This window comes from Primulina tabacum, chromosome 8 (genome assembly GCF_025594145.1).
Source record: "Primulina tabacum isolate GXHZ01 chromosome 8, ASM2559414v2, whole genome shotgun sequence".
NCBI lineage: Eukaryota > Viridiplantae > Streptophyta > Magnoliopsida > Lamiales > Gesneriaceae > Primulina > Primulina tabacum.
This window is the reverse complement of record NC_134557.1, coordinates 38,841,676-38,912,855: the sequence shown is the minus strand read 5'-3', so window position 1 is coordinate 38,912,855 and position 71,180 is coordinate 38,841,676. Positions and strand designations below refer to the sequence as shown.

Sequence of the window (71,180 nt, the reverse complement as noted above, 5' to 3'; positions counted from 1 at the left end):
CCTTGACACTTGCTTCTGCATCATCTTCACTGTCTAGTTCCAGATGAACCCTGTCTAACATGTTACTTAGATTAGATATGTTAGTAATCTCGGGAGCACTGCTGTCTTCATCAAAGACAACATGAATAGATTCTTCAACATTGAGTGTTTTATTATTGAAAATTCTAAATGCCTTACTAACTGCTGAATATCCAAGAAATATTCCAGCGTCAGATTTTGAATCAAATGCAGCTAAATGATTTTTACCATTGTTATGCACAAAGCATCTACAACCAAAAACATGAAAGTAAGATACATTCGGTTTACTCCCTTTTTATATTTCGTAAGGAGTCTGATTATTCCTCTTGTTGATCATTGTTCTGTTTTGTGTGTAGCAAGCAGTATTAATAGCTTCTGCCCAGAAGCGCTGAGAGATGTCTGCATCTGCTAGCATTGTTCTATCAGCTTCTTTAAGTGTTCTGTTTCTCCTCTCAGCTACTCCATTTTGTTGGGGCATCCTGGCAGCTGAATATTCATGATGAATGCCATGTTCATCTAGATATATCTCAAGAGTCTTGTTAGTAAATTCAGTACCTCGATCACTTCTGATTCTAATGCCAGAAACTGACTTTTCATTTTGAATCTTTTTCAGAAGTTTGATCAGGAGGCTACTGGTTTGATCTTTTCCAGCAAGAAAGATTACCCAAGTAAATCTAGAAAAATCATCAACGACAACAAGGGTGTATCTCATTCCCCCTAAGCTCATGATAGGGATTGGACCAAATAAGTCCATATGCAATAATTCTAAACATCTTGAGGATGATTTGCTGCCTTTATTTTTGAAACTAGATCTTACTTGCTTACCAAGTTGACATGCAGAACATACATGATTCTTAACAAAATTTATGTCTGGCAATCCATTGACTAATTTCTGTTTTTTGAGATTGTTGATAGACTTGAAATTCAGGTGATTCAATCTCTTGTGCCACAGCCAGTGTTTATCATTTAGAGATGCAACTAAACATGTAGGAGCAATGATATGATCTATGTTCCATGAAATTTTATAGGTGTTGCCTTTTCTAACTCCGGTTAAAACAGTAGAGTCATCAGCATTTTTAACTGTGCAAGTGTGCTTCTGGAAAGCTACAGAAAATCCATTATCACATAATTGACTAATATTGATCAAGTTATAACAAAGATTTTCAACTAAGAGCACATCCTTAATAGTGATGTTACCATGGATAATCTTACCCTTACCCACGGTTTTACCTTTTGAGTTGTCCCCAAAGGTTATCTCTGGTCCAGCACAAATCACTATTTCTGATAGTAGACTCTTCTGTCCAGTCATATGTCTGGAACATCCACTGTCCAAATACCATTTTGAGCTACTGATCTTGGCTTTCTTCACATGTACCTGCAAACACAAATTTTAGTATCTGGTACCCAATCTACTTGGGTCCAAGCCTTATTAGTCCCTTTGGAACCCACATTTGTACAATTTTCGTACTTCGGGTATCCATGGAGGTGTGTGCAACAGAGAGTCTGTTATTTCTAACATTATGCATCTTAGCATGTTGTTCTTCCCTTCTGTTTCTGTTGTCTGGCCTGTATCTCTTCTGAACAGGTCTAGAATTGTAGTACTGGTAGTTTTTAACCTTCATAGGAGGTTGTCTTCCTGAGTTGAATCCTCTACTGGATCCAGAACTCTGGTCAACTCTTTCCTTAGGTTCAACATAACCCAGACCATAATGCATCCTTTTGTTCATCTGATTTACATTCCTTTCAATTGAAGCAGTAGGTACTTCTGGTTTCTGTACCACACTGGATTTCACAAAATGAATGTACTTTCCTTTGCACATATCCAGTTTTGGCTTAGTATTCGTTTCAGAAGTGCCTTCATCATTACAAAATCCGAGACCACTCCTGTCTCCAGATTGTTTTTGTAACTCTTGCATCTTTTCGAGTGAAATAGAGGACTTGTTCCAAGCATTCACCAGTATCGATAACTTCTGGTTTTCAGAAAGCATCTTCTGGTAATCTGCTTTTACTATTTCATTCTCAGTTTATAATTTACTCATCTCAACTTGTAAATCATTACAGCTGTTTACTTGCAAGCAAGTTAACTTACTGTTCTGATCTCTTAAGTTCTGATTTTCAATCTTAACTTCCTCGAATGATTGAGAAAGTCTTGAATACTCTTCTACCATGTCGTGTAATGCTTTGACTAAATCAGTGCGTGTAAATTCATCAGAGTCAAAGTCAAATACCTCTCCGGATGTCGAGGTTGATTCCGTATTTTCCATCAGACATTTGATCTCATCTTCATCACTGTCACTTGAATGGCTTTCAGAACCAGAAGATTCGGAACTTGAGTCTGCCCATTTGGACTTACTTTCTTCTGCAATCATTGCTCTTTCTGTCTCTTCTGGTCTTTTTATCATTGCGTTTGACACCCTTCTTCTTCTGGTCATCCTTCTTTGGTTTTGGACAATCAGCAATGAAGTGTCCAACTTTTCCGCAGTTAAAGCATGCCATTTCACCAGATGGTGATTCCTTTTTGAAATTGCGGTTGGGACTTTGAAATGTTCTGTGATTCTTTCTCATGAATCTGGAAAACTTCTTAACAAATAATGACATTGCGTCATTGCTTATCTGTTCAGCGCTTCTCTCAGAAGTACTTTCTATAGCAGTAGCAGAAGATGAACTTGGGGCAACTGTAGCAGTAGAGTTAACAGTAGCTGCGAGAGCTTTGGTTGGTGGAATTGCTAAGGGCTCTTCTCCACTTCGAACTTCAAGTTCAAACTCATATGCCTTCAGATCTGAGAACAAGTCATGTAGTTCTAACTTGTTTAGATCTCTGGAAGCTCTCATTGCCATCGTTTTGACGTCCCATTCTCTGGGTAGGGCTCTCATTACCTTTAATGCAACTTCCCTGTTGCCAAAATATTTCCCAAGAGCTGAGAGTTCATTGACAAGGCTACTGAAGCGTTCATCAAACTCATTCATAGTTTCTCCAGCCTTCATCTTCATATTCTCAAACTTCTGCATGGCTACAGAAAGTTTTTTTTCCTTAGTTTCTTCGTTTCCTTCACAGATCTGAATCAATTTTTCCCAGATTTCCTTGGCAGTAGGGCACATCTTGATTTTTCTGAAGGTATTTTTGTCGAGTGTCTTGTACAGAATGTCCTTTGCAACGTTGTCAAGATTGGCTTTCTTCTTGTCCTCACTTGTCCATTCATATCTTGGTTTTTCCAGCATCTGAGGTGCACCTTCGGTGATAGAAACAGCTGGATTTGGCTTTAAGATCTTTAATGGACCATCTGTGATGACATACCACATGTCATCATCTTGAGCTGCAAGATGAGCTTGCATTCTGATTTTCCAGTCATCAAAGTCTTCTTTTGAGAACATTGGAATTTTGCTGAAGTGAGCCATGTCTGTTAAATATTTTTCAGAACAAGAATAACCTGCTCTGATACCACTTGTTGAGGATCGGGTTGAGTTTAGAGGGGAGGTGAATAAACTCCACGGCAAACTTAATCGATTTTTCAGAATGATGTGCTAGAATCCTGTTAGAGATGCTAGCGGTTTTTTTTTTTGTTCAAGTTTAAAGACCAGCAGATCACAAGATAATGTGCGGAAACGATCTGTTGGTTAGTGGGTGAAAAATAGTAAAACAGAAAAGCAGTAGATGGCACAGGGTTTGTTTCTGGAAGTTCGAAGATGAATATTCTACGTCTCCCCTTCTTCTGTTTCCAGAAGGTATCACTAAAAGACTTTGGTGAATACAGTACAACAGTTGTACACACCCACTTCAACAGGACTTACCCTTCGCCTACTGAAACTCTTAGTTTTACAACTCAACTACTTGAATAATCTTAAGTTCTGGAAAGGACTCTTTTCCAGTTACAAATTCTTCTATTAATGAGATAGTGAAGTGAATAGCTTAAGAAGAGATAATGAAAATAGCTAGCACAAAATGATCTCAAATGATCAAATGTATGCAATGAAGCTGTGTTCTGCTTTTTCAGTGTTGAGCTTTTGAGATAACTGAAAGTTCTAGCGATGCTCGAATGAAATTTTTTGATTGAGATTCGTTCTCTTCTCTTTTTCTTGAAAAGTGCTTCGTCTCCATATATAGGCTTCATCCAACGTTCTAAAATCTGAACGGCTCTTTTGACTTTTCAGTGGTTCAGCTTTATTGCTGAAAATGGACCCTGCAGAATACATTAAAGCAATCAGTCTCAGTTCATACCAAAAATGATAAGCCGTCTTAAATGTTCACGTACAACATTTAATGGCATTTAATGAAGCAATAAATGCTAGTATCACGTTAATAGATTAACGGTAATATTTAAAGACTTGAGATACGCAAAATTCTGCTAGTGTTTATTTCGAGTTTGTAATTCTTCTAGTTCTGGTTTTAGCTAAGAAGTCATTTGTTAAGTAGATTAAGCAGTACTTGATAATTGCTGCTACTGGTTTTAGCGCGGTACAAGTGCTTCTGGTTTTCTGCTTATTTACATCTACTGGTTTTGTACTTAAGCCAGCATCTACTGGTTTTTTACTAGCATCTCCACAACAAAATTAATTCTAACAGTCAGTTTTCAAGTGTAGTAAAGTTGTAAAGTTTGATGCATACAAGCTACAAAGCCTAAGTGTCATCAAGAAAATTCTCAAAATTTGAGTGGAGAGTTTTTTTGTTAGAGTGACTTGTGATGTATTTGTAGTGAAGATAAAAAACAAATGATTTTTCTTGGAGTGACTCGTGAGAATTTGGGTGAAATACATATTATTGTGTTTATACTAACTTTTCTTGCATGTACAATATGTCTGATGGTCGTTAATTTCAAACATTGGATGGAGAATTAGGGAGAATGTGAGAGAAAAGTTTAGACCTTTATGTGAGAGGTGTATGCAAGTTGATGAGGATGGAAGAGCGAGAAGAGTTGTTGGTATATATAATCATGTCTGGATTGAGATTATGACAGACAACTGATAAGAGCAGTAGAAATGAGGCATTCTTATCGTTCATGGGTTCAAGTCAGGTTCAAATCAGTTCTGGGTCTGACTATTATTATTTTTTAATATACAATTACTTTAATTAATGAACATTTTTTATTTGGTATTATGAGTTGAAACAATATTGACTAATCATAAAAATAAAATAACTTAAACATTGATTTAACAATTGAACATCTAAAATTTATTACGATTTATTAAAATATATTTTGAATACTCCGGATCTTCGTCCGAACTTGAGCCTTGAAATTTATCGATCACTCCAGCAGTCCTATTATTTTTTTTGCTGCAAACCAATCTTGTAGGCATGTTAACATGCTAAATGTTTCTGGCTTTAAATTAATTCTTTGTTCACGAATGATTCTTTTGCATGCTGAAAATGTTGATTCGGAAGCAACACTTGAAATTTGAATGGGTAGGACATCTCTTGAAATTATCGTTGACACTAGATAAAGTTGAGAATTTACTTTCTATCAATCAAGAACATCGAAATTATATGTAGTCTCAATATATTGTCATAGATAAATTTGTATCTCATGATAATTTGTTGTTGTCACCGATTTTTCTTTGAACATTTGTCGTTTCAAATTTTGAAAGAAGTTGAATGCTCCACTTTTCCTTTTATCTGTCGGCTTCTCCTCCGGCTGCGCACTTGGATCACATTGTTCATTAGCATACAAATTAAACAATTCTTGGAGAGAATGCATGATTGACTTTTTTGATCGTCAACATTCTTTCGAAAAATTTAAAATATATTCAAAAACCACGTCTAACTCATCTTCACTTTGACTATGATCAAGTAATATCGCTAAATCATGCACAATTGGGAAATTCTCCCAAAATTTTAAAATTTGTTTTCAATATTTGAAACAAAATCACGTACAACAGATTTATCACAATATTAAATAAATTTATAAAACATATTGAAAAGTAAATGTAGAAACATGGTTGAAGTATGATAGTTAATTCCAGAAAATTTCTTAGTTGCTTCTTTAAATTTTTTTAACAAAGATACATATTTACTCAAAATATTACAATCATCATCAGTCAACATTAAAGACTCTACCATGATATTATTATAATATCTAATAAGTACTAAATCTTGAAAGCATAACAAAATATTAAGCAAGTGATATAAAGAATTCCGCCTAGTTTCAACATGAAGAGGAATTTTTTTAAATTTAATCTTGTTTGATTCCACTAGTTTTTTCAATCACGTCCATGTCTTCTTTCACGTAATAATTTATCACACATTTTGAATTTTTCTATTACAGTATACATGTGTTCATCACATGCACATTTAATGTATAAATTGATAATATGACATACGCATCTAACATGAAGTAATTTACCATCTAAAATCGATTTATGTGAATTTTTAAGATATTTAATGCAATAGTATTGGCACTCGCATTATCTAATATAATCGACATTATTTTATTTTTTATGACATAAATCTTAACAACGTTTAAACAAATCAAGCTATAATGTATGCATTGTATGACGGTTCAAAATGATCTAAAGCTAAAAAAAATTTCGCATAGTCTAAGTTTCATCAATCCAATGACATGTAACAACAAGATAATATTCATATTCAAATTGGTCCAAATATCAGTTGTCAAACTAACTCTACAAGAAATATTTGAAAGATACGATTTTATTGTTTCTTTATATTCTTTATATATATAAAAGAAATATTTCTTAAGTATGTGTTTAGAAATATTGTAAAAATCAGGTTCAATAGTACTAATAAATTCAACAAAATCTTATTGTTCAGTTATTATAAAAGGTTGACAACATTTGGTAACAAATTTTACGATGGCTTTTCGAAAAAAAAAATTTGTAATTTTGAAAGTTTTACCACTTTGAAAGATTAATTTGTTATTGGGTAAATTTCCTACCGAATGGTTTTAGATGCGAGTGTTGAACAACATGCGGTGCAAGGTCAATCATTGGATGATGAAAAAGTTCTTATTATGTATGCTATGAAGGAGAGCAGACAAAGTGAAACTTTGTTACATTCATGTTTTGAAGGCAATATATTTATCATGTTCAATTGATTTTGAAAGAGATTCTTGAGGATCAACTGAGATTTAATAAAATAAGTGGGAAAAAAAAAGAGTGATAGTGAAAAGAAAGACGAGAAGAGCAAAAAATAAAATAAAAAAATTGGTCGAATGCTATAGAAATGATAAAAGAAAAGAAAAAGAAAAAGAGGTCCAATAAAAAGATGTGAAAATTAAATTGATGGCCCAAAATAATGAGAACGAGATAGACCTGATTTTGCATCTTTAGAGTACTTTTGTACAAAGATGTATATTCACATTGTAATGATATAACCGGTCCAGTCCTGATCATTGTTATTCTTCCTTTACAGGATTGTGGATGTGTCATGATGAGGAAGCAAACAAGGGTCTATGATGGAAGAATACAATGGGTTGATCCGCATGAATTCGGAAGCAATCAGAATGAGGTAAGATTAGTTGTCAAGGTAACGACTTTGAGGTATGTCTTGCTTCTTTACCTTAATTCTATGTTATATTGTTTTCAAGATTTCGGAAAATGAGTTTAAAATATGGTAGATAAGAAACATGATTTAAATTCAGCCTTTTGTTCCAATTCTTATGAATATGAGGTTGATGAGAAATTGCATGCATTGAGTTTAAAATTATTGATTTTGATTTTTCACGAGATCTTGAATTGATAGATTTTAGTGGCGATAAAATTCTGAAGTCTTATGATGTGTCAAAAGATTGTATGGATAGTGCATGTGTCATGTCTTACTCACATAATTTATATTTGTTTGATGATAATATTGAAAAATGCATGGTTGAATATAATTTTTTTATGATAATAGTGAGTTATTTTTGAAAGAGAATATATTTTCATTCTATTTTCATTCAATGAATTACTTGATATTGAGACATATAGTTATAGTTTGATGTATAACTATGAAGTAGCTAGAGCCAAAGATATAATGCTTCAATTTTTAATATGTGTTGGGGATCGATATGGAGTTTAGAGAATGGGTGAATAAACTCGTTCATTTGATCTACGATTTTGCAAAAGGTGCTAGAATCCTGTTAGAGATTATAGATTATCTTGTTCGAAAGTATAACCAGCAGATCACAATAATAAGTGCGGAAACAATCTGATGGTATGGGGTGAAAACAATAAAACAATAGGCAATAGAACAGTGGTTTGTTTCTGGAAGTTCGAAGATAAAATCTTCTACGTCTCCCCTTCTTCTGTTTCAGAAGGTATCACTAAAAGACTTTGGTTATTACAGTACAATACATGTACACACCCACTTCAGTAGGGCTTATCTCTCGCCTACCGAAACTCTTAGTATCTCAACACGATGTAAAAGATTACAACAAAGTTCTGGAAAAGCTTCTTTTCCAGATTACAAACTCTACTCAATAATATGTAGTAAAGTATTTAGCTTGAAGAGATTATGAAACAGTAGCAGTACAATATGATCTCAAAGGATCGGATGTTTAGAATAAAGCGTGTGCTTTTTTCTGTATGTTGAGCTTGAAGATAAGAGTAGTAGTTGATGATAGCTCAAACTCACGTTGGAATAATCGTTGTGTTGATAATGATGATAACGTTGTTTTCTATAAAGGATTGACCTTTATATATATAGAAAACTTGAGTCCAACGTCTATAATCAAAAACAGCATCTGAGGCTCCTGAGTAAAATCAGCTTTAATACCTAAAAAGGGTCATGCAGAAAGTTTCAGAGTAATCAGTCTTATTTCATACCAAAACTAGTAAGGAGCGTTAAATGTCTTTGTACAGCATTAATGGTGCAATTAATGCTAGTACTAGGTAAAGTAACGGTAACATTTAAGACTGTAACGATCAAGTAAAAGACGATAAGTTACTTCTACTTAAGCTGAGTTTTGCTTTTAAATCTATGTTCTGCTTCTGGTTTTCTAAGTCGAGTTCTGCTTTTGTTAAAGCAATACGAGGGCTTCTGCTTTGTTCTTGACTTCTGATTAGCTACAACGGCCTACTGGTTTTGACTCTCATCACCACAATTAAATTAAGTCTAACAATATGGTTGCATATGAAGAGATATATTGAGTGAGATTGTGAAAGATGCATCAAATATAGAAAAATGACATCTAGGCTGGATTCTTATATCTTGCATGAATTACTTGTTATTCCTAGTAAGCAGATGTCATACATCTGCATGGATTTTATTGTGGGGTTAACTAAGTCTAAGAAGGCGAGATTTATTTTTTGTGATGCTTAATGAGATTCTATTATTATCTTTTGGTGTTAATTGTTATTTATCATCTGATGTAATTAATGAAGACATGGTGAAGACAACCATGAAGTTGGGGTTTTCAAGGTTGAGGAAGCAAGTGGATGATAGTGCCTACTATTTAGATTTGATAGGTAAGTACGATAATAATATAAATTTTTGTATTACCAACTTACTTTATTTTTATGTAGGTAGCGAATATGACAAATCTTTTTGAAAAAGGCGAGTGTGATATGAATTTGATCAGGCATAATGCGCTAACGTTTCAGAGAGTTTTCAAGAAGCTATGTTGTGTCGAATGTACAACTTAATGATGATTGAAGATTAAGTATCTAGTATATTCAAGCAATTAAATGAACTTCAAGGAAGTAATTCGTGGAATCGTTTTCAGCAACCAAGCATTTGAGTGCTTGAGGACCAAGAATACATTCCTATAAGCGTACCCACACATTCCCAAGGCGCATCCACGCGCCTGTGCAACAAATTATGCATGCAGGGCAGCAAAGCACATCGTGCCCACAAGCACGCCCCTCGCGCGGCCGCACGCCCCATCCTGCCCAACTGAATGCAAGATCAGTAGCATGCACGCAACATCATGATATCGATGTGCACCCACGCGCCGCGAGGTTGAATTATTTGCTGAAACCCTAGTCTTCGAGATTTACATGATTTGTTGCCTTTCTTACATGTGAACAAAGTTGTAAACATTAATATGAAGATTATTAATGAGATTTTATCAATAAAAAATTCTCTCTAGAATTTTTTCCCAAACCTTTGATTTTGCTACACCTTGTGTGTTTTTTCAAAATCAAACTTATCAAAACTTATTGCTTTGTGGCGTTTGTCAATCGTTTCTTCACGTATATTGTCAAACACGAATTTTTGAGCATTCACTTGAGATCGATTGTTATTTTCGTGTTATTTATTACTAAATTTCATAGTTTAGGAATGAATATCATAATATACTTGTTTTAGCAAGTATAGTTATTTTTTAGCAATATAGATTAACAAAGAATAAAAAAAATAAATATAACACAAAGACCATAATGGAAGAAAACTTGACCTATTCCATGGAATAATTTGTTATTCTAACGTTTCAAGGGTTTTTTTTAGATTAACTTTTAAATTAAGACAAAATACTATCATCAATTGTGAATGACAATATATTTTGCAGCGTTTGCCACAAGTAGCAGCAGACGCTTCAAAATTGCAGCGTCCAAACTGCCATGTGCAGCTACACATGGCAGCTTTTTTTGCCCTTTTTTAATTTGTTATTATTATTATTATTATTATTATTATATTTATTGAATTTGAAATACATATCTGACAAGTAAAACAAGATAGTTACATACAAAAAATGAGAGTCAAAACTCAAGTTCAATACATTGAAAAATAGACAACTTTAAATAGTTAGTTAGTCAACCAATATTTTTAAAAAAATTTCTTTATTTTTAAAATATTAAATAATTTATCTTTTAACAGAATTTGTGGGGACCCGGACGCTAATTAAAGTTTTTAATAGTTCTTAGAACTAATCAATCAATTATAATAAATAGGGTCTAAATTTTTTTTTTAAAATACAAAGCGAAAACGTTATGTAAGTCAATCTGAATTACATATTAAATATAAACATACAAGTCATGTATTGTCTACAATAATTCAACTAGGTTCAACTACATATCAGTGCTGACTCCTAATTTACTTCTGAGCCCGGATCTCCACGCTATCTAGTCCAGCTTCGTTCTCTTCTTGACCCTGATCCTGTCTCACCTGTTGTCATGCACACATACAAACAAGACAACAGCCGGATAACTCCGGTGAGAATTCCATTCCCAGTATAAATCATGTATACATGCAATCATATAAACAATATAAAAGCATATAACAGATATTCATAACATGTATCAAAATCAGAGCATGAATCAAATATTCGTAGCATGTATCATAATCCGAAACATGAATTAATATCAACAATAACCCTTATTCTAAATATGTACCAAAATCAGGAACATAAATCAACATCAATCAATGAATCAATATTCGTAACTCTTAAACTCAGACTAGACTCAATCCTAGTCTAGGGATCCCGATTTCCAGACGTTGGCATTCCATATCAATCACCAGTAATAGAAGAAACTCCAATTCTATCCACATCGTTTGCCAATCGTCCAGTGCCCTATACGTGATAGACATTGGCACTTTCGCCAATTTACTATCTTGTGACATCGTGCAACGTGCTCGTGGCGATCCCTCCACTATCAGGTACTTCTGTCACAAGATCACTCGACTAATACCTGCTTTCTATACATTCATAGAACAAGCATATCCAGTCAAATCAATGAACATAATAATAAGAAGTATGTGATTTAGGGAAACTCAAGTATATCATACTATACTCGAGTCGATCTCCCGGTACCACATTGACTTATACATTTCTCTTCTCGGTCTGACGAAGATGAAGTCTCAAACTCAACTCTGTTCATCTTCAGTCTGACTCTGTCGAAGTCTTGGACTCACTGCCTATCTATATCAATCTGACAATAACAATATCGAATATACTGTATTAATGTATAACTCAATTCAAGACATAATATGATCGATATCACGACACCATAATACAATCTCTATCAATACTGAATCTGATCAATATCAATTCACTGATGTTTCGACGGCATGATAATACAACCTCGATAACCCCGTCAATTTCAACATCACAGATATAATAATACGGCTCATAATCAATATCAGATAAAATCAGAACCTAATCGAATTCGGTTTCAACGGCATAACGGTACCATATAAATATACCACGCAATATAAATCAACAGATATCAATTCATGTAACTCATACTTGATAACAATACAAATCTGATATCAAATCTCAATCGAATCGACTCCGAAAATCATAACAAATACATACACAGTCTGTTCTTCGATCTGACTTCAAATATACGATGTCCACTGTATCAGAAACACCATATATGATTCATGTTCAATTCTGACAATATCATAATTTCAAATCGTATCTAAACGTAACAAAACTTACGTCCAGTTGTAGCCTGCGTCGATAGGAACACAGTACTGAAGTCGGATTTAAATTCTAATGGACGGATCTTTCACAATCACAAATCTAAAAGGCGTAAGGATTTTTCTCTCCAAAGCTTCGACCCTTTTCTGAATTTTGTGAGGGAAAGACGTGCAATTCTTATATATGTATATATATCTCGCACATAACAAGAACAAGTGGCTCACTTTCCTTCTGCATGCCGCGCGCATATGCGCGCCCAAGCCCCGCGCATATGCGCCGGAAGCTTTATCCGGAATTTGCTACTGGACTGCTCGCGCATATGCGCGCACATAAGTCGCGCATATGCGCGAGACCTACTGTCTCGTGCATTCTACCACTCGCGCATATGCGCGCCTTCCGCCGACGCATATGCGTGAGGTCCTCTGGACAATCACTTTGGTTACTGGACACCTCGCGCATATGCGGGGTCTTCTGCCCGAATCGCGCATGTGTGCGCACTAGGTCGCGCATATGCGCGAATAGCACCTCCCTCGCACATATTTTCGCGTCTTTCCCGGCCTAATCCATTCCGTTTATATTTACCTTAATTAATCCATGAATCATTTCAGATTAATCTCATATTACAGTAAATATAATCCCGGGCATTATAGAATTGAACTTATTTTTGTTTTTTTAAAAAGTATTTATTTAAATATATGTTGGTTTAATTTTTGAAAAAAATATATATAAAGTATCCATCAAATTATTTTTTATTTTATTATTACTATTATTATGATTAATAAAAAATAATAGTTGACATATGAAAATTACAAAAAAATTGTAAGCAAAATTTTTGAATTTTTAATCTTTTATTTTTTTAAATAAAATATTTTATTTATTTAAATATACATTGATTTAGGTTTTAAAAAATAAGAAGCAGTGTATGTGTGTCGATCCATTTATTTTTTAAAATTAATGAACTTGAGATCCAACTTCCATTTTTTGTAAATGAAATAATTTGAAAGATAAAAAACTTTAAAACGATGAATCCATCAACGACTTAGAAAAATATTTATTTTAAAAAAAATTAAGAAATGTCTTTTTCGAAAATTTTGTGCAAATTCAAAAAATTTTGCTTACGAAAAAAATAAAGAGCGATTTATCTTTCAAGTTAGTCTACATACACAAAATAGAAGTTGGAGCTCAAATTCATTAATTTTTAAAAATAAATAATAGTGGATCAACACACATACATAGCTTCTTTTATTTTTTTAAAAAAACTAAATCAACATATATTTAAATAAATAAAATATTTTAAAAAAATAAATAAAAAGGTACAAATTCAAAAAAAAATTCGTACGAAAGTTCAAGAATTTTCATATTCCAACTATTTTTATCATTTTTTATTAATCACGTTACTAGAAATAATAAACTAAAAATAAGTTGATCATGGATATGCATATATATTTTTTTAAGAAAACTAAACCAACATATTTCAACTCTCATTTTTTACACGTAGTCTTTCTATTTTACTAATAAGATATGTATCCAAATTCAATAAATAATGATAATAATAATTTTAATTTTTTTAAAAAAAGCAGCTTCTGTTGCCTTGTTGGCAGTTGCTCATGGCAGCTTGAACAATGCAATTTTGCAACGTCCTCTACTACTAGTGACAGACGCTGCAAAATATATTATAGTGTCCGTCATTGATGGTGGTGTTTTGCCTTAATTTTGCAAACCTCTACCATCTACTTTATTGTTTAGCCCAAATCTTTGAATTCCAATGAAAATACAAGCTTGTAAGACATAAAGGCCCAAATGTTGCTAAGTCTAGTAGAGATATAGTTGGTCCGACAAAAAAGCACGATGGATGAATTGATCCACGACGCATCATGGATGATCGTGGAATGTGGCTGGAACTGCTCCGTGGAGTGTAACAAAAGCAGAAAGAAGAATCAGAATAGATACAACAAAACATTCAACAAAACAGCAGCAAAGCTTCTTCAATTTTTTTAATATTTTATCTGCATATTTTTCAATTTCTAGCATCCTAGTTTCTTTATATTTTGGAATATGAATGGAATATTCCTCCAACTTTCTTGAAAAAATATCGTCCATATTCATAACAACGTAATTAAATTTGATGTTGTTCATGGATTTTCTCTACAATTTCATTATGTTCCTCAATTTATATTTTTCGCTTTGAAGTCATACCGAAGAAATTAGAACTAACGGTCGAATCAAGACACACAATATTTGACAAAGAAGTCGGATCATTCCATATATGACACGATCACGTGCCTGGCACGTCCTGCAAGTTTCGTGATAAACACTTATTTTTTAAATTAATTTTATTTTTTAAAAAATTAATTTTTAAAAAAAACCCAACGTTTCAATTAACTCCTGGACTAATTTGGGAAAATTTTAAAAATCCAGGGATTATTTCGAGTCACACAAAAGAAGAGGGGGCTCCATTGAGAACATCGTTCAACCAATAGGGACGATTTCTGCTATTTAACCCTTCCGAAAATATATTGTTCGTAACGGATACTTATTTCTGTTTCAGACGAGGCAAGTTTTTATGCCAAGCGGGGAATAGGGCTCCCTGCACCGGATCCACAGGATACACAACAATGGACCGTTACATCCCCCATAGTCGCCCGTAACGGATACTTCTTTTTGTTTCAGAAAAGGAAAATATATCAAAAATTTCTTCAGTCCCCAACCCCAAGAAAAAACTCTCTCTCTCTCTCTCTCTCTCTCTCTTTGTCGGGATTTTTATCGAATCGTATTGTGAATAATTCAGTGAACATTTTCTGGATTTTCATTTTCTTTCCTGGCTGATTTTCTCTGTCGATATTTTTTTGTTAGTCAAAGCCTAGAAAATTGAAAGCATCACTCTGAAAAAGGAATGGATCTTGGCTGCATCGATATGGGTTGTGTTGAGAAGCAAAGGAAGGAAAGTTCTACTGAGAAAGAGAACAGTCCCAAGGAATCTAAAATGTCTGCTTCTAAACTTGGGAAGGTACTCCGAATTGTTTCTTGGGTGTGTTTCTGTTCATTTTCCTTTTCGAATTAGGGCTTTTCTGTTCCAAGTTTGTTCGTTACATAGCTTTAAATCTGAATCAGTTATTTTCTTTCAGGATTTAGTTTTTTCGTGATGGGTTTTAAGAGGTTCTTGAAAGACGGTTCTTTTTGGGGCCCAATCGATTATCTTAGTAGTTTTATTATTTCTTTTTCTGATATTACTTGAGATCTAGTCGAAGTGTTGAGTATTTGGATCGTGGATGCATAGTTTTTATGTTTGGTGACTTGAGCTTTTATTTTTGGTGGCACTCCAGTTTTTGGAAAAAGTATTCCTGAAAAATTGAAAACATTTGTCAACATTGTTTCTTGGCCTAGTGGTGATTGTGCATAGCACAAATATATTTTCCATGAGTAATGAGTGTTGTAAATTGGTTTCCAAATGGGTTTGTACACCCAAGTTTGATCGAAAATTAAGTAGGTGCTTAAAATGGTGACCGGAGGTTCATCGAAGCCCACCGGAGCTCAGTGGAGGTGCACTGTGAGGGCTGCTGAAAGTTCTTTGGTGCTCCTCCAGGTGACGGTGGCGGCTTCTTGTTCGTGGCATATGGTGTTAGTGTGTTAGTGGTTGGTGGTTTATAAAATTGATCACTAATTTACTGTTACTCAATACAATAGCGGCACATTGCATATGATGTGTTGGAGAATAGAGAGTCCGTAGATACTTGTCTATTAAATGGTTCATTATTTATCAAAAGAATCACAAATCTTCATCCTATTACATAAATAGACCCCAGCTTTTGCATTTTTACACATTCAAATGCTAGTCATATTTTGTAAATTTCTTGTCTACCAGAATTTCTAAGAAATAAACACTAGGTTCGAATTTTTAAGACATACAACCTTAAATTCGGATGTTTAAGATTGCTAATGTTTAAACTCAAGTATGAGACGTGTGGATAGATTTTTAGTATTGAATAGACGAGGAAAGTGTCGATAGATTTTTAGTATTGAATAGACGAGGAAAGTTTGAATACTTTATGGTTTGTGTATTCCATTTTAGTGTTGCTTTCCCAAAATAGTGGTCGTCATATCTTGAAATTACCAGCACCAGGAGCACCATAGCAGCACAATATTGCCTTGAGAACAAAGTAGTTAACAAATAAATTATATTGTTACCCACCTGAAATTCATGTAGCCTTATTACTTGCTCCCAAATTTAAATTTCCTCCTTACCCATCGGCCATTAATAAGTGGGTTACAGATGTGATATTCAAAGAAACTTTTTGATTTCTTGAACCATTTGTGATGCGATGAATTTGGTTGAATATGCATGAATAAGCCTTATGTTATAACTGAGCAATTCAGTTTTCAATCGACTTGGAACACGAGTACTTATACGAACTCAAATTGTTGGCTTGTTTCTTTCTATGGTTTAAGTTAATTTATATTTATTTTGGGAAAATTCAAATTTGCCTACCTAGAAGTAAACACGATTGTAAGAAATGTATTGTTATTGACTTCAATCTTCTTACAGTATCTATCTGTTCTAGATTAGCAACTCTTCTTTTTATTACGTTTCTTGGCTAGTTCGAAGAACGCGTGCATTTTTCACTCATAGATTTCTTCTCAGTTGTCGAAAAATTTCATATGATGTTTCTTTAGCTGTTTCATGTGTTATGCAGAACACTAGAACAAAGGACAGTGTGCGGTCTAGCTTAAATGCTTTGAACAAACTTGCATCCCAGATCGCGAAGCCTCCTCACCGCAAAACATCCCCACTTACCTGGTTTCCCCGCAAAAAAGTGGAACCTTACTTGAAGAGGAAATTAAAGTTGCTGCAGGTATTAATTTACTTATTTACTGGTCTATTTACTGACAATGTATCTTCATCGTGGTTTATTATGTATGAACTCTTGATCGTAGGAAGTGGATGGAATGCAATCCACTCTAGATGAAACTCTTGGTGATTCAAATCCTCATTACTCGAAAGTACTGAGAGAAAAGATAGCAACAAAAGAAGCTTCCGATAAAGCAATGGAGGCTCGAAAAGCTGCCATGATCGAGGCATCTTGGTGTAGAATACTTCGAGCAGCTGGGTAACATGTCTTTTCGGGCTACTTCATAGAAAATGTATTACATTGAGGTTATTATATATTGCTTTATATCAACAGGATTGAAAGTAAAGTAGCAGAAGCTCAATTGTTGAAGGCTGAAAAATCTGCTGACGAAGCCTTTGAAGCAGCGGAAGCAATAGGGGTAATCTTGAATGATATACCAGATTGTGCACAAAATCGTTGTAAGATAGAAATGGTGTCTTCGAAAGGAGGTGAATCTGCCACTCATATGGTTTCAGCAACTTTTGAAACTGTATTCGAGGTTGATAAAAAAGTAGCTGCAGCAGTTAAAGCGGCTTTTATTAAGCTTGCGAGTTGCCCTTCAATAAAGAAGGATGAATTTCAAGACCTGTTGCATAAAATTAGCGAAAACCCTGATATGGATGAGAGTTACACTGATTCTTCATCTAATCCAGAATGTGAATTTAATGCTGATAAGTTCAAATCAAATGATGTTATAGAGTTGATGTTAGATAGGCTTCGATGCTTAAAAGAAGAAGAACTTTCTTCTCTTGCAACTATAGTTGCAACTTGTGGGCTAAATGCTGCTTTGGCTAAAACTGTGAAGAATCCTTGTCTTAAGACAGACTCAAGCAGAACTTCTTTCGGCGGGAGGATGACAAGGAGGAACTCTATTTCAGACGCTCAGACGAGAAGGGCAGCTGTGGCTGAACTCCCGAGCTTAGACAAGTTTCTTGTCAAGCGGTTGACAAGACTTGAAAGAGAGGTATTAGAAGCTAAAAATGCCGAAAAGAATGAAGCTATGGATAAACAGACTGATGAGAAAAAATTTTCGGTAGACATTGCGAGTTCTAGAACTCAAGAAAAGCTCGAAGAGGATACTACCGTTCCAGATTTAAAGCTTGAGAAGGAGGCTGAAGAAGCCGAGAAATTGCAAAAGCCTCTTACAGAGTCAGTTAGCAGTGAAACAGAAGCAGCTGTGGAGGTTCCTAGTCTAGACAAGTTTTTGGTGAAACGGTTAACAAGACTTGAGAGAGAGGTCGAGGTAGCACGAAACATAAAAAGTATCGAACCAAGCGAAGGAAGTCGCATAAATGGTGCGACTAAGACAGCCACTTTAGTTGCCGATGCAACAGAGTCAAATGAACTCTTGTTGAATACTGATGGAGATTCATTAGGCAAAGAGAACGTAGACATGAACAAAAACAGGCGGCACATAAATACTGGCACCAAAATTCCTCAAGACGCAAATTATGAAAGCTTAGACAGCATCTTGGTCAAGCATGTCTCTAGGCTGGAAAGGGAGAAGATGAGATTTCGTGCAGATGAACAAACAGGAACACAACCAAAACGAAAGGACACAAAAGAAGAAATGGAGAGCAGTGAAAGCAGTCTGGACCAAATTCTAATCAAGCATAAATCACGATTTGAGAGGGAGAGGGAAAAAACGGGAACTACTACAGATCAACAAGATGACGGTACCAGGTATTCGGTTTCTCGAAGACAGGCTAGGGAGAAAGAGTTACAGGCAGCATGGGGTGGTTTAAGCCTAGGAAACTCTATTCGCCCCCACGTCTCTAGACTTGAACGCCAAAAGGCGAGTTCTTTTTTTCCTGCATAACTTCACATCACATTTGCATTTTAGTTATAGGATTTTTCACAAGTGAATTTCTAACTTCTCTTATGTGTTTTTTTGTTTATATGTTTAGGCCAATTGGCTTAAAGCCGAAGAAGAGGAAAGAAAGAGGGCAGTGGAGGAAGGTGGTGTATGAGTTTTCAAGAACCATGTTATATATGATTTTTGGTTTCTTAGTTTCCACCAGAAACATTTTTCACTATTCAAGCAAGGATTTATCCTGCTTGCGATTTGTTGCGAAAAGATCTAAACTCTTTTGATCTCCATGTGTGCAAGGGAGCTTATATTTTGCCTAGAAATTTGTTGTTTCTGCAGTTTTGGAATACATTAGTCCTGATAGTAATTTTTCAATGTTCTGAAAATATTTATATCTAGTAATTAGTCATATATTATAATTAAATCTTACTATCATTATATTCTAGGTAATGTTCTAGGGATGGCCACGGGTCGAGGTGGGTTAGGCCAAATCCGAGACTCGACCCACCAAATATTGGCTACAACAAGCCCGTGAACATGTCAAATTTATTCTTTAATATTTTTTTCAAATACAAAATAAAAACTTATAAAATTAATTAATCATATTTATTTTCAAAATTATATTAATAATATTTAAGAAAAAAATATTATCACAAATTAAAATATATTAATTTTTATTCAATTAAAAATTAATTACCAATTTTTATCTAATTATTAATTAATAAAAATGTGTAATTTTTATATTAAATATTAAAATATTCAAAAATAAAATATTCGAAAAATTATAATTTTATTAATAATAAAATATATTTGTATTTTTATACAAATATGTACGGTGTGGGTCGGGTTCATTTGATTAAATGAATATTAAAACCCTTTTTTTTTCAAAAAACATGAAAATTTTCAAAAGAACCCAGACTCATTTAGTTTCTGGTAAAAATTTGTGTGAGATCTCATGAGCCGTATTTTGTGAGACAGATATCTTATTTGGGTCATCCATGAAAAAATATTATTTTTTATGTTAAGAGTATTACTTTTTATTGTGAATATCGACATGGTTGACATGTCTCACAGATAAAGTTTTGTAAGACCGTTTCACAAGAGATATACTCTTATTTTCTACTATTCAATATACACACATGTATATTTATCTTAAATTTATTTTATTCATATATTATGTTTATTTATTATCTCTATAATAAAAAGTATACATTAAGCGTTAGCCTAGTATATATTCACAAATTTGATAAGTTCAGAAATTACAATCAAATTCATTTTTTATATTTATTTTAATATAAATTGATTTAACTAAAAAAAATAGAGTAGGTTTCTTGTGAGACGATGTCACGAATTTTTGGCAAAAATTTGTGTAAGACGGTCTCACTGGTCGTATTTTGTGATACGAGTCTCTTATTTGGGTCATACATGGAAAATTAATATTTTTTATCCTAAGAGTATTACTTTTTATTGTGAATATCGGTAGGGTTAACTCGTCTCACAGATAAAGATTCGTGAGACACAAGAGACCTACTCCGATCTTTATGTGAGACGGGTCAACCCTATCGATATTCACAATAAAAAGTAATACTCTTAACATAAAAAGTAATACTCTTTCATCGACGACCCAAATAAAAATCCGTCTAACAAAATATGATCCGTAGGACCGTCTCACACAAATTTTTGCCAAAAAAATTAAGAAATTCAAATGAAATTTTTTACGAACATATAACACGTAATGTTTGGTTTGGACGTTTGGTGCTACCTTTGATATTAGGCAGATGCGGTCCGAGACACGTATAATATACAGATTTGAAAATTGTTTGAAACAAAGGAAACACAACAGCTAGCAAATTTTTAGCCCTCCACGTGTCCAATATTTGTGGTTGGGAGTTGGGCCGACTCCCAGAAAAAGGAAGAATCGGCCCATTTTCATTGGCCATCTCAGAAGACGGTGTCGTTTAAAAAATATATATTTTCCCTACTCGCGGCACGCGCACACACGCCCCACGATTGCTCTTGTACTTCATCTGGAACTATTCTCTTTTGTTAATTGTTAATTAATAGTTTTGTTAATCTCTGTCTCAACTGTGTCTATCTTTGTATTCATGGTTGAATTGATATTTATCGATTGAATATGATAAAACTCATCAAAATTAAATATTTAACGTAAATGAAAATATAGAGATGAACATTGTAACGACCATGAGCTATTGCGATATTGGGCTCCCTCGAGGGCTTTGTCCTATCTTGGGTTCCCACTGGGGCCTTTTCCCTCACGAGCTTTCCGCATGCGTCATTATTCATAGGACTCTCCACACCAAGTTGGTGGAGTAGCACCTCCTCAAGTCTCGAACACATGACCTCCTGGTACATAGTCCAAAAAGATTTGGTACCAATTGAGCTAGTAGCTCATATAAGTGAATTTATTTAAAATCTTTTTATATAAGTGTTAGCATGAATAACACATCAAAATCAAATATTTAACATGAGTGAAAGTATAGAGATGAACACGATATGTGGACATCATAAAAAAATGTGTTATGTTGATTAATTATTAAAGATTTTATGTATAATGATTCTTTTGATACAACTTGGTTCGCAATTTCTTTTTTAAAGATGACACATTGTGTACTTTGCAAACGGCATAGTTTTGATTTGAGATATTTTTGGGTTGTTATCGTTAATTATAACTTGTAAAATTATTAAAAATTTTCATAAAATTATAATTGTCTTAAATGACGTTTGGTATAGTTTGATCCTTCCCTTCATAGTATAAAAAAGAGCAAGATTTTTGGTCGTGAAAAGGAATGCAAATATAAGAAATACTTGCTTAATATTTGGGTCTCCTACACATCTTTAAAGATTAAAAAGACAAATGATAGCATTACTTTAAGTTTTCATAATTGTCTAAAGTTAAAAAGTAGAGTAGGTTTTTTGTGAGATGATCTCACGAATCTTTATCAGTGAGACGAGTCAACCCTACCGATATTCACAATAAAAAGTAATACTCTTTGCATAAAAAGTAATACTTTTTCATCAATGACCCAAATAAGAGATCTCATCTCACAAAATACGACTCGTGAGACCATCTCACATAAGTTTTTACCAAAAAAATATTAGTAAATCGCAAGATATAGGAAATAGATGCAGATAAATACTTAAATCTTTTTTCTTCTTAATAAATATTTATATTTTTTCATAATAACTCACTTCTGTTTTTTTTTTTTTTTAGTAAATCTCGGACTATCACAATAATATTTGTCTTTATTTTCTATGTTTACTATTGTTTGATGGTCTAAAACTCTAAATTGATTGTGATTATCATATTTTCGTCATGTGTAGCTCATGTTGATTAATATGATATGTACATATAAGATATGTAATTATAAATATATTTTCTTAAACAACAAGATATACGGAGAAAAACATATATATTTCATAACTAATTTTTTGCTATATTTATATATATATTAATTAACAAAACAATGAAAACATCAATGATATATATGTCAAAAAAATAAATTATAAACATTCTTGGTTTCTATATTATAAGCTAATTCTAGAAGCGAGTACACATCACGAACACTATAGCGAGCGGCGGTCAAAAGATACACCTGTCTATGAATCGCCAAATCTCCTATATAAGTTGTCCTAAACTCCTGAACAGAACAGAACAAAACAAAACAAAACACAGCGCACCCCATTTCGCCGGAATTCATGGCCGCCGCATTAACAAGAAACAGCCTTCAAAGAAGCCTCCACCAACATTCCCTGCAGTATCTATGGAGGAGCAGCATCAAAAACTCCCCACCAGTCCCGGCTTCAGCCCCGAAGACTTCTGGTCACCAGCTCCAACAATCCAAATGCTGTAATCGTTATCCAAATACCTTTTCCCGGAGAGCAAAAGAATTGGAGGATGCCGCTACAAGCTTTGAATCTTCTTCACTCAGCTCGAGGGCATCTTCTTCACCTTCTACTTCCAAGCTCGGGTTTGTAGGGTGGTATTTGGGCATGGTTCAGACCCGACCCATTGTCACCAAAAGCGTCACTTCTTCCTTTATCTACACGGCAGCGGATTTATCATCTCAGGTACGCTGGAATAAGGAGAAAAATCGATGCCCATTTTCTGTTTTTCTCTATTTGCTTATGTAGAACTTGATTCGATCAAATTTTTTGATGTAGGCGTTAGTTGGAGAGTCGTCAGAGTATGATTTTGTGAGGACTTTGAGGATGGCTGGATATGGTATGATTATATTGGGGCCATCGTTGCATTGCTGGTTCAATTTCGCTTCGAGAGTTTTTCCACGGCGGGATTTTTTCTCGACGATTAAGAAAATTGTTGTGGGACAGCTAGCATACGGGCCTGTAATGACTGCCGCATTCTTCTCTGTAAATGCTGGCTTACAAGGTACCCCATTTTTATTAAACTGTTGTTTTCTCTTCTAGCATGGCGTTCTAGATTGTTAGCTATTGTTCTTTGATACTGTGACATGCCTGGTTTTTGTGTATGTTCAAGAAATTGTTGTATTTTTATCTTAACATGCCTCGTTCTAGCTCGGCCGATCGAATGGTGGTGAGCACTGACTAAGGTAGTTGATAGATACTAGAAATGTGAGTTTCGGGGGGATTGAGCTGCGGGGACATCACATCTACAAATGATGAAAATTCGAATTCCATCTTTGGTTTTCGACTGAAAATGTTACGCCATGGCTGAAGAAATACAACTTGATTTGAATACTGTTGTGGTTTTATTAGTTCAACCAGATGGGTTGCAGAGATGGCAGATTTGACGGAGTCGATAGGGTGGCCACTTCAGTTAAATGATTTTTTTTTTCGGGAAATTGGCCTTCAGTCTCCGTCGATTTTTTTTTGTTTTCAGTCCCTGCATACTTTTTTAGTACCACATTTCCACATGAAGTGTACCGACATAGTTCCACAATTTTGTGGGTAGGGAGTAAACCCAAAGAAATGTTTTGATTGGAGATTTTTCACCGACTCCCATTTTTTTTTTAGATTTTATTTATAATTTTTCTAAAAACACAAGTCACTTTCCAGAAATCATTTAAAAATTGAACCTGCGTGCAGAAAGGACAAGGAAGGCATAGATGTGGGGAAAAAGGAAGAATAAAGATGTTCACTTTTAGTTTATAGAGAAAGAAGCTAGCTTTCTCCACGATTTTTAGAATTGTGCTTGTCATGGTCCAATCTGTCGTCACGGTTTGAGCAGCTGTTAATGCTTTTATGATCAACATGCGAGCTACATGCTTGTGCACCTGCGGATCATAAAGAGCTGTCCATTTTGAGGGTAAGAGTTTTGATCGTCCCCGCATTGAGGACAGTTTTGGGTGTGTAGTTAGCAGCTGAAACATGGCTGGAAACATCTGCTTATGGTGCCTATTTGTTTTCTGTTTATGGATTGATCGATCAAAAGTTCTAAATGCAAATCATGTTCTTGTTATGTTCCGGCTCTACGTTGCACATATTTTTAGGTTTCCAAGGAGTATAAGTCGACTTCTAATCTCAGGTGAAAGTGGCTCCGAGATAGTTGCTAGAGTAAAACGAGACGTGGTCCCTACGATGGTCAAAGGCTTCATGTACTGGCCTATATGTGATTTCATCACCTTCAAGTTCGTCCCTGTTCATTTACAAGTAAGAACTCTATACTCAAGTGGCTTCGTTCCAACAGGTCTTACTCACTACCGGTATTTCATAAAAAAAAATTTAATCCATAATGGTTATCATGTTTTTCAATTTGGCAGCCAGTTGTGAGCAACTCATTTTCGTACATATGGACGATTTATTTGACTTACGTGGCAAGCTTAGAAAAAGTTGATGCTAGTTGAGGTTTTCTTGGCCGTGGAGTGTGTGTATCTCACATGCTCATGGTTATCAGAAGTATGCTGCTATTGATCTTCAAAGAAAACACTTTTTCTCCTGGCAGAAGCAGATCGAGAGGGTTCGATATTCTTTGCCACTGAAACCTTGCAGTTAATCCAGTTATTTCAAAGTTGTGGAGATTCTGCAGTTAATCTTTCTAGTTTTCAATGGCAGTGGCCATTATCTTGTCTTTGTAATTATTTACACTTTTGCTACCCTTTGTTCATTTTCCTTGTACAAATGAAAACCAGAGTTCGTCTAAAAAGACTCTTTCAAGACATTTTTTCTTGCAAGATAATTTGTCAATCACTGCAATAAAACTAGGACTAAAATGTTGTGCTCAATCATATAACAGCAAGGGAAAAAAGAAACATCAACTGATTAACATCAGAAACACGTAGTTTCTTTTATGTAACTTCATGCAGTATAGAGAAAATCATGTCAACCCAAAAACCAATGTACATTTAGTATATGGCAACATAAAGTTCTATAATTCCCCTTCTACTCCCATTTCACAGCTTCCTCGGGTAGCATATCACCTTCGTGATCTATTTTCAAAGATGTTGAATCGGTCAGAAGTCTCAGAGAGGCTTCATCAGTATTTACACGGTGTTCTTCCAGCCCGATTGGACTACATTCTTGATCACTACCAGAAGATTTCGGCATATAATCCATGTTAAATTTGAACCATCGATGTTCCTTTGCATAAATTAAAGCGGGGTACAAGATGAATCCAAGCACAATTATGCCACTGCTCACTAAATACGTCTTCAGGGAAGCCAAACACATTACCAGAACAAGCAACAACACTGGAGGGAAGCAGAGCATCGTTGCGCCTAATGTATTAAAGGGAACTTTATAGGGTCTGTGTAGATCAGATCTTTTAATTCTTAGTTTGATGAAAGCTGCAAACTCAAATAGCATTCCAATAGCATATAGGAAGTTGAGGAATTCCAAGATTTCTTGGAAACTCATCCATGACAAGAAGATCACGCCAGTTGCAGAACACAAAATGCTGAACGTTGGTGTTCCATATTTTGATCTACAAAGTTGGAAGTTGTCACAGATCAGCAACAAAATAGAGAACTTAAACGTTGATTAATGTAAGGCGGTCCACAAGATTACCAAATGAATTTGGGAAAGACCAAAAGCGGACCAAAAACTGGCCAGAATAAATGACGAGTTTTGCTGTTCTATAAAGGATTTCCTAATAGAAAGAAATGACAAGTTTTGCTGTTCTTGCCTAGTAAAGATCTAGAATGCCTAATTCGAAAACATCCAAACGAGGAAAAAAACTCAATCCTTGCCCATAAGGAGTGATCAGCGGCAAATCCTCAACACCTTTATAATCACTTCATAGCTGATTGATTTGTTTATGGATAGGAAAGGGTAGACAACCAAACAACCTTTTACTATAAACATTGTACTAATTATCCGAATCTAGATAACAATATCCAAGTCAAATAAATGAAATCTAAGATGAGAAAGAGGAAAGCATAGGCAACCAAACAATCTTCTTTTACAAACATGGACCAAGTATCTGAATCTATATGTAACAAAATCCAAGTCAAATGAATGAATCTAGGATGAGCAAGAAACGAAGGGCACATGCACCTTAATTCAAAAAATTAGCAAATGAGCATCTCAAGCTGATGTGCTACTATAGAATTTGTCGAGAAGTCAGCGTGGGACTATTCTTTTTCATCCACCGTGATACCCAAAAAAAAAGTCAAATTTCTTTTTATCGCCTGCCATGACATGAGTTAGTTTGAGCGGAATGAGATAGCTTAACAGTGGTCTCTCTTCGAGAAGCCAACATTAGACTTTTGATCAGGCAGCACTCAATGCCAAAATAGCAACCAAACAGAACAGAAAGGACCTTGGAAGTAAGTGATTTCATGGCTATTCAATCCGAGAAAAACGACTAACCTTGATGCAAATACAGAAGGGAGCATCCCAATCTCACTCATCCCCAAAAGTTGAAATGCATCACTGCTCATTTCCGCTTCAAACAACCCCATGTTTGACAATGCGGAAGCCGCTTGGATCCACCACTTCAGCCAAGATCCACCTATCAACATTCCAATTTGAGCAAAATAACCATCACTCCACTCACTCGAATCAGTTTCCACAGCACCAGTACCCGCGAGAAGTGGAATTAAATAAGAACATACCACCAAAACCACCGCCCCCATAAGAGCTCTGGGAAAAGTCCTACTTGGATTCTCAATCTCCCCAGCCAACGTACTCGCATTATCCCAATAATTCAGATTCCAAAACAAGCTATTGAAATACCCCCTCCATTCTACCTTCCTAGAATCAACACGAAGCCATCGACTAGGCCTAATTCGAGGAATCGAGAGAATGCTCATAACAACAAAAGGAAAGAGCGAAAAACCAGCTAGTAAAACAGCAGAGAATCCCACAATATGCAAACCTCTATAGTTCAAATATGTCAAACAAACAGTAATTAACAACAAAGCTGGAATCCTAGCTTGAATACTATCAAAAATGGGAAATGAATGCTTCAAGTAATCAAGAAACAATACCGGGTAAAGGGCATTATCCATAACCCCACTAAACCATTTCCAGAACCCTTCTTGAAAACCCCAAAAAGGGCCAAAAGCAGATGAAATCCAGATCACATAGCCGCCATTTTCGGGGAAAGTTGTGGCCAGTTCAGCCGTGACAAGAGCTTCAGGCACGCTCCAAAACAGAGGGAAAATCAAGAAACCTAGCAAAGACAAAAATGGGCCACCTCCTGCCTTGACTGAATCTTCCACACCAAATGGACCTCCAGAAACCTCGTAGAAAATCAAAGCAATCAGAGGCAAAATCGTGAGCTTTGGATTACCCTTCGCAGTAGCTGTGTTCTTGAAATCACTCACCATTCCCTCCTCATCCATTCACACAAATGAGAAAAGCAAGTCGAGATAATTAGTCTTGATCACAGTTTTCAGGGTTTAGTTCATGAAAAATTAACAAAAGATGTCATTTATGGGTTGGTATAGTATCTTATCATGTCATGGATAGTATCTTATCTATTTATAGTGGACATAATATAGAAAATTTTTATATATTTAATTAACATATGGATTATATTAAAATTATATAATATATCGATAGATTGATACGATATCGGTTTTTTATGAGACGGTTTCACAAGTCTTTATATGTGAGGACGGGTCAACCGTACCGATATTCACAATAAAAAGTAATACTCTTAGTATAAAAAGTAATATTTTTTCATGGATGACCCAAATATGATATATGTCCCATAAAATACGACCCGTGAGATCGTCTCACACAAGTTTTTGTCATTCATATATATAGTTTCATAAAAAAACCACATATATTTAAAAAAAATTAAAATATAGTTTCAAAGTATTATATATTTTTAAATTTTTATATATTATTTTGTATTTCAATATATATCTAAATTTTTAAATTTCATATCATTAGTGTAACAAAATAAAAAATATGATATTTTTTCGAAACGAGAATCACAATATACCAAAATTTCAATACTTTTTTTTTGTCATCTCTCACCTTTTTCTCAAGATCCCACCAGGATATCACGTGAATCAGATGTTATACACGTAGAAAATTCAAGTTAGTTGATTAACTATTATTAACCTAAACTAGTTGGTCCATAAAAAAAATTTCTATCACGTCGTGTTCTTTTTTGTTTTGTTTTCAAATATAATTATTTAAATATTTTTTATTACATAGAATTCTAAAGTCAAGATTTTATTTTATAGTATCAAACATGCTAATATATTCAAGCTTATATTATCCAAATATCTATTCTTCTGTTCTATTTTATTAAGGGTGAGAATTATTCTATTTTATTAAGTGTGAGAATATTATAGTAACTATCTAGGAGACACCAATTTTTTTTCAATTTTACCCTTATATGATATTAATATTATACTTTTATTTTTTGTTTTTTGTTTTAATCTCAACACACACTTTTATTTTTTTATTTTTAACAATTCAAATATCAATTTAGTCCCTCCATAATTTGTCAAATTTCACTTTAATTGATCGATAATGATAGAAAGATTGTACACACACGCATCGCGTGTGCAAATTTACAAGTATGATAGTAACCACCTTAGGGACACCAAATTTTTCTTCCAATTTTACCTTTATATGATACTAATATTACACTTTTGATTTTTTTTTTTTGTAATTTCAACACACACTTTTATTTTTATTTTTTTTTAATTTCAACCATTCAAATATCAATTTAGTCCCTCCATAATTTGTCAAATTTCAATGTCCGGAACTTCACCCGAAAACCTACGGACCCGGATCTCGTACCTGGTACCTCTTCCTCTCAATCTTCGTTATCGTATTCCGGTTGTGGTTCTGTTGTTACTGAATCCGTGGAAGGATGTGATGTCGTACCCTTCTCGTGAAAATTGACGACAGGCATGATGGGAAATGCTTGCTTCCTGGGAAATTATGGATTATATGTTTTTTTTTAATTCGTAAAGATTATTTTTTTATGTATTCAATTCGAATTTAAGGCAGAATACCGCAGCAACGACTGAATGACAGTTTTGTAGTTGTTAGAACTGGAACGTTCTCAGAAATTGGTTGATATTGTTGATTAATTCTGTAATTGTCCGTGCGCATGGATGATCAGTTGATGAGATGTTTAATGAATTTTCTATTCGTGCTGTATGTTTTGATTGGTGGGACATACTGTGATGTTTTGGTGATTGATGGTTATTTTCACAAATGGGAATTGGCTGTGCGCTTTGAATGGCATTGTTAAGTTGAATTATTCGTTAAGCGATCATTTGTCTTGGATTTATGGTTTTCCTACTGGGTTCTAAAAAAAGATTGTTCCCGGCCCTGATCTTGGTGACGGGCATTTTTTTTGTTCTTGGGTTTTTCTCAAGCTTTTCGAGACAACATTGTTGGTTCGTGGATGGTTATGAGTTATGGCCCATGGATTGGACTTGCTTAAAGTTGCATTTTCTTCATGAATTTGTAGTTTGAATACTCGATTGAGCGAATGATTGTTGGTAATTGATTTTCTGAGTGATCATGTGTTGATGGACTGGTTTATAAGTTGATAAAACTGATTTCCTTGTTTCAGTGCATTCTTTTTCTTACACTAAAATATTTGAGGGCTATGAGTTTCTGACAAGTGGAAGTTGCCTTATTGTTTTGTGGTGGGGAAAGTCATGTTGCTATATTTTCCAATTATTATTAGGCTGGTCTCAAATTAAACGGCATTTGCTGAAACTGTAATACCTTGAAAAAACGAAACCTGTATTACTGCTTAGCTAGAAGTTGCACCGAAATAGTTTACAACTGAAATTATGGTATTTCTCTTTATAACTATTTTGTTTCTTACTACTAGTACTCTCTTTTTTCACTTATCCTGCCCAATTTCTCTTAGTTAATATTTTGGAGTTGATAATTATCTGCTTTCGACAGCCGTGTCTGTGGGAACCCTCACGGTATAATTAGAAAATATGGTCTGATGTGCTGCAGACAGTGCTTTCGCAGCAACGCTAAGGAAATCGGCTTCATTAAGGTAATTACTAGTATCTTCAATGGGGCTGACTTTTTACTATTTGGTTTACTTACTAATTTATACAGTTTGCAGGACTGCAGAATCTAATGTTTGATTTACTACTTCTTTGTTTTCAGTATCGGTGAACCAGCTATGCCACTGCTATCGCAATTTTACGAGAGGATTGTTATGTAATGTGGTGTCTTTTGAAGAAGTTCCCCACTGTCAACTTTTTGAGCCAAATGATTATTCTAGTCCGCAGCTGAAACTTTATACCGCGTGTCGAGCCAACGTGTTATGTTTCTTATTTCTCAAGCTAATACTGAATGTTATTCTATTTGGCTACAAGATTTTGTTGGTTTAGCAACATTCAAGGCTGAATAGTAGTTGCATCTTATGCTATGCCCTTCAAACGAGTTTATATGTGTGGTCATCGTCGTGTTTATTCTAGTACCTACTATTTACAAAGAGGAGGATGATGGTACATAGGAAATTCTATGCCTATGCTGCACCAGTCTCCACCCTTGGATGATGTAGAGTCCATCCCAAATCATCGGGGTCTGATACCATTCAAGGGTGGGGATTCGGTTGAAAGTTTTCGCCTGGTGGAGGTATAGCCGTAGGATTCTGGTAACATTTTGTTTCCGATGTCAAGGCATTCCATGATTTGAGATTGTGTCAAATCTTCAGGACATCATAATTAATGGTTTGATTGTGAAATGGTTTCACGATCTTTATCCGTGAGAAGGGTCAATTCTATCGATATTTGTAATAAAAAGTAATACTCTTAGGAGGCGTTTGGTAGGGGTGATTAGGTGGGTTTATTTTTTTAACCCACCTAATCACATGTTTGGTATGGGTGATTATTTAACCAAGTCTATCCCTCTTATGAATGATTAGGTTATATTAGGTAGGCTTAATCCATCATATTTTTTCAATTTTACCTTTCTTCTAAATTCAAACTCACCACCAACCACTTCCTTTCACCGACCGCCCACCGCCAACCCCTCGCCGCCGCCGCCCGACCGCCGCCTCATCCTCCGGCCGACCGTTGCCGCCTCCTCCGACCGATCGCCGCCTCATCCTCCGGCCGACCGCCGCCGCCGCCGCCTCCGGCTGACCGACGCCACCTCCGGCCGACCGCCGCCGCCGCCCCCCACCGACACACAATTAGAAGGGGGGCAGTTTTGTCATTTGATCAAAAAATTATTAATTATCATATTCTTATCCATCATACCAAACATAATATTATTTTATCATTATATATTATATTTCTACTTCAATCATTCTTTTTATCATTTTTCTCTTAATCATTTCATTATACTATCCTCCAAACCAGACGCAGCCTTAGCATAATAAGTAATATTTTTTCATGGATTACCCAAATAAGAGATATGTCTCACAAAATACGACTCGTGAGATCGTCTCACACAAGTTTTTGTCTTGAAATAATGATGTTTTATCCTACCAACCAAAAAACATGTTAATTACTTGCAATCTATGATATCCAATTTAGTTGAAAAATCGTAGCTAATCGATAACACTATTGTCTATAGACATCAATTTTCTGAAATTTTAGGATGACCAATTCTTTTATCTTTATTTACCTTTTATTAATTAATTTAATTAAAATTCCATAAATTTAAAAAAACAAAACAAACAAATTTAAAGAATTATTTTTATTAATTATAATTATTACAAATACGCTCTTCCACGAAGCACTAATTGTTAAATGAGAGACTTGTGTAGAAGCTAATTCTGATCTCTAAAATATATCTAATTTTGTCCCCAAAATGATCCTTCCCTACTTCCAAATATATATATATATATATATACTCCTTACCCGAACGATTCTTGTTTATATGAGCAAAAATATAATCAAATAAAAAGTTAAATATAAAATATACCCTCTTCCCCGATATACTCTTGAATTTCTTTAAATTTGAAATCTTTTCTTTTATTTTTAAGCTTTTTGTTTTTTATCAATGGAATTAGAATTCTGAAACAATAGTGTTAAATCTAACTATGTCGCTAATACTCATCGACGGATTGTTTAATTTTGTCGCTACATGTTTACCGATTGTCTAGATTTTCTATTGCAAAACAACATTTTCCATCATCGTCTTCACCTACGACTATATCTCTTTATGCGATCATTTTCCATCGTTGATGTATTTTTTACGAGTGTTTATAAAGATATTGAATAAATTCTTAAAAAAACGATGAAAGCTAACATGTTCTTAAAAAAGAAGTAATGCTCAACTTTAAAGTAGAACACATGCTAGAAATGTAACATTATTTGACTTTTGAGTTGGCAAAGTGTTGGTTGATTACTTTGAATAAAATCAAACACAAACAATCAATACAATTACACCAATCAAGAATATACTTTTTAAGTCACACGGCTGGAAAATTCCCAAAGAATCTTTTTTCTTTTTCATTTTTCATTTTTAATCGACCTGTTTATCTATTGCGTCTAATTCATGTGAGTAAAAAAATGATACTTATGTCTATTTAGTGAGCATTCGATTGATTTGGTTATCGACCACATCTAGTTGATCAAAACCAAATTAATCGAATTTATTTCGACAAACAAAACCGATCCGATTTTTTTTATGTATCAAATTTAAAAAACCAAACTGAATATAAAATCAGTTAATTCAACTTTTAAAATACATATTTCAAAGATAATTAATAAATTGAATTTTATTTATTAATAAACAAATTTTTTTTTCCATTTCTATGGTCTGATAAAATTTTATTAGTTTTGCGATATGTTATTTGCATCACCAAAGAATTCCAATTGTATATCCTAATAAATTTTCATTAAAATTTTAATAATATTATATTTTAAATCGAACTTTTATAATAATAATAATAATAATAATAATAATAATAATAATAACCGAAACCGAATATACACATTTGCCATGTAAAAATGAAAAATTTAAAATAGTCGAGTTTTAAAATTTCAATTTTTTTTACTTGTTATATCTTTTATATATTATACTTAGTAAAATAACGTAATGTTACATTTGAAAAAAGAAGTTTTTATAAATTTATTTAGACAAATTACAATATTTGCAAAAAAATTGTTATTATAGACATTATATCAAATGATTAGGATAGTACTAAAAGCCAATCATATTTAATTAATACTAGTAAAAAAAATACACACATTATATGTGTTATTATTATTTTTAATTTGATCAAATAATACTAAATAATTCACACGAAATTATTTTCAATTTATAAGAGCTGTTCGATTTAAAAAGAAAGCTTTGTTTAAAATTTTTTCTATGTAAAATATGGAGTAACTTGAGTAGATTTTAATAAGAAAGGATAATTATGAAATTAAATATTTTAGTGTCTTCTAAAATAGTTATTCTAAAAGTGTCAAATTTAATAATATAGTATAGATTAATGGATATTATATATATTATTTTGATATCATTTCTTCTCACACAAAACTAATATTAATTTAGAGATAAAAATTTGGTATAATTTAGAAATAAATATAGCAACTAATTATTACAGGGTATTTTCTATAATATAGAAAAGAAATTTTATAAGATAAATTATAATTTTGATATGTTGTGAACTGTTATGATTAAAACAAAAACTTGTATGAGACGGTCTCACGGGTCGTATTGTGTGAGTCGGTGACGACAATCATCCAGTTGTTTAATCATTAGTGTTGTTACTTAATCAGGAATTTAGGATTAAATTGCTGTTAATGGTTAACGTTGCGTCGCCCCAAAGTCTCACAAAAAGCCAATCCCCAACCGAATGTACGAAAACAATGTTGTCTCCGAAATTCCCCCCAGCAAGCACCAACTCTCTCTCAAGAAACACCGACTCCGAATTCTTGCGTGGCGAGTAGCCATTATTTTCTACATATTTCGAGCATTGAATTTTAGAAGAAGCTGAATCACGTTCGTTGAAAGAAGTTCTTGGAAAAAATGTGGAATCTTTCGAAGACCCGTCATGGCTTCTTCAGCTCCAGTTGTGGTTCTTGATCTTTCTTGCAGGTTCAATGTTTGTGGCCGTAAGGGATCTTTTTTTAAAAAAAATTGGTAATGGGGAACGTGAGTTGAACGTGTAGTGTGTGTGTGTGTGTTTTCTTGGTTGTGATGATGGTGGCTGCTGCTGTTTCTGAGGCAGCTTCTGAAAAAGATAACCGTAACGCGACATTAAATAAGCAAAAAAATGCTAAATCAAGAATTGTCTCTTCTAGATACATGTTCCCTTCGATCTGTTCAACTTCTGCTCCAAATTTATCCTTAGATTCCACATCTTTATCTTCTCCTGGAAGGTCTCCATCTCCTTTGGTTTCTAAAAACTCGTATCCATTCTCAAATGGGCATTCGTTAGGGCCGAAGAGGTGTGCTTCTGTTGACAAGAGGCGGCCCACGGCTGCTAGGACTTCAACTCCTGATCTTGATTTCAAGAATGGCAACGCAACTGATGTTTCAGCTGCCAAAAGGCTTCTTGTGACCTCTACAAGGAGATTGTCGGTTTCGTTTCAAGGAGAAGGCTTTTCATTACCTATTAGTAAGACTAAGGTGACTCCTCAGCCTAATTTGAGTAGTGTGAGGAAGGGAACCCAGGAGAGGAGAAGGACTGGCACTCCTTTGGGAGGAAAGGGTGAGAATGGAGATCAGATAGATATTTCTAAGCTTGTTGACCAGCATAGGTGGCCCACTGGGAATCCTTTGGTGAATCGATTGTCCAGAAGTTTGAATTGCGGCATTGGTGAAGAGACGTGTGAGCTAATCGGATCTGGTGATGCTATTAAAGCATTGCGCCAATCAGTTATTGATGAAAGGAGGCCATCGATCGATAGTAGGTTGGATCTTGATTTGGGCAGCTCTGAGATTTTAAATGCTGTTCAACGAGCCCCTGATGGAAATTCCATTTATAAAGAGTCTTCCTTGCCATCTGACCTCGTGGCATCTGATTCCGACAGTGTATCTTCCGGTAGTACTTCAGGAGTTGACGAAAGTGGTGGGGCATCCCTGGGGCATAATGGTTCTGGTGGGATTGTTGATTTGGCTCAGTTTTGGCAAGAAATGAACAATCGCTTGAGGAGGTTGCAGGATCCAGGATCTCCTTTGTCAACTAGTACCGGTTCTAGAATCATTGCTCCACCAAAATTGAAAAAGTATACAAGTGGAGGTATTAGAGCTGCATCACCAGGCAAGCTTATGTCTCCTACAGGATCTTCTCCATCCAGGGGACATACTCCTTCTCGGATCCGAAATGCTGTTAGCACCATCTGCAACAATTTTGTGGAAACACCATCGGTTCTTAGTTTTGCTGTTGACATTCGGAGGGGGAAAGTTGGTGAAAATCAGATTCTTGATGCACATTTATTGAGACTTTTGTACAACAGGCACCTGCAGTGGCGTTCTGTAAATGCCCGGACTGAAACAGGTCTGCTGGTGCAGAAACACAATTCAGAGGTAAGAAGTTTCTGCTATTATATTTTAAGCATATGGATGAATATTTTGTTTCTCTGAAGACCACAAATCAGTATTTAAATGGCTTCTTGTTTGAAGTGATATTGAGGAGCACATTACAACTTACCTATTATGATTTCTTCCAATGCATTGGAATCGTAGCATTCATGAGGTTTTCAATGTAACCAAATTCAACTAAAATGAAAGTTAGAGAGACGGATAATATTCCGAGATGCAAAATATTGTCGGGCTTGTTTATTTGCTAACCTTCATCATATTGATCTAAGTGGAGTGCTATGCACATAGCATATCTTTACATTTAACTTTTAAGTTCTTATATAACCAAGGAACATGTCAATCGATGAACCTAATTATCTGAAGAGACATTTTTTACTGGTACATTCATGTAACATATGGTGAATTAAGTCAAACAGTAGTGATGAATTGTGTATTTTTTTTTCATGACAGACCTTACTGCTAACTTAGAGGTTCTTAAGAAATAAATGAGCAACACCTAAACTTAAGAAGCTAGATTTTACTTCATACATGAGTTGTGCTCAGCATTTTGTTTTGTGATCTTTTTTATACGACGATGATATACAATTTTACCTAGAATTCAAAAAAGTATTTCTTCTCTAATCTGATCGTCTTGACCTTTTTCGATATCTTAAAGTACATCATTGATTTTTGCCAGAAGAATCTTTGGAATGCATGGATAACAATCTCCGATCTACGTGACACAGTAACCAAAAAAAGACACAGACTGCAGTTGCTAAAACGAAAGTTGAAACTAGCTTTCGTTCTAAAAGGACAAGTAAGCGCTGTACCCTACTTGCATTTCTGTTTGTACAAATGTTGTTACAATAACATATTATTTGGCATTCCAATGACCATAATGGGCTTTTTAGTCGGTTTGAGAGATATTTGCTTTTCCTTATTTTTTGTGTAATTTTCTGTGTCTTTTATGTCTGATCTTGTGTGCCTGTCTGCATGCACAAATAGGTTATCTCAGTTTTGCATATCTCAATACAATCTTTTTCACGTAGATGACTTCATTAGACGATTGGGCATCTATGGATAAAGACCACTCGTTTTCTTTGCTTGGAGCTATTGAAGCTCTGAAGGCTAGCACCCTTCGCCTGCCAGCCACAGGAGGAGCAACCGTATGTTCCTAGCAGTGTTAAAAATAAAAAATTGCCATCCTGTGACTTAGTTGACAATATTATGATTTCGACAGGCTGATGTCCAAAGCTTGAAGGATGCTATTGGTTCAGCAGTGGACATTGTAAATGCAGTGATATCCTCTATACGTTCATTTCAGCCAATGGTATTCTCATCTCTTCTGGTCTATGTCATGCTACTCTTTTAATATAGGCATTACAATGCGTAAAATGCACGAAAAATGACTAGAAACCGTTGTTCCTTTTCAGGTACAGAACATAAATTCTTTAGCAACTGAACTTGCAAAAGTAACGGGTAAAGAGCGAGCTTTGCTTGAACAGTGCACAGATTTTAATTCCTTGTTGGCAGATATTCTGGTATACATAAAATTCACTTCATTCCCACCCTTTCACCTCTTCCTTTTACATCATCGTGTGCTGATCGTTTCCATTTTAATTGAATATATCAGGTTAAAGACAGTAGTCTAAGAACGCATATGCTACAGCATAACCGTGTAATGACAGCTTGACCAGACTCATAGAACTGATCTTATTTGACAGTCCACTCGTAATGCTAACATTGTACTGACCTATTGACCAAGTGGAGGCAGCATTTGAGGTATCAAGAAACAACCTAACGACTAATCTTGGCTACCCGTTTGGCATTTTTTTCTCGCAAACGGTTTCTGAATTACTCCAGTAATCCAATATAATAGGAAATTTGGTCTTACTATTTTTTGCAAACTGTTTCTGAATTACTCCAGTAATCCATTAACAGTAACTGTATTGTCATTAAGCAATTCTTGTTCAGTCTCATTGTGATTTAAACTTACTGTCACGTAGTTTAAAGTAAGTTGCAGTCTGTGTTCTTGTTCTTGCTTCCGAAAATGTTCGAAATGCATGGTCAATGTTCTTTGTTTCTTGCCCCAGGTTACTTGAAAATCTGGTTATTTTTTTTTCGAAGTTGGATATGGTTTCTTTCTTTCTGTTTTTTTTAGATTTCATGGTGAAAGTTCACATTATGTATTACTTTCAAACCTTAGCTTGAAAGCATGTAGATGGAATTTGTGTTTTGCTGCATATTGAAGCAACTCTACTCAAGAAAAGTAATGTGGAGAAAAGGAGATTTCGTTGGGTGTCTAAGTGTAAATATCACGAAAGAATATTGAAAATGTTGCGGCAAGTATGTCCACGTGGAGGACGAAATAGCTTACAAATAACATTATATTCTTCGAGAGAATAATATAAGGAGTTGGGGGTGATTAATGCATTTGTGTCGTCTGACTTTCAGATTTATAATTTTTTACAAAAAGTTCTTAGCGTGCAAATTCTGCTTTATATATATATATATATATATATATATATATATATATATATCTTCTATTAATATTGTTAAGAATATAGACAAAAATAGTGTCTTGGTCTGTTTTTCGTTTTTCCAATTTTACTCTCATGTTATACTAATATTACATTTAAAATATTACATTTTTTTTAAAATTTCAACAAAACACTTTTGTTTTTTATTTTTTAAAATTATACCAATTCAAATAGCGATTTAGTCTTTTGATAATTTGTCAAATTTCATTTTAGTCCATCAATGATTATAAAAAAAACTGTACACACAGGCACGGTGTGTGCGAATTAGCTAGTATTCCCATTAAATTTGTTAGATGTGGCAGGCAGTATGCGTGGATATGGAGTGGCGCATGACTAATTAATAATTCAGAGTGCATCCAAATGGTTTAGTCCATGCAGCCCTCAAGCATTGTTTTAAGGTTCATTAAATATTTGTAAATGGTAATATTTGATTTTTCACTTCGTCCAATTATCATATGAAAAATATTCACATTTATGCTCGATGGATCAATACTTGCAATATTACTATCTACCCAATAGCATCAAACTAACCGCATCCAAATATAAAAGATTTGTTACGCACAAAATAAAAATAAAAATAAAAGAAATAATAGCAAAATCATTTATTTTAAAATTTTCTACTAAAATTATTTATTGGGTGAGTTTTTTCTTTAAAAAAAAACACTGAAAAAAATCAAAATCTAAATGCTCCAGCCCTTTACATGGATTATATATTCAAAGACTTGAAAAATTGTGACAAAATGATGATATAATGGAAAAAAATTGATAAATCTTGACCAAAAAGAAAGAAACAACAATAATAATAAAATTAAAGGTGGATAAACTTAATTTTTTTAAAAAAAAAAGTATAAAAAAATTATGATTTTTCGGTCGACTTCACCTACCTACTCACACGTGGTCTTGACGTCTTGTCCGTCTGCCTTAAAAATTCATGTTACATGAATTATATTGGACTAGTAATATTACTAAGTACGATCGTATTTGTAATATTACTAGTCCAATATAATTTATTTCATATATATATATATATATATATTATCGATTTAAGCTTTAACAACGTATTATAACGTTCAAATAAATGTGAGAACACTTGGAGCATGCCATGCTAGCAATATAAAGTTTTTGCGAGCTAGTACAAAATTTTAGGAAATGGCAGAAAACAATAAGAAGGAACAAGGGAAAATAAACTAAAAATCACCCACGTGCATAGAATACTCCAACTCGAAAGCTGTAACACTAGGCGATGCTGTATCAGGCTCCCTGCCTAAGAAAAAACTGCTCAAAATAGTGATTTATACGGTATTAGTTGCGCGACACCGGTCTTCAAAAGATGTTGAAAAGATTGCACGAGACAGTTACACAATTCGACAAAAGATGACGATACCTTCCAGTAAACATCGTAGATAATCATTTCACAGGGCCACTTCTGCATCATGTAGAACTGCCCCACAAGGACCCGAGTTTGGATGCCAACTTTGCACTCTTGTAGTCATCTCTGAGCTGAATAAACCTGAGGTTTTACAGCCAAATCGACACATTATTTTAAAAAAAATAACGACTGTTGGAGAGAAAACTCTATAGAAGAGCATGTCTCTTGAAAATTTACAGAAATAACTACACCAAATCATTGAAAACTATAGACATGTTCATCTGTGTCGGGCTCATATTTATCGAAAGAACACGACTTAATATTTACACAAACATGTTTTAGGAGGCGGGTTGCTTTTAAGATTTTTATTTAAAAATCAAGACACTGACTATCTTATTTCACCTGCAGGATCCAAACCCAAATCTTCACCAATGATACTACTGTTTCATAAGACACATGCAGAATACATTGCATACTTGAGCATTAGAATTTTATACCTTTGTGCATCTTTCCGTATGCTCGGAGTTCCCTCAAATAGTGATGACAGACTTTCAGGAGCAACAATGAAGACATTGGCCATGCTGGAGAGGATGTACGGTGAGTCGAGTGAAATATGCTGCTTTCAATTTGGTTACTATATTCTAACTCAATAAGAAATTCTACAAAACAAAATTACTTACATGCCCAGCAACTCAAATTTTTCATCCACTGTAGGAGCATTGAAACTGCGAACAAACTCCCCATACTCGGTTATATCACGCTTGAGCCTCAGTCCTCCGCTGCAGAAGTCACAATCAAATAATATAGAAGAGTTTATTTTAAAGCAGTAACATGTAGGTTAGGGGATGAGAAAGAACCAAACAGGAACGTTAGGTTTCTTCATGCTTGACGAGCTTAAATAATAATCTTTTGAGTGAATTTCGTCGCATACTAATTTGTGAGGCAGATACGTAAAAAGAGATTTACTGTTCCAAGTTCTCTTCTTTGTTTGTCGAACATAGTCTAGAAAGCATCACGGCTGAGTAAAAGCCAAAGAAAGTACCTTGGCGTGAGACAGAAATTGTAACACCCCAAAATACATGAAGGGGTGTGATTGGAATTATATAGCTATTATATACAATTAAAATATATACATATACAACATATCCTCATCTAAATAATCCATAAATCTATATATACCTAGTTTATATTTATATATATATATATAGTCCAAGGTTGATGCTAACATTTGGCGACAAACAAAGACCTAATTTTGCATGGATTATCTCTATAAAAACACTCCATCACATCAAAATTATGCAGGAATATCGTGCAAGCATGCAGGAGAAAGTGCGCAGAAAAGTAGTGTCATTATGGGCAAAAACTAGGATATAATACAAAGAGATACCAAAACCTTCTCCTAAAATCCTAAAAAATTCACCACATGGTTTTAGACTGCTTTTGATCAACCATGATAAACAAAATTTGTTCATTATGTTGTGTAGTATCCGTGTGTGTCAGGCCGATTGCCCAGAAAATCAACGGAAGTAGCATTTTCCGGTAACCAAATTACTAAGAAAAACATCTCTGAAATTTCAAATTTGAGCAATATTGGCTACTTCTCAAGACATCCATCCTAAAAAGTTAGGCCACACATGACATTTGGAGCTCGGCCACTCGCGAAACACACCGCCCCGAAATGAAAAATTCCGGTGGCCAAACATTTCTGGGGTGATTTCTGACTTATTTCACAAATTTGGGAATTTTTGGAAAGACGATTGAATTATTATGAATTTTAATGTTAAAAACCAAAATTTAGACACTTGATTTTTTATGAAAATGTTGGACTAGAAGCTCTTATTTCTTACTCTTTTACGCTGTTTTTGGATTGTGTATAAATGAAAAGTTGATCCTCATGTTGTCTAGTATACAAGGAATGCCGGTCGCCGGGCCGAAGAGTCACCATCAGTAACCTTTTTCCAGTGATGAAAACACTTTGAAAATCATCTTGGAAAAATGAAATTTGGGCAAAATCAGCTGGAAAATTTGAAACACTTTCTATACAAAAGTTGTGGAACTCATCAAATTACACTTGCTGTCAAAAGGTCGACTGTGCGTGGCTGCCAGAACGGTTAGTTTGATGCTATTGGAACCAAATAAAATAACAATGGAAAGTAGTGATAAAATATTAGCCCCTTTAGATGCATTCACCTTCCTAAACTCAGGACAATAATTCTTTAGAAAGCATATGGAAATGATTTATGAGATCCCAATCCTCGTTCCTCCTGACATAAGCTAATGCGATGCCTTACTCAGAGAACCAAACATTGTGTATTAGATTGCATAACATCTTGCAACTTGAATTAGGGAGTAGAAATCGAAGGCACAGAGAGGTTTGACAGAGTTGAAATGATGTTCAGCCAATAGATATGCGGGAAATTCAACAAGTTAGTGCATGGAAATCACAGCATGCTACGCAGCATAGCTTAACACGCCATATTGTAAATATGATGGACAAGTAAATTAATAAAACTAACACTAAACAGAGTATGAAGAGCACATCATCAAGCACATATACTTTCTCTCCCCCATAAAACAACAAGTAAGCAATCAAACTATAAATCAAGATGTTACCTAGGATTGAAAGTAAACTTCTGCCAGTGATTGAGTAGCCCCTTATGCAAACGATTTCCCTGCACCAATAAAAGATAGTGTTACCAGTTCGACGTCTCAGATGCATAAGGAAGATTCTGAACATGTTGCAGCTGGTATATAATTCGTAGCAACCCAAAGCCATCGGCTTCACAAGAAAACTCTACTGGAAAGAAGAAAATAGCCATACCAGCTCAGTCAGAAATGCTTGTTTATTAAGACCTTCCAGGGCCGTAAAAGCAGACTCAAGAACCCGGGAAAGATAAGCAACAACCCTGACATCGGAGATAGATGTGTAAACTTCAGAATTACAAAAGGTGTAATTTAAAGAATGTGACGATGGAACATTCCGCAGAATGAAATTTTGATTTACTAATAACCTTTAAAATTTCAAAGTAAGATTCATGCAGACCTAGAACAGGCATTTGTTGGGCGATGATCAGGAACAATGCTATCATCAGGAGACCGATAATCTGTAGCTTTTTGTTCAGCTGATAGCAACCGTTCAACCTAAAAGAATTCCACGAGTGAACCATAAAAAAAATAACAAAAGTAAATGCAAAGGTCATGTTAATGATGACACAAGTCTAAGAAGAGCAATCGGCAAAAACATTCATAGCTAGTTTAGTTACCGCACATATAACTTCAACCATGAGAAGATATTTTTAATCACAAACCTCAGCCATCACTGTTTCAATGCACTGCTGAAGCCCCTTATATGCAGCACCTTCCGCACTGGACATTGCTGAGGCCATTTCATCACAGGATGCAGCATGTGCACCATCCACAGGTAGCAAAAATCGAGAAACAGAATTTGCGAAGTACTGTTAAATAATAATTTAGCCCGAACGAAATAATATCACAAGTTTAACGATGACATCAGGAAATACAACTAAAAGGAAATTAACATACCTGCTGAACAATAGCCACGCTACTGCCACACCGCTGTACAGAAACCATAAAGGACTTGAAACTACTTTCGCCAGCTGCAGCAGCAGCTTCTGCCTGCAAATTTCAAGCGAAGGTCTCATGCTGAACCATATTGACAACATCCAAACTGAAGACCATAAGTAATTTGAGAAAAAAAAAAGATGATCAAATTATTACAGCAGAAGCAGCTGCAGCAGCAACTCTTCGACTAACACTAGTTCCCAGAACAAACCGTTCCCTCAGTGCGGCAGCTTCAGTCAGGCTATCTCGAGCTCTTTCAAGTCCTTCTGTTATATACCAACTGACCTGAACGCATAAGATGAAAATTTGGAAAATTTAAATGGTTACTTTAAAGAAGCATAACAAGTTATGAGTTATGACAATTGAAAAGAAACTAATGTACTCACCTGGTCTAAAAGGCATGTGAAAACAGCCCGCACATTACCCGCAAGTGTAGCAGGCTACCAATGAAGAAGATAATGAATAATTTATTACTTATGAAAAGTTACTATATATTCAAACTAGAGAGAAATACCAAACTTCAACAGAAACTTAACTTTCGAATTTGACCATAAAATTTACGGCGTATAAAAGTAGTAAAATAAAAATGAATAAACAGAACCAGGGTATGGATCATGGATACTACACCAAGCTAAATAACGGAAGAATAAGTAGTCCCAAACTAAGGTTAACCATATTCCCCAAGATCCCAAGATACCAAAGAGATAAAGAAGAAACAAAGGCATGACTCCAGACTCAATTCACTAAACAAAGTGTCTGAGACTCTAAGTACCAGACTACCAGTACAGCCAAAACTGCATTCCACCCAAGGCCAACATATTACATCCATAACAAGCAATTCGAACATAAAAACTTGGAAATACAGTCATACACTTGAGTCTCTTCCAGCCAACCTGAATTGGTTGGTCAGACCCAAGGTCAAACTGCTTCAATTCTAAGAATAGAAACAATATGTATACCTGTGACGAAAACAAAGTACACCTAGATGTAGCTTCTTCATTCCAACGTACAAACTCGGTCACAACAGCAACTGATATCTGCTGCTGAGAAGATGCTATGGAAGCTCCTTTAGTACGTCCAATTGTTCCCGTTGATTCAGAAGACTGCTGGTTTTCAATGCGCAATTCCTCCATCTAACTCATATAAATGTTTGATTTTGAGAAAAAAGTTAAAACACATGAAAGGCAACGGAGCTCAACAAATTAGAGCATCACCTTTGCCTTATACAGTTGCCTAAGAGAAGCCTGCTCATATTCTATATATACATCTTGGTGCGGAAGAAATAGGGACTCCATTAAGCCTTCACAACAGGGAAGAACAATATTCAGAGCTGTCGGTATACAGATTTCACAAATTGTACACACTTGAAATTCAGTAAATCGAAGTATTCTGAAAATGATCAATCCTTGTGAATCCATGCAAGCATGTTGTCTTGCTTACTTTACTTGTGAAAGGTACAGAGATATATTATATTTTAATGGATGCCATCCAGTTTCATTTTATCAATCAATTCCAACTGCAATCTCGGACGGGGTAATATGTCTAGAGGTCAACATGATATTTATTTTTTGACACGGTAATGAGCATGGACTCCCCTAGCTTTTATCAAAATAAAAGGAGTAGGAAACCATATGAATCTTAACTTTAACAATTCCAAGTAGATTATTTGGATATGCAGACTTGCGTATAGTAAGGTTCCATCACAATAAAAATGTAAGGTTGAATCAATGGATGATGATATGCGACCTAAGAAGCTCAACAAGTTCTGTAGAGTGCACCTTCAACATCCAAGTCACCACAACCCACGCTGCGTAAATCTCTGGAAAGGTCCTGTGTCTTCTCATATGCCACTGCTAGCATTCTAAGATACTGAGGGTAATTCATGAAACAAAAGTTAATAGCACTCGACATTGAAATTATTAGTATTATCTACAAGCCATAGATGGAACTTACTAATATAAGTCCCCCTTCTTCCATGGGAGGTGGGTTAATAAGAGATGGTTTCACCAACAACTTCTCAAGAAGTTTAGGAACTCGGTCTTCCAACACACGCTACAGAAAAAAAAAAGGTTCCATCAGCACTAATGCCGTACAGAGACCATTATATCCTTTGACCTAAACACAGAACATGGTGATGCAAATGCTATAGAAAACAACAGGGTACTGTGGAGATCTAAAATATATCTATGAAGTAAGCATATTTTAGTTAGTATTTCTGATGTGGTCAATAAGTTTGCTAACAGCATAACGCTGTAGAAAACAACAGGGTACTTTGGAGATTTAAAAATATATCTATGAAATAAGAATTTTTTTTTTTTGTATTGCTGATGTGGTTAATAAGTTGGCTAACAGCATAATGTATCTTTTGGAAATATTTAATTTATTTGGTTCCCCCTAAGGCATCACTTCTTATCTTTCATTAGAATATAAAAAAAATTTACTGGGTGATCAGTACATAAGCCAAAATACAGGTACGGTAATATATTACGAAGGGAATGTTTAATAATTTGTCAAAGCTTGTCAAAACAAACATTTTGATGTCCCCATTCCAATCAAGAATTGTAATGACCCAAATTCTTATTTTGAATGAAGTACTAATTAAGAGATGATTAAAGGGTTGTTAATTAAACATTATTACGGAATTGACAATTCATGATCAACCTGTTGGAATCTACCGAATTTAAAATGGACATACCAATCTACTTCAGATTACATTATCCCAAAAAATCCAACTAGACGAATGAGATTTTGACATGTGGCAGAGAAGATTGATTTGGATCTTCTAAACTAGTGCGGATGCAGCCTACAAATGAAAGCTGATTTCATTTGTTTCCTACACCACTTCTTTCAGCTACTCTCTCTCGAGTTTTAGCCATATACCTTAGGTTTTCTAGCCAGTTTTTAGTGCAGTTTGGTATCGAGAAGTTTCGAAGCTAGTGTCGACTCGAGGAGAGGTCGGTGAACAGGGACGCGGATCGAGACAACATCAGCAGACTGACGATGGACGCATGTATAATCCTAAAACCTTAAATCGTGATTTAAGAATCATTAGGAAGAACTTTGAAACATATTTCGTAATTCAAGATCTGGCTTGATAGTGATTTCATTATGTTAGTATTGTCTAGGTTCAGACGAGTAAGCTTTCTATCAGATTGTTTTAGTGAGGTACGTGATGTACTGACTGAGCTATCAAAGAGTAGTATACACACTTATATGATGCATATTTATCTGTTGCATGATATATGTTTTACTGCTTTGGCATATTATGCATGACATATCATGTTGGGCCTGATATCTTTTGAGATATACCTCGTTTGTTGGGGCCGCTCAGCCCTGTTCTGTATTGTGGACGGTTGGGCATCGAGAGCTTTAGCGTCTGACGGGACCCGCGGGCTCTGATGACCCTGGACATTGTAGGTCCACGTCTTGATGATGAGTGTGGGAGCCAAAACATGCCTAAGACAGATCAGAGACTACACACTCAGGCGCCTCAAGACTGAGCATGAGATTCTTGACTTGATCCTTGATGTCCAAGCATATTGCATTTCACATGCATCATATTAGTTTGTATACTCGTACATTCTCGTATTAGGCGACTGTCGCTCACGTCCTTGCTTTTCATCTTGGGCACCCCATTCCGCGGGGCAGGTCTTAGACTGGACGGTTCGGACGGCCAAAGCAGTGGTTAGAGCAGTTGGGTTTTCGGTGGTAATCCAGTGGAGGTTTTATTTGGTTTATCGTTTTCTCGTTCAGAATTTTGTTTTCGATTTGGTTTATATTAACGTTTAAGACTGTGGTTATTGTTCTCTTTTCGTTTGGGTTGTAAGATGATTAAGTTATTTGGTTTCCGCTGTTAATTGTAGTTATCAAGTTTAAATTTTGCATGCTAATTAGTCTGTTTAGTAGTGGCTCGGGTAAGAGCGCTACAAGAATAAAGCTTTCCGCTGCATCATAGTTCTAATTTTGTTGGGAGCGGACCATAAATCTATTAATTTTTCAGACCTTGTCCAATGGAAGGTTTCATAGCCATTGAAGTTCGTAGTATATTCTTTTAAAAATAAAACAAAAATAGAAGTGGACATGTAAGAGAATAAGAGTCACACATATCAGAAATCTCTCATCACACAAAATGATTGAAATAAGAATTTATGAAAGTTCAAGGACACAAATCACACAATGGTGAGAGTTGGTAAAGTCCTTGAAAGCTGTAGAATTTCTCAGGTTTCTTTCATACAATATAGAAATTCTAGAGCTCATTAAGTCCTTGAAGATTTTAAAGGGATTCTCAGGTTTCTCTTCTATGGAACAGATTTTCTAGGGTTTCCTATCCTGTCACATCTTATAGTGTTCGCCTGCTTGTTATCTTAGCAGGATCATTTTTAAATATTTGTAATCTCTTACTACATCAGATTTCCATCAATAACAAAGATTGTTCCACAGGAAACAAGGAGGAGCCTTCTTTATGCATCCTATTCAGACATCTCAAAAAGCAGATGCCCATCAAATACAAGAATAAAGAGTCAAGGTGGAATACCTGAACCAAAATTGACATAACATCTTTTGGGGAAGGAAATACTGCTGTTATTGTTGCTGCTTCTTTCCGCACCGTATCTGAATGCCGTGTTATACTAAATCAAATTAAAATCATGCATCTTCATCAGACCTGGGGGATGCAGAGTAATTCAAACCTGTAATTTCTTTGTACAATGCAGAGAGCCCACGAGCGGCATTGCTAGGACTAGGTTGAGAACCAGAATCACCAAGAACCAATTTGGCATCTTCATTCATTACCTCTACATCAAACATTGGGCGTAATCCCACATAGTGTTGCATGGCACTAGTACCTCTATTGAACTGGATAACAAAACTAATATGTTAAAGGAGAAAAGGAGAATTATTAAGCCTACGACTAATAATACTAATGATTTCATTTGTCTGCATATAAACCAATATGATTTAAATAAATAATCGGCTGAACAAATGCTCAATGAGGCACAAACCCATTTGACAATTACAAAATGATGTGACAAGTGGGTTGCGAATATCCACTCATTGTGGCTCCCCACCCCACCCTACTAAAATAAAAGGAATAACAACTTATTTTTCTCCAACTCACTGAACAAAATATTAATTAGAAATACTTCTGACAGAAATTGTAAACAAATTACCTGTGACAAAATTTTTGCACATTCAGCCATTGTAGACAATTCCCTTCTTTGCGATGCTGCATCAAATCTAATCAACAATCTGTTTTCCAGTTCTGCTCATGCATTTGAAACAAAAGAAATTGTCATTTAGACAAGCAAACAAGATTATCAGATCGAACCTAGAACATGCAAAATAAAATAAAACACTAGGAGAAACTCATCTCCAAACGAAATTCATTTACACAACAAGAAAAATGTGTTTGGAGCTTTTCACATAAATTTTGCCAAATTGCTTAGATATGACAATAATTAATCACATAGCCTTAAAAAGCTCAAAATAGCAAGAAAAAATTAAAAGAAGATTCATGTCATGCGTATTCATATCATATCAAAGTACCAAAATACAGTTGTGGATTAAAATTGTGAACGAAAAAGCAACAATTATGGCAAATTGGTATATAGTACCGTTGCAATATTCTTGAAGATTAGCCACTGCAACTTCCAATCCTCTGCTTGCTGTTGCATTCCCCACAACTGTTGAGACCGACATGCCTTGCCTGCCAATATCTTCTTCAGCGAATGATCCTAGTGTCAAGATTCTTAGTGAATTTCCATACGTATGATCATTGTTTTTCACAAGAACTTGAGAACATTCTATAGCCGCCGTGCTTAAAATTGCAATTTTGATTTCCAAAATCAGCTAGTAAAAAGTGAGCTTTTGGGTGATAATTTTTTGTGCATAATGTAAATACATATAATTCATCTATAAGATGTACAAAGAACTTACTCAATTTCTGTGCAATAGATGCTGCCTCAGCTACCCGGCTATCATCAGAAAACAGAGGTGAAAGTTCCATTAAATCACCTGGGCTACTGTTGAACTCCATCAAATACTGCAAGATGAGTTTTATTTAATGTTGTTCAAATGGTACACTTAGGTAACCCTCGGAAGTCAGCAAAAACTAGCAAGATTTTTGACACATATTCTTCAAATGTGCACCTTAATGAGATCAATAGTCTGACTGGCAGTTTCTCGCTGAGCATCTGCACTCTAGAAATTAAGAAAAAGAAAAACTAAATATTAAGTCATATGCTAAATTAGTCAATGAGCAATAAAAAATGAAATAAATCAAAATGAAAACAGAAGCAATAGCATTAGATAAGGTTTACATAAAATAGCATGATAAAAAAAATCACAGGACTTAAGCTTTACCTGGAGATGGTCTCCTATCTTAGCAGCAGTTTGGCCAACACTTGATATGCGTGAATCCAACCTTGCAAAACTGTCAAACAACCCATCGACTCCTTTTTCCAGCTGTATGTTAAAAGGGAAAAAAACAATGCAATCAGCATGTTATACTTCTAATAATATGCAGAATCATTCTGATGGATTAATAACAAATCTACGTAGCCAGGGTTGACTAACCTCGGAAAGTGTCTTCCGGTGTTTAGAGTCTTGGGTAGAGACTTCCTTTTTGAGATTGTAGAGTTTTCCATCAATCTTAAGAGTATACATGAACATCGGAAGAGTGAAAATTTGACATATGAGCAAAAAGTTATAACAAACCTGACATATTACCTGTTTTCTAAGATCAATCAACTGGGTACACGAATTCTTAAACAAAGATAGCAGAGAATCTACTTCTGGAAACAGAGGGCTCAATGACCCTGGAACTAATTTTACTGCATCAGATGGAGTTCGCAAATGACCATTTGCCATAGTGTCATTTCCGTGTCCATCCGAAGTATCGGTTTCTTCTTCAAAATAAGAAGGTAGCAGCTCATTGACTAAGTTCCCAAATAGAGAGTCAAATGAAAAGTCACCCTATATGACACAGGAAGGTCGTATCAACAATTAGTAGCTACACCGATAAATTTCTCAATAAGAGGCAGTTGCACACAAACAATTGTTTGAGGCCTTACCTTAAAGTCATCGATGTCTAGAACAATTGGATTATTTTCAGTTGACGGAGATTCCGAAATTCTACGAGTCATTGTCCCATCTTTAGTCTCTTTCATCTAAGTTGGATTAATACATGAGAAGTTGGAAAGTATACATTGGCATAAAAACAGAGAAATAGATTGCTAATCAGAATGGTTTCAATCAACTTTGAAATTCAGCGGACACTATTCTATGGTTGTGGTAGACAACCAACATGGGAACCTAACTTTGAGATGTAACTCCGAAACAGACAAAGCAATACGTCTCGAAGCTTCACGAAAATGGCTCAATAAGAGTCGAGAAGCTACAACTACTTGTATGGAATTATGAGTTGAATGAGGAAATTTGAGTACATATCAAACCATGGGCAAATAACAACCCCTGTTGAGAGGCTGATCCAAATGCAAAGTTTGACATGTTGTATAGTTTTAAAAAACTGACTTACAACATCACCATCAACTATGACTTTTGGTAAATCGACAATGACCATTCCTACAATTGGTATCCTAGCAAATATACACGTTTGATTCCTGTGATTTAAACGTTGTTGTGGTTAAAGGGAGGAGATTGCCGAGGACCAATAATTACCTCATCTGAAATAACAATCCAAATATGGTGTTTGAGCTGCTATACAGCCTAAGAGACGCAAATGGTAAATGCTTTGTTTTACAACACAAGCTAAGTATAATCAAGAATATGAAGGGAGCTAAACAAAAGCTACCCATTGCTCAAATTGTGAATTTGAAAATGTATTCAATTTCAAAAACCCAATAAAATGCGCCTAAACCTTGAGTTCAAAACATTGAAATTATAAATAAATCCAAATGTGGCAATGATTAAAGCACACATAAATGGCGGGAAAGGTTCAGATAAATATTTTTTTCTACCCATAAAAGTAGATCCATTTATGGACATCAACCATTTATGTTTCTCAGCAAAATCTGTTGTATACTAAATCATAGAATCCTACTTAAAACCTTCAAAAAAATCCTACTTAAACCATGAATATCTTGATATATTAGTTCAGAAAGATGAAAGATCTGCAACCAAAGACCCTGTAGTGAGTGATCTTGATCATGGAAATCTCCCTCAGGTTAATGAAAGTGTACAAACCATGAGATAACAAGTAAAGATCAACTCGTGGCATATTAATTATAAGAACATAACATAAGTAGGGGGACAGTTTTTAAAATGACCTTATTTTTAGATTGCTTAGATACATAACCTCATACAAGGCAAAAGTATTTATGCAGGAGCCATATATTTAAACGATTCTAAACATAGTCGTTTTAAAAAAAATCTGCATAATCATAAGGAAGCATAGTGCATACACAAAAAATTGTGGGATCAGTCATCACTAAAAAAACAAAACTCAAAAACATATTCAACACAGTTTTTATCAACCTTTTCTTCTTTTTTACCAAACAATTGTTATCACTCTAGTAGAAAATCGATTACAAAACCCTGCCACAAATATTATTCCTCAAATTATCCTTCAGGAACTTCTAATTTTTTTTCAGATACAAATTACCGAAATGGACAGCGAAATTCTGTATCTCGGCCTTAAATGAATATGCATCGTCATTCCTATTCACGAGAACCCGTGATCGCACACATCCAACCAAAAAAACACACCAGTTATTCCATAAATAACTCGAATAAATAAATTCTAAAGAACATCATAAAACAGGATTAAATCCAGAAAAATCATAAAAAAACCCAGGAAACTCAAATTTCCCATAACATTTCGATTGTAATCAAAACACAATATAATCTAAAACCAACAATTAAATCAAACCAAAAAATGAAAGAGAAAACCGACCTCGTAAGACACGAAAAACGATGATAGCAATGCTGGACGGCTCAGCTCCAAAGAAATGTACGAAAATCAGATAACCTAAAAATTATTGCAGAACTGAAAGGAGAAGGAGAGGAGGGGGGGGAGGAGGAGGAGGAGGAGGAGGAGGAAGGGGAGGCTCGGAACAAATCACTTTGCTGATGCACTGCCTTTGAACTGGTATGCGATCTGTTTACCTGGTATACATCTTGAGCCAACTTCATGTTTTGGGGGAAATAACATCTTAACCCTTAAACTTTAGATGAATTATATTTTTGTTCCCAATAAATTATGTCGATTTAGTGTACGAGTTTTTTTATCCATCACGAATAATGTAATTTTTAATAGCTTAGAGCGTCACGTCGATGCTTCCAAATTCCAATGATAAAATATTTGATTTCTCTTGAATAAAATAAAATTTAAATTTTAATCTACCATATGAAAGAATAGATGTGTAGAGACGGTTTCTAATTATATAATCGATTTAATTTTTGTATGAGTAATATAATCGTTTTACAAATAAAGATACGTGAGATCGACTCATACCATATAAACTCTTTAAATTAAACCAAATCTGTATCCATAAATCGAGATTCTTAAATAGGTATTTGAAGAACTTTAATATGTCATTAGTAATTCGATGAGAAACAATTGATTTAGTGGGGTGTATTCAATGTAGAGATTTAATGACTTTCAATGATTTTTTTAAATGATAGATTTTTGTGGATTTGATAGATTTGTATTGAATGTTATAGAATCTCACAGATTTGTAAACAGAATTTCATGGACTTTTGTAGACTTTTTGCACGATTTTGATAGATATTTGTAAATTTTTTGATTAACAGTGCAAATTTTGTACTTATATATATATATAATTTTTTGAACTAATAATTATTTAACTTAAATAACATATTCACTTTGAAATAAATTTACTTATTTAAAAAATAAATATGTTTAATATATGAAAAAATAACAATTTAATTTAACAAAATCAAAATTTCAATCCCTGTATCTATTCAACATGCATAAATAATTAATCAAAAAATTTTTAATTTATAAGCATGTATAAAAATTTAATCAATTTAGATAAATAACTAATCAAAACATTATGAAATTTGATAAATTTTAAGCAGTTTTTTTTTGAAAAATCTAAGGTTCGCTATTGTCAATACGATCAACGTCACTCCACATTCGATTTGCTATAGTATCCCTCTATGTATTTGCATTTGCTCGTTGTTATTCTTCAGTGTCAAATATTTGATCAAAGTTGTTATCCTCGTAAACTTGTTCTGCTAAAGGTTGTGGAAATTCATTCTCTGATTCAACTGAAAATTCATCAAATCAACATTCTTTTCGAAGAAAATTGTGCAATTTGGCACAAACTACTTCGGAGATTTTAAAAAATACCCGAATCCGAAAAAATCGGGGATCCCATCCACATTTCGATTTTCCCCCGTGGGGAAATTTGTCATTCCTAATCCCTTTTATGTCCAAGATATATTTACTTAAATCAGATACCAAGAAAACTTCATTTCCAACAATTTTATTAAATGGAGATTCATTTTCTTAAATTAATAATTGAAATATCATTATTCTATCTCAGAAAAGGGGAAAAAAATACGACCACTCTAAATTAATCTTCAGTGTCATGTATCATCATAATCATTATCCCCTCATTTTTTAAAAAATTACATTTGCTAAGGTTCGAAGTTACTAATAAAAAATTTGAATTTGTTTTCACTATATATTTATATCTTAAGATTTTTCTTATTATCGTTTGAAAAGTAAAATCATGTACACTACTGATGAATTCTATATATATTGGACATTAAAAAGTTATTAAATTTGAATAAAATATAATTACTTAAGTATAATAATATTTTCCAATTCAATTGATTTTTATTAGAAGGTTATCAATAAGTTAGATTTATACCATGCCTAACTTTTTCCTCTTTTTTTGTTAAGTTAAAACAATAAATTTAACATTATAAAATGATGAGACATGAGATAATAAATAATAATGAGATAATAATAACAATGGATGCCCCCATCCTGTTTTCTATGATATTTTTAGAGCTGGATTTTTTAGCTTGTGCTCGCTAGGGAATTTTTTTTTATCTTGTTGTTGTTTTCTTTATAATTTATACATGTAGTTGATAATCTCGAGGACATTATGCAAAATGTATTAGGATGGAGTTTTGTTTCATAGCTTGTTTATAGTGCCTTTTGTGAACTTTTCTGAAATTGAAAGTTCCCACCACACGAATGCACAAAATCGTGTTCTTGTTTTATGTCCGAGGTCTGCGTCTACTGATACTTTACCTTTCGGGAAATCAACAAACATTGGCTTAGTTCAAACATACATCTGAAATTCGAAGAACCCTCGACTTGTCTTTAGAGAGGAGAAAAGCGCCGTCTTTGAATGAGGAAGAGAGTGAGAAAGATATTTTATTAGATTAAAAATCTACCAAAATCTCTAGGGTGAGTAGAAGACAATTTTTGAGTTTCTATAGTTGTACCTAGAGTTTTAAGGTTTGTACATATAGAATTATATTAAAATCATTGTAAATCTATGGAAATATTGGATACCTATAGATTTTTATAGATTTCTAAAAAGTCAAGCTTGAATACCACTAGACTTTTTAAGACTCTAGAAAAATCTAATTTGGATACCATTAAACTTTTATAGAGTTTATAAAAGTCTATGTTCAATACCTCTAGACTTTTAAACTCTACAAAAATCAATAAAAGTAATTAAATTTCCAAGATTGAATACACCCCCCTTAGATTATATGTGAGATTGACTCATAAGATACACTCTTTAAATTAAACCAAATTTATATCCATAAATCGAGATTCTTAAATAGGTATTTGGAGAATTTTCTCCGTAATATGTCATTAGTAATTCGATGAGAAACAATTGATTTAGATTACAATGTAAAGTGATAAATTTCTTTACTAAAATAATATAAATAAAGTTATTGTTATTGGGGAAAACTAAGACTATTATACCAAATATGTTGATTTTAAATCCAACGTCCCAATTAGAAGCTTTTTTAATAAAATAAAAAATCAAACCAATACATCTCAGATTCCCAACTGTTGGATCCACGCAGGGGCAAGCTAAATTCCCATAAAATATAGAATAGTGACAAATGGAAGTGAAGGAATAGAGTAATACAAGAAACTCCAAGCAAATGACAGATAACTGTATCAATGGGAAAATAAATCAAACCAATACATTTCAAATCCCCGACTATTGGATCCATTTCGAATAAACTCTAACAAATTCATCCCTCTTCGATGCAAGGGGAAGCTAAATTCCAATAAAACATAGAATAGTGACAAATGGAAGTGAAAGAATAGAGTAACACAAGAAACTCCAAGCAAATGACAGATAACTGTATCAAGGGAAAAATACATGATAGCACAATACAATGCTTCGACCATGTATAAATTAGATTGGGCAATAAGCTATGGACACCCCGCAATTCCGTTCTCTTGGTACATACTTCTCCATACAAATAACACACGCAAAAACTACAACGAAATGTAAGTCGTCCTCATTTTTTCACTGGGTTAGTAACTTTGAGTCACATGCGACGATCTTGACCGAATCAACAATTTCCTGGCCTTCATCGCATTTGAGCTGAGCATTTTGTAAGATGAAGGTCCAAACATTGTCACAGAATCTGTATGTGTGAAGATGTCCCTGTAGCAACAACGGTGACAAAGAAAACAAAGGAGCATTGTAGCTGTTAATATCCATAACTCCATCTTAACAATATGGACAGAGGATATCCGGGGAAAAAAAAGAAGCATAAAAGGTGAGCATAAAGCTGAAAAATTAGGATGAATCTATTATAACTACCTTCTTTGTCATCACCATACTATTTATAATTCTAAACTAAATTCAAATTTGAATCAAAGTACATTCCCATTGGGTGTTTCTTCCTATAATCCTATTATAGCTAGCTCATACATTCCCGAACAAAATACATTCCCATAAATATATGGCTTTATGCCCAGGAGTCAGGTTGACTACCAAACAAGTTCAAACTATTAAAAGAAGAACAGATTTAAAATAGGCAAAAAACACTCGTTAAATCTGATGAAGAGGTAAAGAATATTAAGTTGATGAACAATAAATGAAATTGGCATTCACTAAACATCTTTTAAAACTCCTGACAAAATAGCTAAACGAAAAATTGTACAATGACTTTATACTGGCAGTTATTTGCTTCACAATGATGACATGGTTTGGTAAAGAATATTAATTTGATGAACAATTCAGATAAATGAAATTGGCATTCACTAAACATCATTTAAAACTCCTGACACAATAGATAAACGAAAAACTGTACAATGACTTTATACTGGGGGTTATTTGCTTCACAATGATGGCATGGTTAACAAACAAAGTCGGCAAACAACGATGTAAAATTGTCGCCTCATACGCACAGCTCTGAAGCATGAACAACTGCTGAAACAAAAGAGATTTAATTATTTGAAATCATAGAGAATCCCAACGATTTCCTGAAAGATATTCAATACACTTTCTCATCATTATCCTAAGAAAGTAGTAAAAGAAACAAGGAAACTAAAATATAAGTCGATTTGCTGAAATTGAGTAACATAATATGGTAACCTGTTATTCATTGCTATACAGGTTAACAAGTAGACATGAACACGACACCTTGAGCAAACACCGCACAAATCAATATCCATGCTTACTAGCTAACTACATATTACAAATTGTTCACAATGAAAACAAACAAAGTCACGCGCACATGGTCACCATATATAGCAAATATCTAAATAAATTTTGGCAGAAAAGGAACGACATATACCTTAATGGAAACCTTACTTTTCACTTCAGTTTCCAGAGCATCTGTCATTGACTGCAACCCATGGAAGCGAGATTAAAATGGATTCAAGTAGGGTGCATTATCAAAGTAAAAGCCTCAAGAAATGAACTCCGGAACACTCCCACATCACAATACACGACATAATTACTTCCTGCTCCATATTAACCCATTAAACTTCATCCCTATACTTGATTGCATTCAGCAAGAACACTGCCCCCAATACAGCGTTACCAGGAAACTATTAACCATCAATTAAAAAAAAATATGACCTTGTCGAATTGAATAAGAACTTGAATGGCGAGCTCCGGACTGAGAATTCCTCCGGATACCATCTGATCCAGCGTCTCCGTCAAGCACATCCCGATAGTAGATCTTCGGTACAGCTCGAAAGTCGCCATTATTCTCCAATAACACCACTACCTGCAAACAAATCGCAAAAACGAGAACAATCACAACCAACATTCAATAACCCAGGGAAAAAAAAAATCAGACCCAAAAAAGAGAAATTTAACCACTGTCACTCGTTTTGATCGATTAATAATTATCAATTCAGATATTTAGAAGCTTTCGGTTCCCTTGGATGGAGAGCGACACAGCAGGTGCAAAGAAGAGGGAGAGGAAATAAGGGTTTTTATACCCTAGATTTTGTAGATGAGGAACTATATAGGCGAGCAACAAGAAAAAAAGACGATCTTACCCTCCAATATTTCTTGCTGGGTATGGGCCGGAGCATAAATTTCAATTCCCCCTAGCATTCTTTCCTCGTATTGGGCTTTCATTTCCAACTAAATGGGCCACTGTGAAAATTCACATATCAATAATACCATCCTAATTTATCTCCAATATTTGCTTTTATTTAGGCACGCGCACACATACACACACAAAAAAAAACTAGGAGTCATTCTTCCATCAAAATCAAAATTTGAAAATTTTCGTAATTTGAGACTAAAATCCAATATAAGCCAACTTCACGATGTAAGGATGGGTTGCCCACCCCACTCCGATTCTTTTTAAAATAAAACTATTCAAGTAAAATGTAATATAACTATATCGAAATAAAACAAGAAGGCAAATACTTGTGTGAGACGGTCTCACGGATCGTAATTTGTGAGACATATCTCTTATTTGGGTCATCTATGAAAAATATTACTTTTTATGCTAAGAGTATTATTTTTTATTGTGAATATCGGTAGGGTTGACCCATCTCACGTACAAAAATTCGTGAGACCATTTCACAAAAGATCTACTCAAACAAGAAAAATACAATACAAACTCTAAACCCTATTTCAACATTTTTTTTATTTTATCAAATTCTTCATATTAATTTTAGGGATGTATTCAATGTAGGAGATTTATTGACTTTTAATGAGTTTTGTAGATTTTAAAACTCTATATGTATTCAATTAAAACGTTTACATACTTATAGAAGTCTAATTAAATTTAAATAAACTTTCATATAGTTTTAAAAAGTCAAGTGGTATTCAACATTGACTTTTCAAAATTCAATAAAAGTTTATATGTATTCAAATTTTCAATAGACTTTTAATAATTTAATGGAAGTCATTAACATACATACATTAAAGTCTAAGGTATAGCTATAAATTTTCAAAAATTGTATTTCTTTCAACCCAAAGATTTGGATAGATTTTTAAAACTTCTAACTCATACATAAGCTATTTATTTCTCTCTCTATCACTTCACATCATTTCTCTTCTTATTTTTTCTCCTCTCATCGATCTATGTAACTTTCTCTAATTTTCAAATTGTATCTCTATAAATATTTTCATATTTCTTTTTCAAAGTTTTCATTTTTTAGCTGATTGTTCATTTAATAATTTTTTATTTTAATATCATAGGAAATTTTGAATTATAGAATTGATTTTGTAATTTTTAATTTATAATTTATATAAATTATTGTAATATTCAATAATAATAAAAAATATCCAAATAATATCGTTTAATTCTTAATAATTGAATAGCCTCGCAACAACCATGATTTTTTAAATTTTTTTTAGCATTTTCAATTAATATGTAAGTTATGATATTGTTATACAAAATTATATCTACACAATGCTAAATAATATTCTTTTCACATGTATATTTTCAATTCAAAAATAAGGTTATAGATTAATCAATTGATGTATTTTAAAAAATTTACAAATATGAATACAAATGTAAAAATTAAATGATTTAACTTTTAAATAATTAAATTTATTTATTAATATAAATATTGAAAAATTATTTCAAACAAATATTTTATATATATCAAGTAATTATTATTTCAAATAAATTAATAAAAAAATAAATGTTATAATTAAGTACAAAAATTATAAAATCTATATAAAAAAATTCACAAAATTCTATAAAAATTTGTAAAAAATTCTACACGGATTCACATAAATCTGTTTATAAATTCGTTATATTTTGTAAAATTTAATAAAAATCTATCAAATCCATAAAAATCTATCATCCCAAAAAATTATTAAAAATCAACGAAATTATGAATTGAATACACTGTTTCTGTGTTTGAGCTAGAGAATCTGCGGACGTGTCAATAGTACTAGGCGGCTTTCTTTTTCTTTTGTTTTTTGGATATAAAAAAGGCGGCTTTTTAAAAGTAGTGGTAATGATTGTGTACACAATAATTACTTTATTTTTACTTTACCCAAAAAAAAAAATAAATACCTTTTGATGCACTCGTATTTTTCTTTATATCCAATTAAATAGTTTGTGAATAATATAAATTGGATCGTAAATAATAAAAACAGTTAGCCGTTGATTCTCTCTTTCTATCTAATTCGATTTTAATATATGAAATATGAAATAATTAACTAATATTTATAGAGACAATGACATTATCTTAATTTAAGAAATTTATTCAAATGTTTCAAGTTGGAGTAGGTTTCTTGTGAGATGATATTACGAATTTTTATATGTGAAACATGTCAACTCTACCGATATTCACAATAAAAAATAATACTCTTAGCATAAAAAGTAATATTTTCTCCTGGATGACCCAAATAAGATATCTGTATCACAAAATATGATCCGTGAGACCTTCTCACACAAGTTTTTGCCTTCATGTTAATATAAATGTAATGTTTGTGTCTGTGTTTGTCATTTTACTTGCCACCAAAGTTATCGGTGGGTAGGATAGCCATGAAGCGTAATTTTATTGATTTGGAGGTAGTTAAGTTTTAATTCCAAATATAATATAATAGCGAGGAAAAATGAGAAAATAGTCAAATACGTCGTGGAAGTTAGCCTATTCTAGATTTTAGTTAGTATTAGGACGCGAAGTTTATACTTTTTTATGTTTAATCTTATTTTATCGTTGAAGTGTTAATATGATATCAAATATTTTGTTGTATCATGTATTGCGTCGATACTACGAAGAAATGAGACTAACAATCGAAAGTGTACAGTTTTAAATTTAAGTCTATTATTGATGACTTATATGACAAAAATTTAAAAAAGGCAAAAACTTGTGTAAGTCGGTCTCACGAATCGTATTTTGTGATACGAATATCTTATTTGGGTCATCCGTGAAATATTATTACTTTTTATACTAAGACTATTACTTTTTATTGTGAATATCGGTAAGGTTGACCCGTCTCACATATAAAGATTCGTGAGACCGTCTCATAAGAGACCTACTCAAACTTAAAACATGACAATACAGAGGTAAAAATAACTATTTTTCTCATGGAAAATCTTTATTCAAATTAATATAAAAATATGAGATACTTATTAGATTAATTATGTTTTGCTAAATGAGTACTTTTTTGTTTCTTAAAGAATTAATCTTTCTTACACTATTTATATCAATATTCATCCAATTTTGGTTTTGTTATTTTTTGTTCCCTAGATAATATTCCTCTTCTAACAGTAGTTAAGAATATTAATAAATCTACAAAATAACACATTTTAACATATTTTATATATATTTTTTTTATTACTCAATATATCAGTTCCATACTTCAATAATAGCATATATCATATATGTACTAGCTAAATAGCGACGTCTAAACAATTGTTAAGAACATAACACTTGAGATTAAACGTTAGTCGTATAATAAAAATTTTAGTTTGTGATAACGATAAAATTTAAACATTTTAAATTCGGGGAGTAATCAGGATTTTGTATCAAGGATATTGAATTTTATGTTAAAAACAATTCATTGATAAAAAATTGACGAGTCAGAATATTTTATGATATTTCAATCTTTTAATATTTTGATATATTTATCTTTAAGTTTTGTTTTTAGTTTTTGGATGATAGTCTCACTAAAAATTATTTAAAGAACTAAATATTCTGAATTTTATAATACTGATGTTCTCTAATGGTATATTACATATATTTTAATAACTAAATTTAAAATTTAAAAAACATGTGAAAATTCGATCGAGTGAATAGATAATTTGTTTTCTCAAACAACTTAAAAAACATCTTATTCATAATATTTTCGTAACATAACGTATATTTTTTAAAAAATTTAGTGTTGGATTAAACATGCATGAGTGAGATTAGTATTGAGATTAGTGACTTTTTGGGAAGTTCTCGTGCTTCAAGTTGTAGACGTTGCGCCGCTTGATCTGGTCGACTACGTGTGATATAAGGAAATAAAGACGCGACTTGACTAACAGCTACGGTTTTGGCTTAGTGATAAGCACTTGATCCTAACAATTGATATTGGAGCGAGGTCATGAGTTCAAATCTCTCAATAATCATATTTATATATTTCTCGAGGGATGTTAGGGTTAATCGTGCATGAGTGAGAGTAGTATTGAGATAGACGACCTTCTGAGAAATTCTCGTGCGTCAAGCTGCTGATGTTGCGCCACTACTTGATCTGATTGGCTAGGTGGACCGTAAGAGAGTGACACTAGATCTTAGCAGGTAATAGTTTCTTTGTTGTGGACATGACCGACAGTATGGAAAGAGTAAGAATAATCTCTAAAAGATATGAGACAACACAAACAGATAGACACGCACCTTCATGGCTCATGAATCTAATAGCCCGACTTATTAATACCCAAATAGGTGTATTGTAACATGCCACAAATAAAATGAAATATAATTATATCTTAAATAACAACTATAATTTACTTTAATATCACTCTATATCATCAAAAGTAAAGAATTGATTCATTGTTTAATTTATATAAATCTTTGTCCATTTAATTTATTGTAAACAAATACAAATCAATTAAGTACCTAATGAAAAAAAAAATATTAATTCATTTGATGATATATAATTGTATTAGAATAAATAAATAATCTTATTTTATTTCTAACAAAATGCAAAATTATATATTTGATTCATATTTATAATTAATCCCTACTCACCAACCAACATGATGAACCCATTTATTTTTTTCGTTATTTAATCTATGTAAACCGAAATAATTGAAAGCCTGAGATGATAATTCTGAAATACCATAAATAAATGATAGGCACATAATAGTTGTATTTTGTAATTATATTTCGCATTATTTTCATTTCTGACATGCTTAATTGATACACTTTGATGTTATTTTATTGTAGGAATAAATTTTATGGTCTTGGAACAAATTTAAGCTAAATATATGATTTTTATCACATTTGAAGTTGACAAGATAAATCTATGAAAAAAGACAAAAAATAGAAGAAGTTTTTGAACAAGGCGTGATCATGCTTTGTGAATATTTTTTGTTGTATGTGAAAGTGAAGTTGGCAGAATTTCAAGCATTGAATCTCCAAATTTGTTAAGATTATGCTAAAATTTAGAGTCTTAATTATGGTATTTGACTTAAAATATTTGGATAGAGATTTCATTATTTGGAGAAATAAATATAAAATATAGTTTTATTTCATAAAAACTCTATACTCCCTTTTGGTAGTTTTTTTTGTACACTAGATTTTCTTTTGGTTAATGGGCTTTTCTTTTTGGCTCAATTAATCATCTATACGTGAATAAGATCAGGAGACACACAATTGACAATATAATTCTCTCTCCCTCTACCTCTTCAACGTGAAGAACAAGAAGAAAGCGCGAGAATTTCTCATTTTCTCTCCATAACTCTAGGCTAAGTTTTTATTTCTAATTCAAAGGATATTTTTACTATTTCAATTTTATCATTGTGAGGCTTTTTGAGCTTTAATTTAATATTCATGTTTTGTTCAAGTATTTATTGATTTATGGTTTATTTTTATGAAAGTTGTATGTTAATTAATCAAACAATTTAAGCGATATATAATTTTCTACTGCTATCCATGAACTCAATGATCCGTAATTGTCATGAACGATTGGTACATGAGCAGCTTTAATGCTCGAATTAAAAAAAAATTGAAAAAAAAGAAAAAGTTTCTGTTCACGAGGTTACTATTCAAGCGCTGCGGTGCTAGAATAGTAGCGCCTAGGCGCTAGATATGCGGGATTTTTGGCACTAGTACAAACGCGAAAAATCAATATGTAAACTCACTTTCACTTCATCTAATCATTATCTCCATTTTTCCTCTTCTTTCTCCATCAAAACCCTCTCTCTTTCAATTTCTAAACTTCTTCTTCAATTTAAGAGAGATTTGCTGAAGAAAAATATAAAATGAAGGGAGATTTGTAATCCTCTCATCACGAGCTTCAAGATGACGTAAGTATTTCCCAATTTTATTCAAGTTTGGAAATGAGTTGAAATTGTAATTGATATTTAAGTTTATATTTGAGATATTAAGATGTTGAAGATGTTGTATTTGAGTTGATTTAAATTTAAAAAGGATATGAGAATGGTTTCTTGTTTATGTGCAAAGAACAGTTTTTACACCTTCTGTATTTCGTGTATATGGGACAGTTTTGTTTGGATTTTGAGTTAAGGTGGAACGACTTCTACTTTTTTTTTTATAATTATAAACTCGAAAATACTAAATAAAATAACTTAACATATCTATAAATCATGATAAATTAACATTTAGAATATCAAGTACATATATAATCTCTAAATCATCAACTAACCAAAAATCCGACGTTGATTTTTAAAAAGATCAACTAACAATAAAATAAAGCATAAAAATCCCTATAAAATCAGTAACATTAAATCTTTAAATCTTTTATCTATCAAGCTAGTACGGAAAATAAATGTCCCTCGGGAGTGTACTGCTGCACTCGATTCACTCAAGCGTGAGCGCCTTCTCATATTATCAAATCCTGCATCATTCAAACCTAGTGAGCCTAATGACTCAGCACGTTCTAAACATGAGTAGCAAATAATACATATACAATCACATGCAATAAAAATCATTCTTTTATTTTAAAAATAGATTTTTAGCATAAATAAATCACAAGTCGCAAAATCATTTTTAATCGTAAAGCTTTCAATCCTTCATCATTTTGGGTGAAGTTTGATCCTCGAAAATGACTAGCTTTTATCCTCTGGTCGACTGATCAGTCTTCAGCTTCACATAGCCCATGGGGCGGGCACTAGGCTTCTCCATAGAAATACGATCGTCGGGCTCTCTCTGCGGTCTTTTCCCATAAACGGGATCCTTTTGGGGCTTTTTCTCTCACGACATCTCCACAAAATTGTAAGTTCACCATTCTTTTTAAAACAGATCTCCCACATATCATATATAATTTCTCACAGTCAATTCACATCCCCAAAATATTTTTATTTTTCTTTTAAAACATAAAATATCACAACTTTCCAAAAATAGCATTTTTAACAGTAAAAATTACACAGCTTTACCATAAAGCATAAAATATCATATTTTCATCAAAATCATTATTTTAAATCATTTAACATGCGTTATGATCCCTTCGGGACGCTGACAAGTTTTTACGTATTACCCAATTGTAAAATGACTGTTTTGCCCCTAGACGTAGAATTTCTCGATTTTGACTTTTTCTTACTTTTAATGACATGGTCTTATGCCAAATAATTATTTAAGCTTAACTCTAATTTTTCGTAATTTTAATCAGCTTAATTCGAGGCTTTCAATTTATTCTCTAATTAATAATTCGTGAAGCGTTTAATTCCCGAATAAATTCAAACTTTAATATTTTCTTCCCAAACTTTAAACGTAGACTTTTTTATCACCTAAACTACCCTTGTGAGCCATGAACCACCCCCAAGGACCAATGGTTCAAAATTTAAATTTGTTTTTTACCCAATATCAAGACCACCGAGCTACCTCGAGCCAGACCCTAGCCAATCCACCTAGGAACAATACTGAACCTCACTGGACCAGCACCGAGCCCCCCCAGCCCGTTCCAAAGCCCCTTGCACCAGCCGTGAACCTGCAGCCCCTCTTCTTATCCTTGCTAGAGTTATAGTCCTACGAGGACTCTCCTAGCCCATCAACCACCGACCACACCTAACCTTCACCGACCCTGGACCACGCCCAGATCGAACCAATCCCAGCCCAAGCCCCTGAACCCAAGCACGAAGCCATGCAATTAGAACAAGCTGCACGCACAGCCCCTATCCCTTATGCATCTTATTCTCCCCTCTCCAAGTCTCACGCCCTCAACCCTTCGAGCCACCATGAACACTGGCTGCACCAGACCATATCCCTCTACCCTAGACCATACTTGACCAGCTTGGCCTGCCCTTAGCCACGCTGCACTACCTCCCGAAGCACCCCAGCGTGTGCATGCATGGGGGAGAGTCCTAGCTCACTAGGACTCTTCCCTAGCCACTCCTTCAAACACTAGCCGCCCTAGGACCCAACCTAGCCCTAGATCATGACCCTGGCCAAGCCCTAATGCACCATCCCCTCAAAGCCGATCCCCTAGCATTCCTGCAAAACCCATACAACCCTTGGCTCTACTCTCCAACATGCACGGCCCCTTCCCAACCATGTCCAGCCCTCTTTTCCCTTTAATTTGATCATGTTCCATTCATATTTCATCCTACGTTGGCAGCATACTCGTTGGAAATCATATCACATTCATATATACGTAAAAACATTGAAATCCTTTGAAAATATTTGAAAAAACGTTAAACCATCGAATATAAATATTTTTCATGCAAAAACAATTGAAACATGCATATTATGATTTGAATGATGCGTGAAAGAGTTTAGAAAACGTGTCTTTGTATTTATAACACTCGAATATTCAATCGTTGGTGAGGGTGCGAAGATGAACAACCGGACGACGAAGAACCCTAGCTTTTCCTCCTCTTGATATTTTCAAAAATTGTGTGTGTGTGGGAGTGTATTTTCGGCTCCAAGGGGATGATATGACGGTTCTAAAGCCTAGGTATATTATTTATAGATTTTAATTGCATGTTAATGTGCTTTGGTTTTGGGCCTCTAAGTATATGAGAAATTGAGACTTCTCAATAACTCTTATTTAATTAAAACATAAATGTTTACAAAATTTTAATTTCCAAAAATAATATTTTTGATCCTTTAAAAACTCTTTGTTTGCCCAAAACCGGATTCCTGAGTAAAATCGAGCTCGACTCGTAAAATAATTAGAACTCTAACATTTTTAGAAAAAATAAATCATTTTTAATCATATTCAGAAGTCTTGAAAATATTTAATGAAAAATAAATATTCTTGTCTTGGTCGTCCTCGATCTCCTTTCCCCTGCCTATTATCGAATATTAGGGTAAAATCCTTCAATTTCACGAAATCATGTCATATAAGCATTTAATCATGCAATCATACCTTTAATAATTTAATAAATATCATACAATCATTTAAAATCAATTAAATAAAACAATTAAGCAATTAAAATAATTTTTCATGCATGTCGTTTACATGGATTGGTTTTTCGGACGTTACATAGGGTCTTCATCAAACTTGTAGATCATCGAGTTGGTTTCAATTTGGTTCTTGAATTACTTAATTTCATGAAGAATTGAAAGAGATACATGATTTTTTTAAAAAACTGGTTTGGAACTCCGAGTTAGTGCAAAATTTTGTACATGCCTTCTGTTTATTCGAATTCTGGGAGTTATTGGTTGGGATTTTCAATTTGATGTTCAAATGAAAGTTATAAAACATTGTCTTGTCTTCGAAATGATACCAAATTGTCTTGATTCCATTGGATATTGAGGTAAGTTATTATCAAAATATTAAAATGTGCCAGAAATGTATCGACGCAGAATTAATGAGAATCATGTTGTATGTTTAAGATTGTGAACGACTAGGTAAATGACTTTATTTGACAAAACCTTGTGAAGAGTAATTGTTAGGCTTTGAGTTTTCTTGCATATCTAATTTGCGGATCTTGATTTGAAGCAGTATTGAATTAATTATGAATTTTGTACAGAAACTGTTCTATTTTGATAAATGATCCGAGTTCTTGAGTTATAGCAGACTTCAGGGGTTCAAGACTTCTCAACCATACCTTTCGATCTCCTTTTAATAATATTTGAAAGGTATGTTACGGTCGATAACATACGAAATATGAACTATTTGTCATTTTAATTCTCATATGTTATTGATTGTATCATACTGTGTTTATACTTACCGGCACATCGGCTACCTCTTGTTTTCATGTGCTTGACGGCAGGTGAGGCGAGGCTTGGGATGCCAGAGTCCATCTCCAGGCGAGGAGATACGAGTTAGAGTGGGATTATCGGGTCTTAGGAGCTATTTTATGATGTTTGGATTATTTTGGCTCACTAGTTATTTTGGCATATTAAAACTTATATTTCAAACACTTGAAACCTTTAAATCATTTTGACGATGTTTATATCGAGTTGTGAACCACAGATCATGTGTTTTACTCAATCGTTTGGTTTGTTACATTTATAATTATTAGTATTAATGTCGGATCCGGGGCCCCACATCAGCGATTGATTATGTGTGTTGTGCTACCATAACATATTTAATCTAAATAAATCGACGAAACTAAATTTATCAATTGCAGCTATTTCGTTAGGATTCTGTTTTCACAAAACGAAATGCTATCTTTAATTAATATGGAACACTATCGTGCCCCAGTTGATTACTGATAAGTTTTGACTGGACGCTGTGTTTGGTCAATTAAATTAAGAAAACAAAAAAATTTAGCTGCTATCCCTAATAATTTTAAAGTTAATTACTTGTAATATCATGAATAAATAATATGTTAGCCGATGAACATTGATACAATTGAATAGTGAAACCACTTGAATAAGACCTTGGTAATATTAAATTTTACATTTAATTAGTTATTCATCTTTATTAGTTATTTCTTCTTGCATGTTAAATTGGTTCTAGTATTTTATTTAGGTTTTATCAAACAAATCTCATTTTTTAATTGTCTTTCCTCTAAAGAAATATTTATCTCGTTCTCTATGGATTCGATCATACCCACCATTACACTCATTTTACTTAGAGAGTATGAATTTAAATTTGATGGCTCAACGACAGCACACCAATAAACATAATATATATTCACGTTGGGAAGCAATAACATAATTATCATGAAAAAGAAGCTATCACTACAATGGAATGATGCATGTACGAGAGGGACTATACCAAAGTTTTCCGGATAAAAGCAACACAACACATAATTGCAATGAGCTAGGTAGCATTTCGAAATCGAGCTGCCATCTATATTTTTTTTCCCTTGGCTCCAACTGATCTTACATTTTTTTGGTTGATCACTTGTGTCAGTCTAAATAATTATTTTTATATCTTTAGGCATAGTTTAGTATACATGATATGATAAATACGTGATATATAATATAATGATAAATTAATGATAAATAAGATGTAGGATATTATATTTAATGTTTGATATGATTTTAATAAGAGTGATTAAATTTATATATTATATTGTAATGACAAAATTAACCTTATCATAATAAATTTTATAATTTCAAAGTTGTTGTTTTGAGTTCATATTTCTTATCTGTTTATGCGTCGACAGTGCTTGCATGATTTATTTATTTTTATCTAATTTTATATATTATATAAATATGATAATTGAGTCCTTGATTTTGTGAGTCAAGTCAATTATCAATTTTTAAGGTTAATTGAATGATACTAATAATTTTATTGAGATTTATAAAAATCATTTATATAATTATTATATTATATTATATAATATATAAAAATATTTATTTGATTTTAATTTTATATTAAGATCGAAAGGCAGGAGCTTTATACAAGAGGAAACTTTATATATTTATAAAAATCATTTATATAATTATCTCGAGTTCAAAACACCATTATTATTATAATATATAAAAAATAAATAAAAATATTTGATAGAGTTTAGGATTTTTATATATTGAGGGCAATTAAGTCATTTGTGATTTTTTTATCATTAAATTAAAATTATCATATCTCATAAAAAGGATATTTTATCCTTGTATAAAATTATTTATCACGGGCCCATGATAATAATCTCATGATATTATCATGGGCTTTCTAAAGAAGTACCAAACGTTGGATAAAGAGGATTATTTATCGATCCATCTCTTATCCAGTGTACTAAACTATACATAATAATTATTAATAATGCATAAAATCAATTCATCATATTTTGTTATAAATTAAAAAATATAGATATAACAGTAGATTCAAATATTCTGAAAATTTCGAGGGTTTCAAGACATGGTGAATTAAAATATGAGAGTTGTTCAGATGAGATTAAATATTTGTTTTAAACATTTTTTTCAAAGATGATTTTTTATACTAAATTATACAAAACGATATTTGTCCTAAGTGATTGATTTGTAATAACTTATAGTCTCCCTTCATACATAAATCTGATTAATGACAAAAATTTGTGTGAGACGGTATCACGGATCGTATTTTGTGAGATAAATATCTTATTTGGATCATCCATGAAAAAAAAAATACTACTTTTTATTGTGAATATCGATAGGATTGATCCGTTTTACAGATAAAGATTCGTGAGACCGTCTCATAAGAGAGATACTCATAATTAATTATCCCACTAATTGGTAATTTCGATAACTTATCGTTTGAGATTTATTTAGTTTACGTGGGACGAAATATTTGAGGAGCACCACGACAAAAGCGTGCCTTTCACCAAGCGATCGAAGTCTAAAATAATAGACCCACCCATTTTGACTCAATAACCACCACCAATTCAAAATTCAGCGTAATTTCGCTATAGACGTACATCAAAGTTTCCACGTGTTAAATATTTTTTTTACAATATTATTTATTAAATGATTCGAGCATTTAAAAATTCATAATTTTAGATAAATATAAATTTTTTTTTAAGAAAAAGTTTTGGAAAGTCTATATATAGCCGTTACAAGTTTAATAATTTTTGATTATAAAATAAATGGGTTAAATCTGTAATTTACTAATTTAAGAGGGCTATTCACAAAGACACGGATATATATGTTTGGTTTTCTCTCTTTTCAAGATTCGGATAATATCGAGTTGTTATACACATGAAGGATGTAATGTTACTTTCGGTATCGTGTTGCACTGAGTTTTGTAGAGAGTGACATTGATATTTTAGAATAAGAATTATCGATCTCTTTTTAAAATTTTTTTTGGTCACGAATCCAGGATTTTAGTTTTAAATTTAACAATGTATTGAGAATTCCGTCTCTATTTTTAGCGATGAAATCTTTAATTATGTTGTGTTATCTTTATTTATGTCGTGTTGGGTGCAATAATTGTCCTTGTTTGGTAGAGCGATAGAACCGTGGTGCTTGAACAGCTGTGCGGTTTAAAAGATTTGAATCTTTAATTGTCCTTGCTTGGCTTTTGGTAAAGCCGTAAGCGCTCGGTCCTACAATTGGTATTATAGCCAAGGTCACGGGTTCGATTCTCATTGATTGCAAGGAGTGCAATTATTGGGTGGGAGATTGTTGGGTGCAATAATTGTCCTTGCTTGGTAGAGCGATCGAACCGTGGTGCTTGAGCAGCTGTGCGGTTTAAAAGATTTGAGTTGCATCATTACTGCTAGTTATAGCTTTTAGTAAAGCAGCAAGCGCTCGGTCCTACATGTTGCATTTTCCTCGCGATCAATATTTTTGGGATGGATGAAAATTAACGAACAAAAAATTTAAAAGCATTGTTTAAAAAGAATTTTTAGTTGATTAATTTGTAAGTA

At 33.6% G+C, this 71,180-nt stretch overlaps 6 protein-coding genes and 1 long non-coding RNA gene across 10 annotated transcripts; 4 read left to right on the top strand and 3 right to left on the bottom strand.

The window, feature by feature from the left end:
* Positions 1 to 14,859: 14,859 nt before the first annotated feature.
* Positions 14,860 to 19,389, top strand: LOC142554085 (uncharacterized). The gene is made up of 5 exons (XM_075664712.1): positions 14,860 to 15,312; positions 16,997 to 17,155; positions 17,238 to 17,410; positions 17,486 to 18,986; positions 19,099 to 19,389. Exons 1-5 carry the CDS (start codon positions 15,199 to 15,201, stop codon positions 19,159 to 19,161), a joined length of 2,010 nt encoding a protein of 669 aa, XP_075520827.1. The 5' UTR covers positions 14,860 to 15,198; the 3' UTR covers positions 19,162 to 19,389.
* Positions 19,390 to 22,679: 3,290 nt separating this feature from the next.
* On the top strand, positions 22,680 to 25,143 carry LOC142554084 (protein SYM1-like). The gene is made up of 4 exons (XM_075664711.1): positions 22,680 to 23,090; positions 23,184 to 23,409; positions 24,526 to 24,650; positions 24,761 to 25,143. Exons 1-4 carry the CDS (start codon positions 22,719 to 22,721, stop codon positions 24,842 to 24,844), a joined length of 807 nt encoding a protein of 268 aa, XP_075520826.1. The 5' UTR covers positions 22,680 to 22,718; the 3' UTR covers positions 24,845 to 25,143.
* Positions 25,144 to 25,259: 116 nt separating this feature from the next.
* On the bottom strand, positions 25,260 to 27,903 carry LOC142554083 (putative polyamine transporter At3g19553). Its single transcript, XM_075664710.1, has 2 exons — positions 26,808 to 27,903; positions 25,260 to 25,920 (listed from the first exon to the last, which is right to left on the bottom strand). Exons 1-2 carry the CDS (start codon positions 27,782 to 27,784, stop codon positions 25,380 to 25,382), a joined length of 1,518 nt encoding a protein of 505 aa, XP_075520825.1. The 5' UTR covers positions 27,785 to 27,903; the 3' UTR covers positions 25,260 to 25,379.
* Positions 27,904 to 29,140: 1,237 nt separating this feature from the next.
* Positions 29,141 to 30,837, top strand: LOC142554082 (uncharacterized). The gene is made up of 3 exons (XR_012822087.1): positions 29,141 to 29,207; positions 30,336 to 30,435; positions 30,552 to 30,837. It is a non-coding gene; the product is annotated as an uncharacterized LOC142554082 (long non-coding RNA).
* A 3,337-nt stretch (positions 30,838 to 34,174) lies between these two features.
* LOC142554081 (QWRF motif-containing protein 2) lies at positions 34,175 to 38,022 on the top strand. Its single transcript, XM_075664709.1, has 6 exons — positions 34,175 to 35,879; positions 36,571 to 36,690; positions 36,923 to 37,039; positions 37,114 to 37,203; positions 37,307 to 37,414; positions 37,507 to 38,022. The coding sequence occupies exons 1-6, from the start codon at positions 34,548 to 34,550 to the stop codon at positions 37,564 to 37,566; spliced, it is 1,827 nt and encodes a 608-aa protein (XP_075520824.1). The 5' UTR covers positions 34,175 to 34,547; the 3' UTR covers positions 37,567 to 38,022.
* Positions 38,023 to 39,514: 1,492 nt separating this feature from the next.
* Positions 39,515 to 52,494, bottom strand: LOC142554080 (exocyst complex component SEC10b-like). Of its 3 annotated transcripts, XM_075664707.1 has the most exons (27): positions 52,276 to 52,494; positions 51,042 to 51,089; positions 50,435 to 50,530; positions 50,091 to 50,336; positions 49,938 to 50,012; positions 49,725 to 49,826; positions 49,512 to 49,562; positions 49,299 to 49,404; positions 48,977 to 49,096; positions 48,533 to 48,624; positions 48,053 to 48,218; positions 47,899 to 47,975; positions 45,318 to 45,416; positions 45,143 to 45,233; positions 44,579 to 44,664; positions 44,324 to 44,497; positions 43,751 to 43,804; positions 43,521 to 43,649; positions 43,326 to 43,418; positions 43,091 to 43,237; positions 42,826 to 42,923; positions 42,604 to 42,688; positions 42,396 to 42,454; positions 40,463 to 40,561; positions 40,280 to 40,363; positions 39,798 to 39,923; positions 39,515 to 39,688 (listed from the first exon to the last, which is right to left on the bottom strand). In XM_075664707.1, the coding sequence occupies exons 3-26, from the start codon at positions 50,528 to 50,530 to the stop codon at positions 39,845 to 39,847; spliced, it is 2,508 nt and encodes an 835-aa protein (XP_075520822.1). In that variant the 5' UTR covers positions 51,042 to 51,089; positions 52,276 to 52,494; the 3' UTR covers positions 39,515 to 39,688; positions 39,798 to 39,844. The 3 variants fall into 3 exon arrangements, 2 of the variants coding, with proteins under 2 accessions (XP_075520822.1, XP_075520821.1); XR_012822086.1 differs by lacking the exon at positions 51,042 to 51,089 and having other exon boundaries at positions 39,515 to 39,669; positions 39,783 to 39,923; XM_075664706.1 differs by lacking the exon at positions 51,042 to 51,089.
* A 3,125-nt stretch (positions 52,495 to 55,619) lies between these two features.
* On the bottom strand, positions 55,620 to 57,794 carry LOC142554078 (transcription initiation factor IIA subunit 2-like). Of its 2 annotated transcripts, none has more exons than XM_075664704.1 (4): positions 57,671 to 57,794; positions 57,428 to 57,578; positions 57,141 to 57,191; positions 55,620 to 56,002 (listed from the first exon to the last, which is right to left on the bottom strand). In XM_075664704.1, exons 2-4 carry the CDS (start codon positions 57,554 to 57,556, stop codon positions 55,862 to 55,864), a joined length of 321 nt encoding a protein of 106 aa, XP_075520819.1. In that variant the 5' UTR covers positions 57,557 to 57,578; positions 57,671 to 57,794; the 3' UTR covers positions 55,620 to 55,861. The 2 variants fall into 2 exon arrangements, with proteins under 2 accessions (XP_075520819.1, XP_075520820.1); XM_075664705.1 differs by having other exon boundaries at positions 57,674 to 57,787.
* Positions 57,795 to 71,180: the final 13,386 nt, after the last annotated feature.

What these genes read in the sequence shown, in the direction of transcription:
- LOC142554084 (XM_075664711.1), top strand. Translation starts at nt 22,719, where the DNA reads ATGGCCGCCGCATTAACAAGAAACAGCCTTCAAAGAAGCCTCCACCAA. An exon ending in CAGCGGATTTATCATCTCAG is followed by an intron (nt 23,091 to 23,183) that starts GTACGCTGGAAT and finishes TTTTTGATGTAG; the next exon opens with GCGTTAGTTGGAGAGTCGTC. An exon ending in TGTAAATGCTGGCTTACAAG is followed by an intron (nt 23,410 to 24,525) that starts GTACCCCATTTT and finishes TTCTAATCTCAG; the next exon opens with GTGAAAGTGGCTCCGAGATA.
- LOC142554078 (XM_075664704.1), bottom strand. Translation starts at nt 57,556, where the DNA reads ATGGCGACTTTCGAGCTGTACCGAAGATCTACTATCGGGATGTGCTTG. An exon ending in TTCTTATTCAATTCGACAAG is followed by an intron (nt 57,192 to 57,427) that starts GTCATATTTTTT and finishes CATGGGTTGCAG; the next exon opens with TCAATGACAGATGCTCTGGA. An exon ending in AAAGTAAGGTTTCCATTAAG is followed by an intron (nt 56,003 to 57,140) that starts GTATATGTCGTT and finishes TTGTTGCTACAG; the next exon opens with GGACATCTTCACACATACAG.
- LOC142554083 (XM_075664710.1), bottom strand. Translation starts at nt 27,784, where the DNA reads ATGGATGAGGAGGGAATGGTGAGTGATTTCAAGAACACAGCTACTGCG. An exon ending in CCTTCTGTATTTGCATCAAG is followed by an intron (nt 25,921 to 26,807) that starts GTTAGTCGTTTT and finishes CCAACTTTGTAG; the next exon opens with ATCAAAATATGGAACACCAA.
- LOC142554085 (XM_075664712.1), top strand. Translation starts at nt 15,199, where the DNA reads ATGGATCTTGGCTGCATCGATATGGGTTGTGTTGAGAAGCAAAGGAAG. An exon ending in AGAATACTTCGAGCAGCTGG is followed by an intron (nt 17,411 to 17,485) that starts GTAACATGTCTT and finishes TTATATCAACAG; the next exon opens with GATTGAAAGTAAAGTAGCAG. An exon ending in CTAGACTTGAACGCCAAAAG is followed by an intron (nt 18,987 to 19,098) that starts GCGAGTTCTTTT and finishes TTATATGTTTAG; the next exon opens with GCCAATTGGCTTAAAGCCGA.
- LOC142554081 (XM_075664709.1), top strand. Translation starts at nt 34,548, where the DNA reads ATGATGGTGGCTGCTGCTGTTTCTGAGGCAGCTTCTGAAAAAGATAAC. An exon ending in TGCAGAAACACAATTCAGAG is followed by an intron (nt 35,880 to 36,570) that starts GTAAGAAGTTTC and finishes GATTTTTGCCAG; the next exon opens with AAGAATCTTTGGAATGCATG. An exon ending in CCTTGTTGGCAGATATTCTG is followed by an intron (nt 37,415 to 37,506) that starts GTATACATAAAA and finishes TGAATATATCAG; the next exon opens with GTTAAAGACAGTAGTCTAAG.
- LOC142554080 (XM_075664707.1), bottom strand. Translation starts at nt 50,530, where the DNA reads ATGAAAGAGACTAAAGATGGGACAATGACTCGTAGAATTTCGGAATCT. An exon ending in TCTTCAAGAATATTGCAACG is followed by an intron (nt 48,625 to 48,976) that starts GTACTATATACC and finishes ATGCATGAGCAG; the next exon opens with AACTGGAAAACAGATTGTTG. An exon ending in ATTGTACAAAGAAATTACAG is followed by an intron (nt 47,976 to 48,052) that starts GTTTGAATTACT and finishes CACGGCATTCAG; the next exon opens with ATACGGTGCGGAAAGAAGCA.